Here is a 72,089-nt window from a genome sequence, read left to right as displayed (position 1 = left end):
AAAACTGGTAATTTATTTGCACTTCAGAAAAAAGTGAGCTACAAAAAATGTCAATGTCCTATTTTTATTATCATGTTTTCAGTCTAGCAAGATCTTGAAAGAAAAGTGTCATCAAAGCAGTATTTGCTGTTTGAGAACTACCTGAAAGGGCAGAAGGTGTGAAGTATTTCCGAAAGGATGAACATGACATCTAATAGCCAGAAAAACAACACACCCACTTTATAAACATACATATTTGTGCTGCACAACACAAGCCTTTTTAACACCCTTTGGAACATGCATCTTTAATAAAGAATTTGTATTTATATTTTCATTTACCAAGAGAATTGCTTTATGGCTGCTTTCAGGGTTATGCAACATTTTCTCTAAAGACTTGAGGTTTTGTCTTCACTTGCTTCACATGGTTGGATAACTTTATAAAATCATATTCAAACACAGAAAAGCCCTTTTCAAGAACACTGGTATGAGGAGAAGCAAAGAGAAGGTAGTCTGAAAAACTAAGTAGGGAAGGTTCCTAAGCAATGATCTTACCTGTCACATACTGAAGTTCTCTCCAAGAGAAGATAGTTCTTACTGATTTCACTGGTTGACCTTGGCTATTTCCATGAGTACAAAATTTAACATTTGTCTTGTAATATAGAATACTTAAAGAGTAAATGATAGACAAAGGTGTTTAGGATGTGCCATTGGTGATGCATTGCACTGCTGCCTTCTAGCAGCAAAAGTCCAAAATACAAGCATGCCATTTTGTGGTCCCTGAAGTACAGCAGCTATTCCACTCAGTTCCTAAAGACTGCAGCTTGCAATAGAGAATTAGCTTTTTTGCTTTGGTAGTAAAAAAATTAATAAAATTGACCATGCTTTTTTTTTTTTTTTTTTTTAACATCGGTTACCATGCAGTAATTTTTTCCTAATGTCAGTATTCATATCTTTTTGGCCCACTCTTCTTTCCTGTAACAACATTATAATAGCTCAGCGGTTTGGATGGAGATGATACATCTTTGAATACCATGTCAAAGATCAGCATAAATAGTTCAAAGAACTGTTTTGGCATTGGATCAAAATTAACTTGAAAATAAAAAATCTAAGCTTGTATTTATACAATAAACTGTGCTAAACAATGTAATTATGGTTTATCATGTCAACTTGAATAAACTTGAAAGGCTTCACTATTTTTAATGCTATTGTAGAAATGTACCAGAAGTGAAAAACTGAATACTGTGTATTTTCTATTGAACCACAAAAGAAGTCTAAGTCCAGATAATACTAAAGGTCTCATTTGAAAACCACAAAATCCTGAGAATTTAGAGTTAAAGCTAAAAATACAGTCTTAGCTTGTTTTGTTGCAGTTAGGTATTGAAGCGGTGGCAATACCTACACAGAACAGGGTTAGTTAAGGATCCTAAACATGGTTTGAAAATATCCACAGACACGGCATTATATGTCGCCAGTCCCATTTATGGATGCTGCTATATTAATGACACAATATTTGTTTTAGAGGCTACCAAATATCTTTGCCAGATTAAACATTTGTAATCTGGATCCAACTTTAATATACTCTTTCAAATGGGAAAGCCACAAACAGCTATAGGCAGCATCAACACAGTCTTCCTCAATCTGTTAATTTGTCAGAATTACAGACAAGGCAGAGCCAGTAATAATAAGCACCTTCCATGAGGACATTAATTAGAATGTTAAAATAAAGAGACTCCTTGCTATGAACAAATCCAAGTTTAGTGTGCTGGAAGAAAATCCTACGCTATTTCAACAAAAGACTAGCAATAAACTGAGATCAGTATAAAATTCCTTCCTTCTTTTTATCCTAAGGTGTCCATGACCCATAACTTTTGAATACACCTGACCATCTTCTCTTTTTTCTCATTCAGTCGTTGCATACAAGTGGATCTGATCACTTAAGTTTAGGACATAACTGTCATTAAAATGTCCACTTCACTTCCTTAGGTGGAACTACAGGGAATATATTGTATTTTCTCTGTAGCCACTGGATTCGCCCTTGCAATTCCTTGGGCTTTCAATGCCACAGCAATAAGATAAATGGAGAAGGAGTAGGAAAAACAATATGAAATAGAGCATCAATCTGAAGTAACTTCACCAGTGGAGACAATCTTGTGGTCAAGGACTGCTAGCAGTGATGAGTGGACTAGATTAGTGAAACAAATGTGTGAGAACCAGCCACGACACTGATCTCAATGGTAACATAACTCATTTTCTGTGGCACTCTTCCTTATTCCTTCCTGCATGGTTTTGACATTTCTGTCCTCTACTTTCATGGAAGGATTCTACTGCAAAGGCAAAAGACTTTTCCCTGAAAATTAGCCTTTGTAACAAAAGGTTAAAAGTTGTGAGGTTATGATTGACTTTGAGGTTTCAAAATTGATATGCATTTGGGTTTCATGCATGTGATGGCTTGAGTGTCTGTGTAGCAATATAGTAATTCTATGTGTGTTTTAGAAGACTGTACTTTATAGGCAAAGTCATCACCCGATGTAAATATTCAAGAGCCACAGGAAAGACCCTTTTATAAAAGGCAATAAGCAAACTAACACCAGATATTATGCTGCTGTTTCCCATGAAAATTTGCACTGAGATAGCATAGGAATAAAAGAGAAACTCACCTGTATGGACTTTCTTGCAATCTGTTTACTGATACACTATAGCTGAAAACTGAGGCAGTATAGTACTTTTATTGCACTCTTAAGGGTCTTCTCCAACCAAAATGATTCTATGATTCTATGCTCTTAAATGTCAGAGATGGCTAGAAAGAATAAAGAGGTAGGAGGATGTAATGGGTTAAAATGGTTGAAAGTAAGGGAAGTAACCAGAAAATGGGTTGGGGAAATGGCTGGTGGGATAGAATGGCTGGTGGGATGGAATGCTGGGGTAATATTTTATGAAGAGAAATAAAGATTGAAGTTTGACAAGTGCACCATTTTTTAACATTCTGAGAAAGGAGAAAGAGGGAAGAAAAGGAGAATGGGGAGAGAAGAAAGGTACTTGCAGAATGCTACAAGAGAAACATTAATTCTCTTATTTAGCACATATCCAGAAATCTGTGAAAGCTCTTATGTTTGTGTAATGGTATGCAAAATATCTGAAAGTGTTTTAAAGCATTTTGAGGTTTCTTTGGGAAAAAATCCTTATGACCACAGTAATAGTTTGCCTGGCTCCATGATTAAGCAAAACAATATCTCTATCTGCAAATTCACTGAGTTTTGGGATGTTCTGATTAAATGCTTTGCAGCCAGGGCCCGGGTCTTACGAAAAAAAGCTCTTTGGGGGTGGGAAGAGGGAACTTGTTATGTTAACCTAAGGGCACCCTGTATTGCAGGGGTGAGTTTTTTATCAAAATTTACAGTAATAATCTTTTTTTCATGTTTCATAGAATCATAGAATAGTTAGGGTTGGAAAGGACCTTAAGATCATCTAGTTCCAAACCCCCCTGCCGTGGGCAGGGACACCTTACGCTAAATCATATCACCCAAGGACTCGTCCAACCTGGTCTTGAACACTGCCAGGGATGGAGCATTCACAACCTCCCTGGGCAACCTATTCCCGTGCCTCACCACCCTAACAGGAAAGAATTTCCTCCTTATATCCAATCTAAACTTCCTCTGTTTAAGTTTTAACCTGTTACCCCTTGTCCTATCACTACAGTCTCTAATGAAGAGTCCCTCTCCAGCATCCCTATAGTGGTAAAAAAACTTGTAGTCTTTATCATTTGGGCAGCATAAGATCCATAAATCCTGCCATTTCTGCCTCACTGTAATATCTCTATATGGATGTCTGTGCCCTGTCAGTTCTCCAGACAGTACTGAACATGTTCCAACCCTGAACATACTCCAACCAGGGCAACTGAGTCCAGCAACTCAGAGCTGGCATACCTAGATGCAGAGGCACTCTGTGAGTGTAATATGTCTCTGGTTTTAGACTACAGATTACTCAGCTGTTCTGGGCTGCATGATGAAGGGGAGCATCTAGAAGAGCTCAGGATAGGCAGGTGCCTGAACAAGACCAATCAAAACACTAAGACATGGGGGCTAACAGTTAAGAGCATTCAGAAGTGAGAGTGGATTTAGACAGAAGCAGATGGAGAGACACAGGACCTAATGCTGAAGAGGGATTTATTTCCTTCTGAGACTTGCCAGGGACATTGAGTTAGGTAGGAAATTATAAGCACAGTGGGCAGCAGTGAAGCAACTAGGCTAATAACCTGTGTTCAAATATAAAAAGATGCAAATCCTAACAAGATTCTTTTCAGCAAGGGAATCAGTGCTGCTAACCTGATGGCTCCTGCCTAGAAGTCCAGCCTGTAAACAGAGGAGCTACAAACATGACTTCCAAACCTAGCTTCTTAACCCTAAAATGATTAAACTTACTACAAAATGGAGTTTATTCTATTCGAGACAAGGTTAGAGGCCTTTATTATTTTTTTGTTTATTAGAAAGCAGTTAAGTTTGAGAAAAATTTTATGCGTGGAAGTAAGCCACTTAATAGTAAACTAATTTAAATTGTTCAGATCTGGGGTTTGGGATTGAGAAATGTTTTTACAATGTATAATAGTCTGCATGCATGCAATCCAAAATACGTTGCCACTGAAGTACCTGGGTTTTTTGATTGGTTGCTTGGTTGTTCTACTGTGGTTACTTTATTAATAGATCCATAGCATGTACAAAATATGCCCCTTAAAAGATAACAGCTGGAGGAAATGGCATTGATTTATAAAAGCATTTTTGAATGTTGGCATTGATCTCTCTTCCAGAAAATATGTTTGAAGTATGGTACTCTTGAGAATCCTGATAGATTGGGAAATAAACCAACTAGTTTATAACTTTGCATTACATTTTTCTACTTTTTGAGGAGCAAAAGATTAGCAAATTCAAACTTTCTTTGATTAAGTGCTTTGAGCTCCAACACATGTATTTACATCCTGTCGTTAAAATCGTGTGTTAAAAAGTTATCCATGTTTTTAAAACCAACTGTAAGGAAAAAAAAAATCCTACTATTTTGTCTTATTTCCTCATCCATAAAAAAACCTGGTTAGTGTACTCACATATGCTGGATCATCTTAACCAGCATTTGTACATGGATAGCCAGCAATTACAGAAAGTTGCAGAACATCCAGAGACTCGTACGAAAGCCTCTGCCTCTCCTGGTAAAGCAGAAATGGACTCCAACAAACAAATATTTACTCAGATCTGTGAGTCACATATGCTGTGACTTCAAGTTACAGCTTCGTCTTCAAGCCTGTGAAGCACATCCAGTTCATATTTACTAACTACAGCAGCCTGCTGTGTCTGCTCTTTCACTTTAGTCCAAAAGTAGAAGCTGTCTGACTTGATTCTATGTCTCTTTCATGCAGAGATATAAGAATCAGTTATGTTGAGAACTTGATGATGTGCATTTAAGAATGTAGCTAACTTTCCTAATACTCAGTATAAGGAAAAAGAGCAAGAGTTGGCCTGTTTGTTATTTTTGTGCCTGCTTTGAATTTGACATATTGTTGTACTCAAGGATTGATCCAACATCTACTGAAGTTAGTGGAAGCATTATGTTCTTTTTCCATAACAGATGCTCTCAAATTACTTTATTTGTGATGTGTTAATACAAAATACTTTCTCTTCTGTCCAACAACAAACTTGAGAAAATTGCTATATGTAGGAACAAAATTCTTAGAACATGTCAAAAAGATAAAATTCATTTAAAGTGTCTTTTCCAAGCCAATTAGCATGTACAGTCTTCAAAAGATTAGTAGTTTAAAATATTCAGATGGTTCAGAAGACATGACTGTCTTCACAAGGTATAATTTTTGATGATGTGGTATAACTGTTACTGTCTACAGGGTGTAATGATCTGTAACCACATACAAACTGACCCCAGGATCATCAGCCAACCACAAACACAGCACTGGGATTTAAATGTGGCTTCCAAAACCACAAACCTCCACCCACTGAGCTAAAACAGCAACTCTACTAGATCAGCTAATAGAGGGGACTGGTGAACAAACACATGAGGAGGTGCATGATGTTTTCATTGCAGCACATGTGTACTTCAGTGATCACATCATTAGCAGGTACCAGAAGGCTAAGCAAAATAGAAGCTTCTCACACACAGACAGAGGCTGTACAGAGGGAAATCTATATTTGACAGCAGTCTTAGGATATGCTTGGTCCCTTTTTAAATAGATGAGTATTCTCCCTGGCTAGTGTCCTCTTTGGAGCCGCTTCTCAGCCCTGCCTAATTCATAATGATTCACTGTTTTCTGTCTTCGTAAAGGGAGGTGGAGTGCCGTGATAGAGCCAAATAAACAGGAAAGTAATAGACATACTGCAAAAAATTAAAGGTTCAATAGGCAAAGCAATAAAGTTGTTAAACCCATGACTCTTATCTGAGGAAGGAAAAAAAGAAAATAAAAAGAACAAAGCCTAAAAAGGGAGGAAGGCCGAAAGGATATAATTTTCATAAACCAAGAGATGTCATTCAGCATTATCAGCTCCAGCAATGAATTCTTTCCTTGTCAGGTTACCACAAGATCATATTAAAACTGCAGAAAGCAAAATGCTTCATCTGGCTAGCCTTCACCAGGAGACTTTGTCACACTCTTCAATTCACTTGTGTGGCTATTATAATAAACTTAGCCAGAGACAAAAATTACAGAACTTCAACACCAAGTCTGAAAATCAAATGAGGAGGAAGGTGAAAAAACAAGTCAGCTTTGGTGGAAACTGAAAGAATGAAAGACTCACAACAGCTAAACAGAGCTTTGCAAACTGGCCTTCAAGTACTTAAATGCTTCTTGTGATGAAATCTGTGTAGGATTTAGGATTCTTTCCACCATAGTTTGTTAGATTTACAGACAATATAGTTTTTTAAGAAAGCAAATGATGCCATCACATTGCAGAAATGTGATTAGCTGTAAATAACTGAGTTAAAAAAACACTGGAAATAAAAGTCATCAAAGTATGCTCACATACTCCCTGGATGTTTACAGTAAAGTCTCTATTCCCAAATGTTTTTAAATGAGTATGTTCATCTTGTTTAATTAGCTCTGTGCTTAGTTTTGTTAAGGGAGGCCTGTGTTCCTCAGAGACATTTTTTTTTTTTCCAGAAAACTTTCAACTAGTTTCAGTGAAAACCTCATAAAATTAACAAGTAAAAGCCAGATCTTCAATGGGTATAAAATATCAGACCTCTACTGATCCTGTCATTCTGGATCAGGAAGGAATTGAGCTAGTTCAGGAAGAACTACTGGGAAAAAAAATGAAAACAGCTCTAATGCTTGTTTTCTTCTCCATTCCAGTCTTTTCTTGCCTGCTAAATACTTACCTGACGATTAGACATTGAATGGTTACTCAAGTATGTAAATTCCAGAACTTTTTTTCACGTCAATACTGGCAGTCACAGAACCCACCTAGGACTACCAAAACTTAGCCTATGTTTCCATTACTAATGTTGCTATGGTACCAGAACCTTTTTACAAGGTATATACATATCTGCCTGTAATCTGACAGCAGCAAACTGCAGAGTTCCTTTCTCATACCTCAGTTCCTCCAGGGCTCACAAAATGTGCATTCCTCTACTTCTCTCAAAATATAGTTTGATTTGGTAGATGATCGTGCTTATCAACACCTACCCACATTCCCCCCTTCTCACATGTTCCCAAGCTAGCTGAAAGAGTAATTCCTGTTTTACCCGATAGGCCAGTCATTAAAAACTCTGGGTGTTGTTAGTATTTTTGATCCATCCTTCAACAGAAGTTTTTTGTACTCTCAGAATATGACATTAACCACCAGGCTGTGGTATGCTCCAGAAAGGTCTCTGTGTCACTTTCTCTTGTCCTTTACATTGAACATCTAATTCTATGTTGAAGGAGAAAAGGCATGAAAAAGTGAAAATGATTGTGGAATGAGTTAAAAGATACCCTGGAAAAGGCAGACTGAGACCCTTTACTTACTCAAATTATTTCTGTAAAGTGGAGCAGCTTCACCAAGGCTATAGTAAGGCCTTTCACTAAGTCACTGCATTAACACAGCATCCTAAGGCTAAGATTTTAAGCGCCATTCAGGCAAGGAAGTGGACTAGACTTTGAAGCCAGTCATCATCATACACAACACAAGGACACTGAAAAGTGACATATTATTAAAACCATATCCTGATCTGGTTCTTTGGAAAGGACTGATCTGTTTGTATTATCCACTCAGATTGAATATCAACCAGAAAATTCTTGAGAGTTTATTATTTTGTCTCCACTTTATATTTAGCAAGCGCATTATTTATTCCAGTAACAATAATTTTTTTTTCTGGCTTATGGAGTTAAAAAATACTATTTTTGCTGATTTGTACCATTATAAAAATAGTAAATGTATTAATTTATTTTGGATTTTGTTTTCAAATACATGTCTCTAAATCATCGACTGAAAAACATGTAGTAATACTTTGTATACATAGGGTAATATATTTAATGTGTGTATACTGTAACAAAATAGTCCCCCAAAACATTGGACAGGAACATAAATTTTCCTAGTGAAATAGTTTGGGTCATACTTTTCTTCTGGGTTAGCAGAGGAAATAACAACAAAAACATTCCTTTGGAAGTTTTGAATGATACCTGAGAAATTCCAGGAATTCGCTATCATACACACTCAAAATCTTCTGGAAGAAATACACAACATAAACCTGAGATGGAAATTGTCACTCAGGAGTGGTCACTGCCTGTTTCAGAGAGGCAATTAAGTGTATTAAATTCTACTTTTCTAACTGTTAAACCATAAAAATGTGATTATACAGCTCTTCATTAATGCCTCTGTAATGAGATACTGCTAGCTTAACACCATGGGAGGTTTGAGTCCAGTGATGGTTTCCTGTCCCTACATGAAGGATAGAGATTTTTTAGTTCACGGAAGGGATTTTTTCCTTTAATGAACAGTGTTTATGATGTCCTTCTGCCAGCTCCAGGGAATGTAACAGCTACAGAGCAATGGCATGATCTCAAACAGAGGTGCTGGATTATTATTACAAGAGACTGTCTTCTATTCAGCACTACAAATGGAGTTCCATGGTGGAACAGCTGGGCCTTTTCCATCTCTTGACTGCCGGACTTTCCTCCAGTCTTGTGGTGAGAGGACAAGGCAATTGCCAAGGAGCTAATGATCTTGGAGGAAAGCAGAGGGGCCAGCAAAAAAAAAAAGGAAATATTCAATTAACACCTATTTAGCTGTGATAATAAAGCTCAGACATAATTATACTGTCTGGTGTTAGAGGTATATGTCTCATTAACAGCACTATATATATTTATGTATGTTTTGGCAAGGGAGACTGAATCTTGGAATTTTTCATGACAATCTTGCTGTTGTTACCTTCACTCTAAATTCTTGTGATTGTACTTATATTTTCATACCTTTTCTCCTCCAAAGAACTCTGTTGGAACTACAAAATTGTTTTGAAAGCAACTGCTATTTTCCTTTGAAAATAAACATCTCTTTCATTTTTTGGTAGGGGACTTCCTTTGAGCTTACTCCTGGTTTTCAAACTATTCCTTCAGAGCACTTCAGGTCCAAGTTCTCCCAGTGCCTGCACCTGATCCGCGAAAAATGGAGTCCTTTAAGAGCTAAATCAAAAAGATGGAGTTTCAGATACTATTGTAACTGATATGTTACAGCACATTTTCTCTGTAAATTCAGAGGTGGATAGTCACCTTGATAGAGCTGAACAGATGCTAAAGCATCCCTATGCTCTTCCTGTGATTTCCTACTTCTGTCTTTTGTGAAGGGTTTAATCAAGCCACTCACCTAATAAGCAACTAACTATGAGAGCAAACATCCAGGATAAGGTTTAGCATAAAACACTGATGTCATAGATAAAAATATACTTGCTTTCATTTTGTCTCAAAGGTCCCGTAAATAGTGTCATCTCGAATGCGATCAGTAAGGGTTTCATTTACACTGCTTTCTAAAGGGAATTGCACCCTGAATGAATACTTCTGTTTCTGAATGTTCTAGGTTAGCCCTTTTCCCTCTTATGTCAGCATTTTCCAATGGATACTTTAGACAGTCTCTTACTCAGTACTAGCTGTTTCATACTTCCCATTCACTCACTAAACTGATGACACTAGGGCCATAAATTCCTCTAGGGAATGCTGCAGTGCTCATCCTCAATATAGCTAAGCCCTTTTGCTCAGCTATTTTAGTGGGTCCTCAGCAAGTAGGAACATAGGGTCCACAATCCAAGGACCTTAATTATTCTATCAGCAATTCCTAAATTAGGTGAGAAGAGAGGATAGAAAAAAACAGGAAGTCCCTTCCCATGCTGGCACGTAGGTAGGTCTAGTAGTAGGCAGCAGCAACCATTAGATTCCATTACACTTCTCATACTGCTGACCTCAATTTGTTTCCATGCTGCAGAAGGGAGTTGGAGCCAGGGTCCTGTTCCTTCAAGAAGGCCACAGCAAACTGTGTTCTTTGAGAACACCAGTTTTGTGTCTTCCATAGACATGGCTCTTTGCAGGTCATAGCCAACACTTCAACTAACAGTGTTACAGTTGTAGAGTAGACCAGCAGAAGCGACAGTTCCAATGTGCTGAAAGGTTGTAGTTGTTCATTATTCTGCAGGGTAGGCATGGATCAGCCAACCAGAGCAGATTAAAGTATACTGCTTACCACATGTCACAGATATTAATAACATAACAGCTTTTCCTGCCACCTTTCGCCCTAATAGAAATTGAAAAAAGCCCACTTTTTAATAAAATTATCTTCTACCAAAGATCTTGCAAAAGGTAATTTACATTAAAAGAAACTCAGTGTCATCTGTATTTTCAAACAGAATGGCAATTCACACATGCTGCACCCAAAAATTACAAAATGTGAATCTTAGATTATTTCAATGGCACTTTTATGGCAATAGAGCTTAAAATGAAAATCTGATATTTTACAACTTTCTATTGAATTAAAACTTTTTTAAATAAGTTTTTAAAAAGTAACTATCTTTGAATCAGTCAAAATACTTTGTTCTGATGACTACATTTATTATGACAATATATTTATTTTACAAAACATCATAAGAAAACTTTACATTGAAACTCCCAAAATGCCTTCATTTTCCAAAAGAAAAAAAAGACCAAGATGCTCCAAGATAAACTCTTTTTTTCAGCAGTACCAAACTTACAGATGAAAATTTTGCAAAATTGGGCTGGAGATGTTTTTCCTCTATATCTTATGAAACCTGATATGCTCACTGCATCTGTCAGAAGGATCAGCTGGGCTGTCACATAGGTCCATCTGACAAATTGTCGTTATAAGGCATTGGCAGGGAAGATCAAGCTGGACTGCTAAAGCTACTATCTTCTTCCATGTGGACACAAATTATTTTTGTGTTTATTCTGGGTTTATTTTGTGAAGAATGACATGCTATTTACAGAATAAGTATTATGTTTTGTACAGTCTGCTGTTTTATGGGAGTTTGTAATATCTGATTATAAGATATGTTAATAAATAGTGAAAGGAAATGTAAATTGGTGAAATTTGAAGATTGCACAACTAGAATGATGTAATTGGAAGAAACTCAATCAACACTCCATGAGTAGTGTACAGATGAACTGCATAATCTCAGCACTTTGTACTGTTAGTCCAATACAAATATCACACAATTAAGCAGCAATAAAAACTCATAACATACATCTTGGTTAATAAAGTTTCTGAAAAGATGGTTCTTATACTGTCTAACTTGATGTGATGACAGCTGTATTGCTGTATACTTTGGATTACATGCAGTTGTCTAGAACACTGTTCTAAGGAAAAAGAGTGGGTGGTGAAATTACCTTTGTTTAGTCATGTTGATTTTCACATGATCTTCAAGATACACCTCAGTGAGCAGGCAGAGAACAAGAAGTCTCATTACGTTTCAAACCTTAGTATAGACACTGAAATTTTTGTCTTCATGTTTTCAAGTCATTTGAATGTGATATGCTCTCTCCATTATAGCTACAGCATTAAGCTCCTACAGATGGACTCATGTCAGTAATATAGCACGAGACCACAGCCAGAACACACTAAATCAGCTTGATTAACCTTTCAAATTGAAACTATTTAATAAATAGTTCCTTTGTTTAAAAGCAGCATGTGTATTAAAAAAAATAAAAGATATCATCATGACCCACACAGACTAATGACACTTGTTTCAGATGTGCCTGTATCCACTTACCCAGTGTTATAGCTCTCTTTTTCTCAATTCAATCGTTCCCAAAAATATTTGAATCTGGTGGGTTTTTTTGGTTTTGGTTTGGTTTGTGTTTTTAAACAGGTTGAATTCACATTGCTGTGGTCCACAGGGACTAGCTCTTCCAGTATAACTCATTCAGTCTATACAAAATGTACCATATCCCTTTCCCTTTCCTATGCATGAGTGCAGACAATGGTTATATGTAGCAGACCATGTCTGGATATCACCGTAACATTGATGGCAAAGCTGTCAGCTTCTTCTCTCTGCTTAAAACAAAGAACAGGAACACCCTATGATGAAACTGGAGGACTATGACTCTTCCTACTTCCTCAAAGGCCTTCCTTGGTAGGCTAAAAGTTCAGGATTTAACATTTTTTCCAACATAAGGATGGATTGATTGATTGATTGATTGATTGAATTAGCGGTTGAGGAAGTGAATTTATCATCCCTTCAATAAAACCCCATTAGCACAAATTGCTATAATTCATATACTATGTTGAATACAAGCTGGAATTTGTTCTTATTTGTCAGTTCTTGAAGGCTAGCCATTAGGGGTCTCCTTATCTCACCCAGGTCAGTAACAAAGCCCACTCCAGTACTGATAAACAGATGAGAAATGTAAAATACAACAAGATAATGATAGAAGTATTGGGATGAGGAATGGTTATTTTAAGGTCCTTAATTTTTTAATACTGGGTAAGGGATGAGTATCATTCTCCATACCTGTAAGGACAAACTCAGTCAGGAGCAGTGGCAGATATATGTGTGCTTGGAGTAACATTCTAGGTGCAGGAATGAATGGCAGCTTCTTCCTGAATAAAGGAAAATGGGTGTTTGAGGCTAGACCAAGACGCTGGATATCCTCAGTCACCAGAAATAGGTGTTGGCTCTGAATTCTGCAGCAGGACAGCAAGAAAATCAGTAATTAGAGAGGCAGACAAAGTATCTAGATCCTCTAGTTTCCTTCTCATACAGGCGTAGGAATGTGTACTCCATTCCTTTGTGCTGAAAGGAATGGATTAAAGCTCAGTGGTATAAAACTGGTGTAAGATGGTGAAAACCTGAAATGAGAATGCTAAAGTTCTCGTACATTCTTTCTAACTGAAGCTGGGTTTAGGGGAATGAAGCAAGCTAACAGCCCAGGAAAAAAGGTGGGATGTCTTAAAGATAAAGCAGTAATACATGTTGTCCTACATGCACATTGGAGGAAGGAGCTATGCCTTACCTTTTGCCTCTCTGGGGGATATATTTCAGCCTAATGTTGTGTTCATTTTCCCCCTTAGGTTTTTTCTTTACTTGCTTACAGTCAGAAGAGCTGTCATATAGTAGAAGTCAGAACTGTCTCCCAGCCAAGGCAGAACTGGTCTCAACGATATATCGCTTTTTCCTTTTGTTCAGTACTGTCTTGTGCTTCATGTGACTGACTTATCTTGTACCTTCATTGCATTTGGAAAAACTGGTGTGTATTGAAACTGCTCTGCTGCACTTCTGTAAATTTTGGCTTCTAAGACCACTTTCTTTTTAAAAAGGGATAACATAAATCTTGTGTCCCTGGCTGGCTATTAGAGGGCTGAATGTTTTCCAAAACAAAAAGTTGAAATAACAGTCCTTAATGATAGAGTGATACAGAAATGTGGGAGAAGGTTTATTTTGGTATGCAAAAGTGGGCCATAGAATTACAAGTTACAGGGATTAAAAATGATTTAACAAAAATAGTTTATCTTTGCCAGCAGATAATCTAAGCTAGAGGTTTCTTTTAACTCTCACTTCAGTTAAACTTAGTGGGCAAGTCTCTATCATCTTTATTCTGCCTCCTGCCTTTTATACAGTTCCTCTTTCTCTCACTTTCTCTGATTTCTGCCTGCTCTTGGCTTCTAGACAGTCTCTGCTTCATCTTGATCCTGCTTTGTTTATCAAACCCTGCAGTTGTACCCTTATGTCTTGCTCCTCCTTACTCGTATTGATCTACCAGTTTTTGTTTGTTTATTTGTTTTGTTTGTTTTTTTTAATGCAAAATCTATCAACAAATTTATCTATGTGCAGAATGTTTCTGAACAATATCTTTTATTTATTCCTCAAGTTCTAGTTCCTATATCCAGTATTTTTTTTTTTTTCATATTGTTTCCTTTGTCTTTAAAATCACCTTCTGGTTCAGTGTGAGAGAAATCACAGGAAAAAGATATCAGTAGGATCTTATTTTCTCCTTTTTAGATTACATAGAGTCTAGGTGCACAGTTTAGATGTTCGCAAATCTTACACTTCTGAAATATAAAGGAGAAAGTACCTGCTGAAGGAAGGGATGGAGGCGGGGTGTGTGTTAACATACCTGAGCCTGTGTATGTGGAATATCAGAACTGATTCAAAAAAATATGAAAAATAAGATTCCTTCTAATAACTGGGCTAGTTTCTCTTCTTAAAAAAAAAAAAAAAAAGTGTCTTAGAAAGTCATTTCTACCTTGCTGAAAGAGCAGGAAACTATCCAGGAAAGAAAAGGATATAAAGGTTATTTGGGATAGATTTGTCTATTTACTTTTCAGTGCACCATAAAAGAAGAATGAGACTGGCCAGATGCAAGGATCTGTAATCTCTTTTCTCTTTATCTACATAAGCTATTTATCCAGCTGTATTTAAGCAAGTATTTTCTGATGCTTCTTTATGAATGTGCATTTTTGCTAAGTATTTCAGCTTCTAATGGTGTCATTATGCTGTTGACTATAGTCACAGTCAACTTACCTCCTAATTCAAATGAAATGATTGCTACAGACTTGATTTGTAAGTGGAACACATTTACCATCCCATGGTTATGTCTAAAAGGACAGAGAGAGCCCAAGTCAGAGAACATAGTTTGGATCCTTCTGGCTTGTCTGCCACAATTCAGAGAGAGAGCAACTGCTTCTTTCTTCATTACCCCTCTAATAAATTGTTTCTTCAGGGTTTAGACTTTCTGACTTTCTGTATAATATAGTATTAAAAAACTTTGATTCCGCCTAGTGATGAATTTTGGTAGCCAGCAGTTAGTTTTGTTGTTAAACTGGCAATTTTTTTGTCTTTTTCGCAATGTCAGGAAAAGACAGACTGGTGAATGACTTAGACCTGAATGTTGGTCATTTCTGTAGGAACATTTTAGGTTATTCTAAGAGGCAGCTTGTACAAAAAAAAAAAATAAAAGATCTAAGTAACAGGAGAAAAAGAGTACTGGGATCTTGCTAGTGGACCTTAAACATAAAGAAGCACAAGTCCTGAGGTGTTGCCTTGTGAGATCCCTATTCCACTACTACACTGAAGAGAAGAGGAGGAGAGTTGGGGTGTTAGAAACTCTGGAAAAGCTACTTTGTGATTACACAGTAGAAGCACTGTAGCCTTGCTCTACGCCTCCTCAGATACCACAAGTATTTTGTTAATGAAGTTGTGGCCTTATTCATCCATGTTCCTCCTTCTGATCACCTCTACAAACCCTTACTATGGTGGTGGGACATGACAGGGAAGGGAGAAACGTGCAGTGATCATTCCGTAACACACAGCTGGGGAGGGCTGAGCCAGCTTCCACTGGCGTCACTGCAAACTTTGCTGCCTGGGCTAGTGCCAGATCAGATCAATGGAGTTGTGCCTAATTGAAAGCCTTTTAATTTAAGGGATGGGATAGAACAAGAAAGAACAGCTCTGATTATTAAAAAATCTGCATGAACAGGAGAAAGCTTAGCTGATGTTATAAATCAAGTGGTGAATAATGATAATTAGTGTTTTAACTGCAGGAAAACTAAAAAGAGCGTGTTGCAATAGTTGCTTTAATAACACTGATAATACTTGCACTTAGATTTTTTTGATGGCAGGTTCTTTTTGCTCTAAACTGTCTTCATGGACCTGCAGCTTTCATAAACCTAGGTGCCAAGAGACAGCAGTGGAACAAATTTACTTATTAAATGCACTTTTTAAAAGTACTTTCATGGCACAGCTTATGGGTAGGTTGAGATAGACAGAACCATTTTCTTTGGTTTTACCAGACCGTGCTTTCATTTGTCATCATTTACAGAAACAGGTCTAAAAGTGTAGCTTGCACTGCACTCACTGGTGGTCCATGAAGAATTAGCTCATCACATAGTATCTATTTTGCTGTCTTTCTACTCTTCACTAAAAAGACAGATACAACAGCATTCCGTGCTTTCCTAACATTCCTTGTCAAGACAAGCAAATGCTTTACTACTTTCAGGAATGTTATAGGTTTTTGAATGCATTGGTTAAAATAAGTCTATCAGTCCCTCCACTGACATCTCCTGAAAGCTAACAGCTGGCCCTCCTTAATTATCTGGCAACCACCTGGTGCAATAAGCAATAAGAAATTATACTACTTGTATTCTTTTTTTAAAACATGATAAGGAGGCAATACAAAAACAAATCACAGTAACGCATGATTATTCCAGCCTTGGTTTGTGCACAGTCAGCATGCTGAGATATTCCAAGCCAACAGGATTTTTTCCTTTCTTTCAAAGAGAGATTTATTCATAAGGGTGAAGAGGGCAAATTCCCAACATTTCGGCCCTCAGCTGCCTTTCGTCAAGGGTTTCTAATGCACACACATGGTTAGCCTTGGCTAAGGCATAAACGAAAAAGTTGTTAAGTAAATTCTACGGATTGATACATACTTTTTTCAGTAATGTTAAGATTTGCCAAAAATTCTCATGAATGTGGAATTTAAAAGCTTGGGAATACATGCAGATCTGCATATACTTTTACACACACAGATAAATAGCACAGTCTTTGTTTTGTCACTATGACTTTATCATTGTATTATCTTACTTTGCCACTAATTACATTAAATACAGTCAGTAACACTTTCAACTACACAGCTGGAATAAAAGTAGCAAAATCTAGCCTCTGCGACCCTAGCACTAGAGAATTCACTTTCTCCTGTCTTATATATGTAGAGTAAGACCTATGCTTATCTGACGAGGCATTCCTTCGTTTAAATTTACAAACCAACCAAAAAAGCATACTCATTATGTTTAACAAGCACATGGGTTTATTTCTACTTGCTTTTCTCAATTTTTCTGCATGAATCAATAAGGTGAAAATGCATTTCAGAGATAGCTTCTACCTAGTTCTCTTGGGGGTTTGCCCAGCCTGCGTAAGGGTTAGAAAGGGATATCCTGACTCTGAGGAGATGCACATACTGTCCCATAGCAGGTAGTGGGTTCTAGTATGTGTTCCTGGGGATATTGCAGTTTGCATCCTATAAATAAAAATAAATGAATCATGTTATATGTTTTGTATGCCAAAATCACTGTCTATAGGAGCCACGGTCCTGGGAACAGGGGCTGAAATCTGTAACTCTTCTACTTAGGTGTTCAAACCACCACTTTTGTTTTCCCTTGGGCCTCTTGCATGACTCTTGCATACTTAGCTCCATATTTAGTGGAGCAGCGGCTTCTTACTGCTTGCATACCTGCCTTTTAACAAAGCTTTTCTGAACATGTAAACTGTTTTACAATGAAAGTGCCAGAGAGGGGTTGAATACCCTCTGGATGAGGAAGAAACTAACTCTAAGACTCCTGCTTCACGTATGGGTTATCTAACTAACTAGACAACATGAAAAAAAAACAAAAACCAAACCAACCATAAACACTAAGCGCTTGCTGCAACCATTTTAGCCTCTTTTCTTCTCCCTGGCCAGCAGAAGGACAAAACCCCATGTTCTAGCTCTCTGAGCCTGCTGTTACTTCCTGGGAAGAAGATTCCAGCCTTTCATGCTTCGGATGTCAAAATTCAGTTTTGTCTTTACCACTGAAAAGAGGTGAACAGGCTCTGCTTCTACACATATGCAGAGATTGCCGATAGGAAGAAAGGAACAAGTTGCCCAGAGAAGCTGTGGCTACCCCATATGTTTAAGAGCTCAAGGCCAGGCTGGATGGGGCTTTGAGCAACCTGGTCTAGTGGAAGGTGTCCCTGATCATGCCAGGGGAGTTATAACTAGGTTGTCATTAAGGTCCCTTCCAACCTAAACCATTCTATTATTCCATGATCCAATGACATCAACATCCACAGAGTATGAGTGAAAGGATGTAAAGATAACATAAATAGGGAGATGATGCCTGAGGGCAAATAGGTAACTTGGTTGGAAGAGAGGGGAATTATATACATCAAAAGCTGTATTGACCACCATAAACCTCTGGGAAACACAGAGTAGCATACAGGTTAAAAGAACTTAAAATACCTTGTACAGAGGAATAAAAATTTGCAAAGAGCCAGCAAAGGTGAAAAACTATGTATATATCAAAGATCGCAGACTGTATATTTTTTTTTTTACATAATAAAGATAATAAATGGATTCAAATAAAAAGAAAGATAGAAAAAAGTTAGCTTTGATTTTTCCTGAAACAATCTTTACAATATTGTCAGAGAAGCTATAAGTAATAGAAGAAAAGCACATACAATTCAGGTTTAGTTTATTCCCACAAAAGAGCAGACAGATTACAAGCCTGTGTGAACAAGAAATGAAACTTATAGAAACTTTAACAGAACCTGGGTAAAGAGCATCTATTTTTGTATTAAAAGCATGTCACTCCATTGGTCTTAAGGAGAAAGTTCATGCTTCGGAAAGAAGAGAAGCAAAACAGGTGAAGAATTTGACACTGTCTTCAAGGAGTGAGAATTTTCCACTGCTGTGCACCATCCAGCCAGGCTGTGTCACAGTCTGGATACCCATGACAAGTACGTTCACCATAAACTGAGATTCAAAAGGTACTAGGGTACCAGCAATGAAACAGATGTATTTCACCTATGGCTCTATGGTTGTGATACATTTTGAAAGGTATTACATTCAGACCCTTTGCTGGAGCTTTGTCATACAACCATCAAGGCTACTTTGGGAAGGTTTCATGATTTGTCTGTAGAAGGAAGCAAAACAGGCTCTGGAGATGTAAATATCACAACATCATCATGAGATCCAACTGTAGGGCCCATGTGGACTTGTTCAGCAAGGAAATAAAAGTGTTCTGGGACTGCCAAAGACATCTGCTTCTGAGCCACTTTTGGAGCATCTCTCACTCCCAGCTCATTGCATTACATTTTGGTACACAGCTCCAGGTGACTACACCGGCGTTAGAAGAATGTAAAATAGATTCACTCACTAAAAACGAGTGTGCTTATTTTTGCTTCCAGACATACTCAAAATAATCAAATAGATATGTAAAAAAGGAATACTTTCCACTACCTGTGAAGGGAAAAATCCTTGAAAAGATGGCTAATGCCAAATATTTTTCCATTTCTGATATATCAGCAGGATTCTGGCATTGCCCATAGGAAAAAAGACCACATGTCTGTGCACATTCAACACACCCATAGGGAGATACTGTTTTTGAAGACTGCCATCTCAGTTGTGTTTGGCACATATGCTTTTTGCTGGAAAATAGAAAATGTTGGTGGTATACAGCAAGCTAAAGAGAAAGTGACTTTCTGCTGGGGAGGAGTGAAGAAGCTCATGCAGCTATAGGAAGTTGGAGAGTTTGAGAAAAACTAAAAAAGCAAAAACACCAGTTCTGCATAATGAAACAGTAAACATGAGGAGAAGTTTATACGGCAAGATATGCAAGTAGATCACAGTAAGTATCTGTAAGTATCATAATATGCCAGCACCCCTGATCCAGCAAACAAGGAGGAAATACAAAGACTCTTGACAGACTGATGCAGAAAAAAATGATGCCAAAATTAAATTCTACGTAACTCAACAAGCCAAGTGTCCTACTGTACCTAAACAGAGACAGGGATATTAAAAGCTCAGAGAAGATAAAACAGTACCTGAATAATGTAAACTATTTATTCACCACCTACATGGATATTAGCACATCCCTCTCTGTAAAACAATATGGTCAAGTGTAAACTCATATGCCACAGCTGCTAATAAAAGTGAATTTCAATACATTCAATTACAGAGGAGACTTTGGATTTGATATGGGGAGAAAATTCTTGCATCATTATGCAAGGTCCTTATTGGTTGAAACTACCGCCAACTCACTGTTGCCAATGTCTACAGAAGTCTCCAAAACAGCACTCTAAGGTTGTACCTGTAAATGTATGGACTGCAAATTGAGCAAGACCTCAGAGAGCTTTGGGCTTACAGACATACTTTTAAGCTCTTTTTTTTTTTGACAAAAAAATGCAGTGGAGCAAGTCCAGTGCTAGATTTCACAGACAAAATCAAATAAACCTGTCTTGCTTCAGATGAAAAGGGGATTCAAAACTCAAGATGAAAACCCAGAGAAAGTAAAAAAGGCTATAAGCACTGCCAAGTTGAGAAAATACATCTCAGTCTCTATTATCTGTCAAGGAGAACTCTTTATGTAATTTTCCATTACATGATGTTGCTGTAAAGGCCTGTCATATGTGTAAGGAATGCAACTACTTCAATGGTCCCCCAGTCAGACATAAGGGACTATGTTAAAAGACATAGGAATAATGTCTTGGATGACAGTGTAATTTTCAGGTTATTGTGTTATTAACACGAAAGAAAAAAAAAAAAAAAGAAAAAAAAAGTCAGAGAACACCAGATTAATGTCTATAATATCAAAGTCAGTCACTAGGGAACTAAAGAATTAGAGATTAAGCCAAACCCAAAAAACTGGTATAAATGGATTCTCAGACACTGATTTTCTGAGAAAGAAGCTGTTTGCCTGTCTCCAAGCTTGCAAATGCCTGGGATGCCACATTGACCATCTGTCGATATATGGGATTGTCACCCTGAGGACATATACCCTGTTGGCATGGCAGATATTTTCTCAAAAAAAAAAAAAAGAAAAAAGCCAACAAAAAGGAAACAATCTCTTAGGTTATATGAGACATTCTCAGTCTGGTAATAACTACTGTGCAATAACATAAAGGCACTGCAAACCATGGTGCTCCTACAACTTGCTTTCTGCTGACACCAGTGATGCCATTCCTCCTGCTGAAGTCACAGTTTAGAGCATCTCATGCTATGTCTGAACTTTGAACTCTGCTACTGATTTCAAGTTCCCACATCTGAAATCACACACCCCAATTAAATCCACTCTCCATATTAGGGTGAGAGTTACATATACATCAGCTCCTCCATGTCTTAGGCTCTGCAGGTGAAAAACCAAGGTGTGAAGGCTTGATAGAAACCAAGATTAGAAAACTGAGAGACTGAGACAAGACGCAAGTGAAAATCTTCAGTGGTTAGTTCTGTTTCAGCCTTAGATCTGGATAAAAAGGTAACAGAGAGAAAATGAAAAACAATACAGTGGGTTGATGTGCCTTAGCATTGCCTTCCCAAAACCAGCACCCCAATTCATAGGTCAAGGGAAAGATGGGAGAAAAGCAAGATAGAAAGACAGAAAAAGAAACCAAACCAAGTCCATCCAGAAGACATTAGGCATAACCACTGCTCTTTTTGCTGTAGCCCAAACAGTACTGGGCTCAGATCAGGGAAAGACAAGCACCAAAACTGAATATTGTCGGCCAGCTTCTGACATCTGACATAATCCTATAACAATTGCCCAGAGAGTGGCAACACCTTGGGCTGTATTTATTCACAATTACACATAGTATTAATCCCATATTTCAGTGAACTTCTACATCACAAACAGGTTGGAACTAGATGATCTTTAGGTCCTTTCCAACCCTAACTATTCTGTGATTCTGTAATTCTATGATAAAAAGCATATAATGTCATTTAAAAAGAGAGAAAAAATACTAGAAAAAATGTACTGTGGCATTCTGAAAGAATCTGCTCTTCCTTCTATTCTTTCCCATTTTAGGTGAGATTGTGTCCTTCAAGCTGTATCTCTAAATGAATGGTGTATAAAATAACTCAGGTAGTGAAGAATTACTGTTTTTTCTGACTACAATACTGGTCCTTCCAGAAAAGGCCAAATTGACAATGACACCTTCGTTATTTTCTGTGGTTATCTCCTTTGGTCACAGTTCAGATTTTTCTTCTCGGCCAGAGGCACATAAGAAAACATCCCCTGAACACTAATTCTGATAGAGAGTTCAGGCTCTCAATACCAAAAGATAGGCTCCTATTCATATAGGTGGACACATAAAGACAGATTTCAAGTACATAATGGAGCTCAGGTGCAAAGCATATGCACTTATATAAATATATTCAAAAATTCAGTTTAGATATGTCCTTTACTACCTCCCTGAAAACTTGTTTTCTTCAGGGAATAAATCAACAGATGAAATATCAAAAGAACATCAAGTGTAAATACTGATAATTTTATATATTTATTTAAATGCATAGATGTTACAAAATAGATCAAAATGATGTACATTTCTTTATAGTTTCATAGCATTAGAAGTTGAAACAGGGATACAAACTTATATCTCAGGTATAACATGTATAGCATCATATGACAATATGAAAGAAATGCTGTATTGATAAGTTCACTGCACAACGTGTTACACAACAAGCTTTCTTCTCTGAAAAAAACAGATATAATCCCACCCACACAATTATAAAAAGAAAAATCTAAGCAAAAAATTATGACAATATATAATAAGAGGGGGAGAAAAGGACATTTCACTGAATGAACATTGACATCTCTTTTTTTTGGCTTGGGTTCACATAGAAAACATAGGAACATCTTTTTCCAACCCTTAACATCTTCAGTCCTCAGAAAAATCTTTCCTTGTTGCATATGGAAAAAAAAAGCAGCTGTAGATGGTTTGCTTCTTAAACAAACCCTGCCTTTAAGCACCATTTCAATTACGTAAGAGCACCCTACATGGAACAAAGCTGTTTAACTCCACAGAGCTATTAGATTCCAATATTACCATTCACTCTTAAGGAAAAAGTTTATTAATGTAAATATTGCATCTAAGATACTTCCTGACTTATATGATGATCTACTGAAACTGTAGCAAGTTTAGAGCATGATGAATAGCCCAGTGATTTGAGTAACAGTTGCTGTTGTGAGCTAAACATATATAACCTTAGGGATATTCTCTCTTATGCTGAAAAAAAAAAAACAAAACCCACCAAACAAAAACCCAAAACAACTCAAACATAGTTTATACAGATTGTCAGTCTGAGGGATTTCTGAGGAATTTACAACCCGATTGCCAAACAATAAGGTTTCAAAATCTTACTCCACTCTGAATTTTGTCTTTTGGCGGGAGACAAGGAGATAATACTACATTTCAGCCATTCCAATCTGGTTTGCTCACACGCCACACTCAGAAGAGCTCAGCAGAGTGGGCATAACGATGGAAAGTTTATATGCGTTCCACTGACTTGTGTGAATTTCAAAATTCACTGCCTTGCAGTATAAAAAAGAAATTTCTCTAACAGAAAATAACAATATCCTGAGGGAAACTCAGTAAATTAAATTAATCAAAAAGAAAGGCTTGAAATTACCAATAGTAATGATTTAATTTATTTTAATTTGAGTTTATTTTATTGAGCTAACCAGATGGGCTGTTGACCATCTGTTGAGTTAACCAGATGAGCAATTGCTTTATTTTTTCTTGATTTTCCATTTATTTTCTATTGAAAGAAAGCAGTTTGAGAAGGCTGTGTTTATTTCAGGTTATTACTAACAGAAGTCTAGTGTTCTCCTTATGAATCCAAATGGGAAGGTTTGTGCACTTTGAGATCATCAGACCAATTATGATCTCACAACATGTGAATTTTCTGTTTTTCAATTTTGCAAAAATTCTTGGATTCCTATGAAATCAAACCAGTATCGGAATTCTCAACCACAAGAGGGCATCCATGCTTGCAACCTGATCCCGGAAGATAAGATACATCGATCCATCTACATGTAGACATTGATATGGATATAGATACAGATTTGTCTCTTTCTGTTAGATCCCAGTTGTGGTATAGAGCACTTTTGCTCTGGAAGGTTTCCTCTTTCAGAGCGCCACAATATTTCCCAGTTTGATGGGGGATGGCACATGAAGTCTAATTTTGCTGTCCATAAAGCTCTCACGGAGTCCAACTTTCTCAGTCCTACAAAAGTTATGTTAAACCTCACACGGTTTTCACTGAAGCCTGACCCAACTCATATCAAATTCAGAGGTGAACAAACTGCTCTCAGAGAAGAGATCCCCAGGATAAGTGTGCAAGGTCAAGCACAGGTTTTCTGACATCATTTATTACCCCAGAAAGAGGATTTGGGATAACCCAAACTTGCTCAGCATCAATCTGAAGTTATGACTGTCAGAGGTCTTACTCTCCCCACAATTTGTTCCACAAGTTCTTCACTTTTGTGATGAGGGGAGGGTGCTGCTTGTCTTGGTTTTGAACTGGAATACATTTTCCTCTCTGATGCACATAAAACTGTCATTACAGCCTAAAACAACCATAAAAAGAAACTCTGAAAGTAAACCTGGCCTAGTGGCAAATCATATGCTTAGCTCAAAAAGACCTCACAAACACTGGAGTGTATATGGTAATATTGGAAGTAAACATCATTGTCCACAAAAAATAATGTATAACTTCAGCACCAGAACATAGAGGTTAGCACCAACAGGTATAAATTGTTACCCATCATCTTACATGTTTAAATGAGGCAAAAATCACAAGCAGGCATTATAAACAGCTGCACTCAATATTTAATGATATTAATTACCTCATTTTTGCACTTGTGTCTCTCACAGTATTTTGACCAAAAATATTTTTAGGCTTATTTTAGTTTGTGTATACTTCCATAATTTTATATTTAGAACAGAAGTCTGAGCTAATTTCTCTGTCTTTAAAGGCATACCACTCTACTTGGACGGAATTAACACAAATCTGCAAGGCTATCAGAACAGCAAATGGCAGTATTTTGCCTCAGCATGGCCTTGAACTCATCAAGTATTTTCCTCAGAGTGTATCAGAGCAGATATACTGCCAAAGACATCTGAAGTTTTCTGCGCATTTCAGTACTTTTGTTCTAGCAGCACTTGATGTCAGGTAATCAGGCAGGCAGCACTGACACTGGCAACCAAAGTAGAGCTTTATGGCTATTGTCATTACCTAGTCCAAGAGAAAAAAGATGGTAGAAATTGGGCTGATTCAAATAGGTAATGCAGAAAGGCCTTCAGTAAACTACTTATCAAACACAGTCGAAGGGCAAATTTCATCTGGTAATCAAATACATGATGAGCTGTAATCCTCTCTGTTCAGTGAAAAACATTCAGCTAATGCTTGAGTGCTTGTGGCTGGTTTTATCAGGAGCTGCTCGTATGAAGTAGCTTATATCCAGATCATTTTTTACTGCTGTCAGTTACAGTGTGATTACAATAGTTAATCCCTAGCACCATTATGGGATGTTGTGAAAAAACCTGCATACTGTTTGTTAAAAGCAAAGTTTTCTATGTCCATGAAAAACAAAATATTCCACAAAATCAAGGCATTTGTAGCAACTTAAAAAGTAACAGATACAATAACATATATACCCGTTATGATAAATTCAGCTGAATTACAGAATTATAAATTAATTTACAATGTCTTAGTCCTGTTTGGAAAATGTACCATACAACATACAAGTTGCAAGTTCCAAAGTGCATAGTAATTTATTGTTAGGCCTACTGCTGTAGGGTCCATGGCTTAACCTGAACGTTTGCTTATGCTCTGCTTATCTTCTATTAAAAAAAAAATTGAAAATAGCTAGATACACTGTTTTAACTGTGTTGTCTTTACCACTACAGAAGATTTATTACGCAGAACAAAAACTTATTTGCCACATGCATCTTTTTCAAAAACTGGGCTGGATGAGGGCTAGTGCTCCACCTAGTAGTTTTGTCTCAATGAATTCTCAATGTGTACATAGCTGATGAAAAAAGGTTGTGTTTCTCTTGCAAAACAGGACTGGATTTTACTCAACCAAAGTTTTTGACTGATTGAGCACTGTCCAAGTCCGAATCTTTTAAACCAAAAGGAAAACCATTTATATTATAACTGATAGAATGAAAGATAGTAGACTATGACAAGTGTTATTCTTTTTAAACATGGATATAAAGATAAACCTGTCTAGTTATTGACCTGTCAGATACAGAAGTGACACTAACCAGAAATGCCTGAAGACCCATAGGTCAGTTGCTGACATCCTCTGAGGGATCAGATTATGGACAGCTGGAGAGTGGCAGCAACATTTCATAATCTGTAGAGCCCATTCCCCCCCCCCAGCTATCTTGGTGGATTAAAAATATACATGAAAAATTCAAACTCTGGTATTTCCTTTTATATCACCAATATGATACTTGATATTTTGGCGACAGACTATCTCAAACACCCTCAAAAGGACTGAAGTAGTGACTTAAGGACACATATATATGTTGAATTAGTGAAATCCTCTGTTGTTCTGCTTGCTCTGTATTGCTTTTCAAAGTTCATAAACTTCAGAGGTCTAAATGTAGCAGTGCGAGCAGACTAAACACATATATTTAAAGTGGAATACACTCTGGCCTGTAATACAAAGCCAAAACTCAAGACTATTTCAATGAAGTAGTAGTTGTGGCAGATAATTGATTTCCTCCTTTTCATAATCTGTTTTTCAAGAAAACTACCTGTATAATATTACATCTTAAAGTGTAGGTCCTCTTTATAAATGTTCTAGTAAGCACCCACAAGTGTTCACGTTTTAGTAGGAAAGGTATGAATAAAAAGATTTGGGTTTTACTAATTCACACACATCTTTTCAAGAAACACTGCAATATATACTAAAGGACACTACATATTGATTTAGAATTTCTGTAAAAAATCTGTATGAAGTTTAAAGTTGCCTAATGTCCTTTATTTGGAAATCCTATAATCTAATTTCAAATCTGATCTCTCCTTGAAAGTTTACCTGGCTGAGTTTCAGTCAGTGGGATAACACATATACGGGCAAACTTAACAGTGTAAAAGACAGTATGGATGTCATGTATTGATGTATGTTACTTTGTAGCAGTATATTTCTTCACTTCCTGTACAAGAATAAATATACTGCTGCAAAGCACCATTATGCATCATGACTGTGTTCAGAAACACAGGAATTTAGAATTAGGCTGTGCTATTATACCAATATTTAAAGTGATGCAGCTTTCTACCCAGGTAAGACTTTAGGCATGTGAGTTAACAGCCACTGCATCTTGGCTAGTGTGGTTCCTCATTATCTCTAATTTTCCTGTCTGTACACCAGCATCGATGACAGCAGCAGTCATGTGCTGAACTCTTCAAATGCCATAAACAAATTGATGTTGTGCATGAGGTAGGTAATCCTGCAGTTTCTCTTGCACATTTGTTTTCCTCTGCTCAGAGTCCCATTGACATTGCAGGTGAAAGCACCAGTGTAAATGAGAGGAACCAATAAGAGTGTGAGAACAATTTGTTGCTTTGCATGTCACACTCCATTTTTAAAGCACAGTATTAAACAATGACCTTTCTCTTTCTGAAGCTATTACCTTTTAAAGGAAGTCATATTCTTTAATCTTTTAATGTGCTTTTTATAGAGCCTAATCTTCAGGAAGCTACACTTGCTAAGGTGAAAATTATTTTGCTCTCCTTTAACAAATTATTAATAGAAAAGGGTTAATGCGAGTCTTATATCCAAAAGTGTTAAAACCAAATTATACTATACTTTGAAAGCTAATTATACAAAAGCATACAAAAAGAAAACATCAGAGTATTATTACAATATCTCTCTATATATAATATGTGCAAAATTCAATATACAAGCTTCTTGTTACTCATCCATGGGTTTTTGGGGTTTGGTTTGGGGCTTTTTTTTCAAAATAATGTAAACCTTAACTTATTTAAACCAGTATAAGTAGTTTGAGGTTACTCCTGGGAAACAAAGATTGTCAGTACAAGAACCTCCATAGCTTGGAGGGCAAGCTGAACATGGGACTCCTACTTTATATGGCGCTTCTCCAATCCAATTCCCCCTGAAAATAATAAAGGAAAATGAATGCTTAGTAAGGTCAGAGAGGAAGAAAAATAATCATTAAACATAGTTGTTTCGAGAAATTAAAGGTTTTGTCTTCAGTGATACCCCATAAACGCCCTGTTACCGAAAATATACGTTAATATATTTCTGGAGGTTACTGACAAGTATTGATCTATCAATTCCCCTAAACCAGCAGGAGAATGACCATGTCACCCCAGGCCAGTGGTCAATTCTATATCCTTTAGTCTCCATGGTAAAGTCCCAGTTTTCCTGGTTTTGCTTCAGCCAAGTGATTTTTGATTCTCTGAGCCTGGGACGGAGTATTTTTCACTGGAGGGCTGTATTTATGAGACCTTAGCAACATAAACATTGGTGCAAGGTTTTCCTTGAGCAGTTTCTTGTCTGGCAGTTATCTTAAAACTTGGTTTTAAGGCAACTCTTGAAAAGTGGAAAAATAAATTGAGTGAACTCCTGTTCTTAGGTTGGACTACTCCAGGTCCACATTGTGAAGCTCTGAGGTAGAATCCATGGTTAGAGAAAAGGTAAGATGAAAATTATTCTCAACAGTAATATATTAAGAACTGTATTTGGGCATTTATAGTGGTCTCATTAATGGGAGGAGAAGGAGGACTTCCATCTGGTGAAGTGCGGTGTAATAAAGCCTGAGTGGAAAGGGGTACAAGTCTGGAAACTGATCATGTGAAAAGAGGTTATTCTGAAATATCTAAGAACATCTGAAAAACACATCTAGACTTTTAGGTGCTTATATGACACCTGGGCTTTTAGAGATTCATGTAACATTCATGATGTAGGCAGAAAGAAAGTTAAAATTAGACTTTGATTTAAATGTTATGTCTCACTGAGCAGGCAACTCTACTCTAGTTTGCATGTGACATGGTATAGCAATGAGTAATGCAATTATTTATGAAACATTTTCTCATCCTCCACCTCCAAGCTAGTAACATTGGATCAAAAGCCCTGGTCTGGGTTGTGCCTTGGAATAAAGTAGGAATCTCTCAAATAATTTTCTCATTCCTACTTCTCTTCCAAATGGGTACAGCAGGCTGAGTGCTCAGGAAATATATTTAATTTGATAACAGATACGGAAATCCAGAAAGCTGATTTCTGCTTCATTTTCTATGCAACACATGGCTGATTTCTGTGATTCTGATAGAAAAGCAGGAGCAGGGACTTTTAAACTTTATAGTTACCCTCTTAAACTTTTTTCCTGATTTCAGAAGCATAGATTTTTTTTCAGCATTACAGCATAGTATCAGTGAAAATTATTTGAGTTCTAAATCCTAAATCTTTGCCAAATTCCAACCTCAATAACTTGGGTCAGAGCTGTAATACCCTCTTCTTGTTTAGAGGAGTTCCCTACTCAGAAAGACACAGTCTATTGACTGGCAAAGAAAATTCTGCATGTGTGCCCAAGGACTCTAAACCAAATATACTTAACTCAATCTAATTAATTCTTGGAAATATGAACTTAAGCCAAACAAGACCGCTCAGTATCCTTTTTGTAACTGTGCAATAAGTACATAGGAAACCCCCAATTCTACTACCTATAAACCAAAGTTCTACTCAAAATCTTATCCAGAGAAGAAGCTTGTAACTCCAGACTTTGGTTTGCTGTTTGAGAAACAATGGGATTTTTACACTGAGAAAATGTAAAATGTCATTAATTGATTGTTAACATATACACAAACAATGCAGCAGTTTTCAATAATGTGTAATGTATAAGCCTATTCTTTTCTTATATATGTACATGAGAGATGTACTCTTGAAGTTTATAATTTTTTTTTAATTAGGATACATCATAAGTAATATTTGGGTTTCTCTTATAAACTTTGATTTCACCTTGTCCACGTTGTAGAGCTAAAATTCAGATAGTTCTGCTGCCTGATCTTTGCTTCCTCATATACATTTCTTATCACCCTTTTCTACTAGATATTAAAGACAAAATGACAGAGAAATCTTTTTGATTCCCACAGGCCATTTTCCCTGAATTCCATTTTCTTACTAAATCCTATCTTTTTTTTAAGTTGCAGAATCTTTAAAAATTCTTTTACTCATGTAACAGCTAGAATAATGACATATTCTTGCATGCTCTTTGCCACAAATGGACCTGTGCCACTGTGAGTTTATGGAAAACATGCTCAATTAATTATACTTAGATTTCTGTACAGAACTATGGCTTTGCCTGATATAGAGTCAGAGAAAACAGCCATTTACATTGCCCATGCTGCTTACGAAGCACTGGTCCAAACCAGAACTCAAATCGAACCTTTCCCAGAGCCATGTTATTGATCCATTCTGCACCCAGATATAAGTTTGGGATGACATCTAGGAAATGCAGGGGGAAAATTAATTTCTTCATTTCAACCTAACACATGTCTGCACAGCTACTTGATACAGGGCTGCCTATGGCTGTCCTTTGAAGGACCCTAACATGGAAGGCAAGATGAGATTTGGAGACACTGAGCTTAGGTAGATGGACTTTGTAGGAAACCTATGCTATGGATACCCTTATGCAGCATGGTCATAAGCAAAAGCATCTTGTGGGCAACAACGTGTTCACAGTAAATCAAGGGTCTGAACTACAGTGGGATTGCTCACCTGAAGAAGACTAGGTCACCATGATTATATTTAACAGAATGAAGAAATAAGGAATTGAAAGTGAAGCGGAGTCAGCATAAAGAAGGAAGATAATGATGAAGATGATAATAATAATCCAGAAAAAAAAGGGTTTGGGTTTGTTCCTTACACATCAAGTTATTTCCTTTTCTTCCTTGTATACCAAAGTCATGAATTTTTTTGTATGTTCATTTGTAAAGTTAGAACGAAGGAGCAGCCAGCAGAAAAAGCACAAGAGGTCAAGCTGCAGAAAAAGGAGTAAGCAATCCTATGAGAGGACCAAAACATGCATGAAGTATAAAAGTAAACAATATTTAAAAGAAAGCAACTCACTTTGGCGCATAGTTGCATACCAAGTAAACGGCTCGTCGCCAAACAGATCCCCAGACGTTCATATTGTGGCATGTGTGGATTGCGCAGCCTATACGATTGGAAGTGGCCCAAACCATCTGAATAAATATTTATTATTGGTGAAGTCCAAATTGAAAGGAAACATATATATATATATACACACACACACACATTTATTTGAGAGAGAGCTATAAATACATGACAGAAAAGTCCAGCTTTGGACGACAGATTTTGAATAGAAGAATGTAATTCATATAACCTGTGTGTAATGGGTGCACATGGGTCCGTAACATCGCATGGGGCACCTGGGATTGCAGTCCTGAGGGTAAGGGAAAGCATAATCCTTCACCTCATCGTACCATGGCTTTACCAGCTGGAGAATAGATCGATACCTGTGTTTGTTTAAAATACAGAAAGAAAAACATGTAATTTTAGATTTAAGTCTTTTGGAACTTTCTGCTGCTAATTCCTCTGATGCAAGTCACCTAAATATACATTTCTCCATGCATCACTAGAGGCACAGCATTAAGCAGTAATACTCTTAAGCCAAATGAACACAGACAGATATCAATTATTGCTAGAATACTGGATGACAACTTGCACCTGGATCTCAAAAGGTGTTCAAAGACTGACAACTGTTTTGTAGGGTATCTGCCTACCTTCCAGTTCTTACAGATAGGTTCTGGCCCAAGAATCTTAGCAAGTAGGAAGGTCCATGGTCCCAAATGCATGTAGCAGCCCAAGCCTCTGCAGATTTGGCAAGAGTTTCATCCCAAACCTGACAAAATAAAATATCCATACAGTAGAATGAAAAAAAAAACAGATAGTGATCACACTGCAAGAACACAAGAAGCAAGTAGCTTAAGTCACAAATACACTATCATAACACACCAGGTGGGTAACCAGGCACACAGCTCTTCAATTCAGAAAACTGTGGGGCAGCATGTACAGGTTGTAGCAGGATTTGCCCTAATACTGGACAAAATTCCCACCCACATCAGAGGAAGCCAAGTATTCAGATCTCTCCCTTTTTTTCTGGAAAAGCCCTTTACTGAACAGGCATTCTCCTACCATTTCTCCTTCTGTGTTGATGAGATCCATGTGTAGAGAGGAGTGAAATGTTGGCTGAGACTCAGATAGAAAGTCAAAGTGAAGGAGAGGCACACGAGGAAGAACAGTTCAGCACAGGTATTACATACCCCACAAAACCCCAACACATTTGAAATAGGATCTCAAGAGTATATATAGCGAGAGAGAGTGTGTGTGGCAGCTTTTCATATTTGAGGACAGAAGGTCAAGAAAAGGGATTCCACAAATGCAAAGACTATGGATAGTTTCCAGGTGCAGTATGAGTTTCACCACTTTATTCTGCACAGGAGCTGACATTACTCCCTGCCTGGAATAAAAAAATAACAACTCTGTAAGAAGAGACAATTTGACTTCTTAAATTCTCCAATGATGGGAACATGACAAGTGAACTTAAATACTGTCTCCTTTATATGCTTCGCCTGCTCAAATTCTTAATTTGTAACTCTGCTGCCTTCTACATAGCAAATGGGCTTCTATCAACAATAACAGAGAAATCAGCAGTAGAATCTGCTGTACTATTGGACATCCAGATAAAGAAAACTGTTATATCACAAGTATGCATAAATCCTACTATAACTTAGTGTTTAAGTGATATCCAACTAGGCTGTAGATCCTGGAGTTAGATGTAAATTTTTAATACCCTGAGTGGAGTGTTTTGATGCAGGATAGTTTTAGTGAACTTCCAGTAAAAAGGCAGGAACAGAATGCGCTTACCAAGCCCAGTGCAGCTTTTTAAACCCAAACTCATAAATCTCGAGTGGCTATGAAATAAAGAGTATGCTCTCTCAAGTATGAAATAAGAGGCAAAATCAGAAATTAACTTATCAAAGGATAAGGTGGCCCATGCCACAGATATTTTCTGTACTATGAACTAATCATGAGATTTCTAACACTGAATTCACAGCTTTAATTTTGCAACCTGCAGAGTGAGCAGACTGCACAGACCACGGACCAGGAAAGTAATTCATGTCCTGACTCTGTCTGGTATTTTGTGAAATTTCTCTAAGTGAAAATGACAAAATTCAGTAAATTTTATGAAACTGCTAATATTGAGCAGGTGGGGTACCTCCTAGATTGAAACTGAAGCATCACAACAGAGAGCAATATGAACCTTTAATGCAAACAAACTTTCATTCAAGTTGAACCACCCTAGGAAAAGTAAGATGGATGGTGCTTAAAGCAGGGCATATTTACTTTACACCTATTTATAAAGAGTCCCAGAATAAAGTCAAAACAAACTGCCAGTAAAAGGACAAAACAGAGAAGTGTCAGGAAGCAGCAGGCTAAGAAGGACTGGTCTTAAGCCAGGGAACACTGACTTGAGCTCTGAAAAATGATGGGGAGTTTCTCAGAGGAGTTAGAGATAAGTCTGTAACTTGTGAAGAGAAGGGTAAGCTGGAGAACTAGGGTACAAGGGAGGGGATGTAAGACTGCTATGGCACCATCCAAACCCCAGGAAATGCTCCAGGTCCCAAGGAGAAGAAAACAGTGGACAGACATTTCTTCTGCTTCAGATCTCTGATGTTAAGTCAACTAGCTGCATGTGGATAGTGTAAAAAAACCCTTTATAACCTCTGTGGTATATCCCAAAAAGAAGGTTAAAGGAGGGGACAACAGTAGGTGCAAGCATAAAAGTGTGACTGAGAGGCTAGGGCCACAGTCAGCGTTCAGAGCCTGCCCAGGCCCAGGGGAACAGAGAACAAGGATCCAGCACAAGTCCAAACACAGGTGCCTGGCGTGCATCCATAAGGGGCAGCTACACCAGGACTGTGACACCCCATAAACACCCTCCTTTGCTGGGATTAATCATGCTTCTGCCGTGAGTGCTCCCTGCCAGAAGGCTGAACATGAGGTTTGCGTTCTTGCTCCCAAGTAACCTGGCTGCAGTCCCACAATAATCTAAATGTGTACTGTATTTGCACAAATAGCACCAAGCTCCTCATGTCCATCCAGCACATTTTTGCATATTAAATAGCCTTGCAAAATTGCATGTTATGTGTTTGAAAGAAATGTGAAGACCAGATTAGGTTTTTACTATTAATGCCCTCTCTAAACTAGGCATGGCCCCCGCCCTGGACAGTGAAAGCATTGCTAGTCCACTTCCATTTCTCCTTAGTTTCATTTTCTGGTTCTCAGGAATCTTCTGAAGCATTTCACTTGTAAAGTTTCAGGGGGTTGTTCCAAACTCAGTTAAAAAGTTGTGGGTTTGGCAGGTAAGCATTACTGTGATACATAGTGAGCTCTGCTTTCCATTATCTATTCACTCTTGACCACTCTCTGGACTTAAGAAACTTGGCAAACAAAAAGGGAAAAAAAAAAGCGAGAACAAGAAGAACTTAACTACTGAATAAGAAATAAGGTGAGGGGATCATATGCAGCATCTTTTAATTTCCTCCATTCCAGCCTTTGTGAAGAGTCCCTTCCTGCCGTGTAGATCATTTCTATTTCATGGAAGAAGACTGACTGCTTCACCTTCCTTATTTTCCTAGAAGAAAAGGTGGTCTCAGTCCCTCTAAGACTAGCTCTCAATCATCTTCATGAATAAGACAGATGAATTAATATAGGCTGATGAACAGAAATTATCTCACGATGACTTAAAATATTTTAAATCTTAAAACTGCAAGAGTTCCCCCTTTTCAAAGAATTCTGATCCTGAGTCCATACTTGTATTGATTTATATTTCAGTTAAGTCCCCTGTTTTGGGCATGTAAGAGAAAAGGGCAAAGACACCTGGATTTTTTAACCATGAGGCTTCATTGTTATGTATAGATAAATAACATATAAAGAAATAGAAAAATATCCTAAAAAGATAAAGTGAAGTAACCTGAAAGCCAAAAGGAAAGTTTCTGTATGATAAGATGTCTTGGGTTCAGCAGTAGCAGTCATTTTTCTCCTTATTAGTAGCTGGTGCAGTGTTGTGTTTTTGACTTTCAGCCTGGGAACAGCACTGGTAACACCGATGTTTTCAGTTGTTGCTCAGTAATGTTTACTCTGACCAAGGCCTTTCTGAGTCTCATGCTCTGCCAGGGAGGAGGGGAAGCTGGGAGGAAGCAGAGACAGGACAACTGACCCAAACTAGCCAAAGAGGTATTCCATACCACAGCACGTCATGCCCACTATATAAACCGGGGGCAGTTACCCGGAAGGGTTAGATCACTGCTCGGTCGGCCTGGGTATCAGTCGGTGGGTGGTAAGTGATTTTATTCTCTTCCTTTGCTGTTTCCCTTATCATCATTATTATTATTGGTGGCAGCAGTAGTGGTTTGTGTTATACCTTAGTTACTGGACTGTTCTTATCTCAACCCGTGGGAGTTACATTCTTTCGATTTTCCTCCCCATGCCTCCGGGAGCTGGGGGGAGGAAGGGGGGGGAATGAGAGAGAGATTGTGTGGCTGAGTTTAAACCATGACATATGAAAGTAAAAATCCCAACTTAATTAGCAAAGACTTTAAAAAATTATGCTATTAACAAAATTATAAACTTTGAAATGATGGCCAATCCAGTGTTTCTATTTAACATGTTAGAGAAAGCTGCCTGGCATGAACATAAAACTGCAAAAGGAAAAAAAGCAGAAAAATTTGCATACTCAGCAGGTCAAGATTTAAGGAAATGCCTAGTGCCAAGCTATGCTCATTATCTCTGTGGTGACTGCAAATCTTGATTTGCTAAGTCATTAGTAACTGCGGAAGCAGTCACCTTCCTTCCACCCAGCATAAATACTCCCTCCCAAACTCTCCAGATCACTGATTTGGTCCAGCATGTAAACCCTCCCCACTCCTCAACTAGGATTAACTGAGCTGTGATAGAGTTAAAGCGTCTCACCACACTTCCACTGGCAACTTGAAGTGAACATCCTTTGGCCAATTTATTTTTGTTTCCTCAGCCAAAGATTATTTTCCTAGAAAGCTGTCCTACTGCGCTCTCTGCACCCCTCCCAGCAAAACTGCACTGCAAAACTACACTTGAAAATCAACTAGTGGACTGAATATAGAGAACAGGCCAGTGCTTCTACATGGGGAGTTTCAGCATGAGAGAACACTTTATGAGGCAGCTGTGCGTTGTTCTCTGAACTCATACAGCACATGCTGGTTGAGAATTAGGACTAAAATCTTAGTGTAAATAAAAGTCAGCAGGAATTTTGTGAGTGAGGTCAGAATTTCACCCAAGTTTTGTGGGTTTTTTTGCTTATTTCACTCTGTAAACAAATAGTAAAATTATTTTATTCCCATAGTATAAATAAGCAATGGAGTGTAAAATTAAATATCTTTAATGTTGAATGAAATTTCTTGAAGCCCAGAACACAGACTTCTTTCCCCAGGGGAAGTCTTTTAATGTTGTGGGTCACAGTTTCTTTGTATTCTCTGTTTCTATCGCTGTTTTATAGCTTTCTCTCAGTTGTTCTTAGGTAATTTATACTGTAGAAGGGATGGAGTTGCCCTTTTGTCGCAACAGCTTTGTTGGAACAGGAGGCCCTGGTCGCAACTATCCTCTCAGGTATTAAAATGATGATGAAGCTGTATAAACATATGATGAATAAAAAAAAAAAAAAAAAAACAACCACAAAATTAAAAAGATCTGTCCATAACACTTGTTGAAAAATAACTGGCTCTTCTTTTCCCACATTAATAGCTATGTATTAATTTGAGGAATGCTGTATATAACCATTTTTACAGTTAGAATTGTACTCCTAATATCAGTCATTAAATGGAGTAGCTCTCTCTTGACATGTCTTAGGGGACAAATCCTGTTGCAGAACAGGAGTTAAAGCTCAAAACAACAAGCTACTTCTGACAGCAACCTCACTACTTTATCTGTAAGTAGAAAACATTCAACAAGTATACCAGAGGAAACTGAATGGAATCCTCTTAATCCAAATCATTTGTTCTTACTACAAACTTTCTAAGACCATTGTATTATTGTAAACATACTGTTACTCTGGCTACTTTCACCTTGTAGTAATTACATTTGTAAAGTTAAAAGTTTCATACTCCTAGATTTAAGTGTACTACTGCAACATGCACAGCCTGAACATGCAAACTTTGCTGAGAACATCTATGAATGGTGGGTATATGAAGTTGCAGTTAAATTACATTGACTAAAACAAAGCAGAGATTCGAAGCAGCATTCTCAGGGCCTAGATCCCATCATTGGTCCTAATGAAACATCAGGTCTGGGAATTTTGATGGTATCAAGAAACTGTGTCACTTGAGATCTGTACCTTTCCTAAAGTAGGGGTCATATATTCACTACAGGCCTTCTGAATGACTAACTGAAATTATTTGATGTGTGAACCTCCCTAAAGACTTTCTATTTCCATGGAGCACCTCCCAGTTACCTGAATAAGGTCTGATGTAGGAACTCTGGATGTCAGTGAAGCTTGTAACACGACCGTTTCCTTAAACTAACCCATCTTAGTAAGATGGTGCAAACACAGGCACCACAAAGTTTCTGCCTGGAACCAATATTAAAACCCTGTGTTTCAAGCTGATTTTGTGAGATTTCACTCTGTAGTCCACAGGACCTTAGGAAGCAGTGCGTGTCTCTCAGCTTGTCTATCCAAAGGATGCCAACACCTGGAGAAAATGCTGCATCACATCATTTTACAAGATTTTTCCATAGCAGGAAGAGCTATGAACATTATACATAACAGAAATGCATTTAATGAATATTAATTTCATCATGTGCTGAAATAGGAGGAAAAGCTCAATATAGAAATGGCTGTCCATGTCTATTACTTTAGCTTTTTGATCACATGCATTAAGTTTTCTCATTGCTTTAGAGAAAACTTTTATCTAGCAGGAAGAAAGGAGAGAGAAGGTTGCCTTAGCCTGCTACGGCTTCCTCTCATATTCTGTGTTGTAAATGAGTTCTCGGACGCTATAGATCATCCAAAGTATCACTAGCTAAGCCAAGTAAGGAAAGAACAAATATCTGGGAACTTCACATAGACCCTTGATGGATGTTTTTCTTAAAACCAGAAAATTCCTACCCCTGCAAGTGTAAAAATGTCATATTCCTAAGTTAATTTTATGCATACTAGAACATGTTAATTACTTGTTTCCTATTTCTGTAAGAGGATGTCTCCTCACTATTTGAAGAACAAGCAGAATGTGAATGTTTCATAGTTTACAATTGGGGAAAAAAATCTGTGCGCTTTATAAATATTAAAATAGGCATTCGTTTCTATTTCATATCTTCAACACACTGTCAAAGAAAAGAAGACTTGACAACTCATAATTCAAACTTTCCATGTTGCTGATACCTACCCTCAGATTTATGATCTGATTGGTAAATTTTGCAAAACATGCTGTGATTTCTTTTTATTTTTTTTTTTTTTGTCCCCATAGAAAGTGATTACTGGCTTCTTCCAAAGTCATCAATAACATCTGTCTCTTTACTGCATTTACTTTCTGTGAGAGTGATGTTATATTGTCTTTTTCTCATGACTCTTTCTCATGACTCACTGTTTCAAAAGTAAAAATATAAAATATTTATTTCAGTTTTCTTACAGGTAAACAAAAAGGACTGATTCAAGCAGTAGAATACCTCCCAACAGGTATTTAAATCAGTAATATCATTAGAACTGAAAGGTAAACTTAAAATTAACATTTTAGTTGCCTGCTCCACAGCTGCCACACCTAAGAAGGAATGACTGATACTGTCCTCTGGAATTACACCCCTTTGTGAGGTGTTCTTAAAGTTCAGAATTTTGAAGAAGATAAAGTTAAGATCCATTACTCCTGACAAATATGGGGACTGAGAAAAAAATATCAACCTAACCTTTGATAGTCTAGTTCATTACGCAAGGTGTGGAAAAAGGAGAAGTATTATTTAATGGGGATGACCGTTTAGTCAAGGATGACTTTCCATGAGAAAGCTGAAACATTTTTAATTTTTATTTCCTGTTTTTCAGACACAAAAAAAAACATGTTCTCAGAATAATCGGATACTTTTCCTGAAGCTCAGAATACAAATTTACACTGATAAAAGAAATTGTCTCCGTATTGTTAAATCTTGTTTATGCATGCCTTGTTGTATGAGAGACATCATTACCAATGCAAATGGCAATGAACTCCCCCTTCTCTGCAAGTACTCTGAAATAGTTATTAATGGCAGCAGGTAGTGAGAATTTGTGTTCTCAATACAAAAGGAGCAGAATACACAGTGATACACTAATTCTGTGTTGATATCTTTGTGCTCCGTGGATGTTTTTAGAAGCATTTAAATTTACAGCCCTCACTGTCGCAAAGAAACTATGAAAAAAATGTGAGAACTAGGAGTGCTCCTTCCTTGAGAATTGCCAGCAGACAGATTGTTAGACAGAAGATATGGGCTAACTGGGGAATCCATAAAGACATGTTTTTAACCTGGCAGCCTAGGCAGTCTGCTAATGATCATTTTAAAGCATTCAAGCAATAGAGAACTGTGCTTCCATTCTTCTTGTGCCATCACAATCCTTAATCTTTCCTGGCCCAGTTTTATAGCCAGTAGCAAGGAAGCTCCCTTCTCTTGCACAAGGGTACAAGAGAAACTCTGCAGAGCACTGCTCTGAATATTAAATATCAGCAGCAGCCCTCACTAATTTGCTGTTTGGTTGTGTTATAATGACATATCAGATAGGGTAGTAATCTGCATATTTCTCAGTGGTTAAACAAAACATACACATCCTGGTTACTCACTACCCTTCTAGGAGTTCCCTGAGTGCCAGCAGTGTGAGAACTGCTGCCCATAATGCCACAATAGCCATGGTGTGACCTTCCCTGTCAGCTGGCTGAGACCGCTTGTACAGCTGAAGTGACAAGCACCAGGTACAGGTTTGAGCACAAATCCAGAGCAAACAGGAGAAATACTCTGTTTTGACCTCTCTCCTCTTCCACCCTCCTCCTTCTTTTTATTAGCAGCTTCAGATTATTATTTGACACAAATCCACAATGGTTCACATGCACATCAGAAAGGTCGCCAGTAGGACCTTCTTTTAGCAGCACTCAGACAAAAAGTTAACCTTTCTATTATCCATTAGCCCTGTACTTCTGCCTGTTTGCCCAGCTGAAGATCAGAAGCTCTTTCTTCTGGAATGACAGCAATTGAGAAAGAAGAAAACTTCAACCCAAGTGATTTCTTCCTGTGTGAAAAACACTGGGAAGCTGATGGATGAAATCCGATGTGTCCAGCCCATCTGTGCAGCTGCACTCCACAGCTGCTAGTGCAAGTCCCAGAGTGGATTAGCAGATGTAGGCTGCTGTCATCCAACATGTAGATCCTGTCCTCATGGGTCACTCAGCCTGCAGCCTTGCACCAGCTGTACCACTTGCACATGCAGGGGCCATCTCTCACAAATCCCACAGCAACATGCAAAGCACGCCAGAGTCCCTTGCCCAGCTTCTCCTTTTCTCTTTTGCACAGTCAAGCCTGTAGCATTTTCAGGTTCAGAGACTTCCTGTAGGACCCCCCACCATGTCCACTACCCCACAAAGCTTAATTAAACAACCTACCAGCCCTTCTGCCTGCATGCCTTTTCATCAGAGTGACTGAGCCTCGTCTCTTTGCCTTCACTTTTTTCAATACATACTGTGGATGAAAATATATGAGCTCATTGGAATTTATAGACAGATTTGGCAAACTTAAATATTTATTTGGGCTCTAGTCTGTCTCTCTCTCTGTGTGTAAGAATATGAGTACTTTTTGCTTTCACCTACCACCTGTTAGAAGTTTTACTCTGCATACTGTCATATGGTGCCTACCATATCTGCAAGTCCTTTCCCAAATGCATTAGGTAATAATTTGAAAGGTTACACAGAAAATTGCCAACATCTTCTCTCTAGAGAAAAAAACCTTGAAGGGAATCACAGTTCTGTACTTCATTTTTTTGCACATAAATAGAGGGTTAATACATCAAGCTGCTTGTCTAATACTCCATTGCAACTCAAATTGTGCAATGTTTTATAGCCAATTTACTCTCATATAACCAAACCTCCAAACATCTGATTCACACTTCTGAAGGGCTCAGTACTAGAAGGTCTCTCTTATAGTAATCAGGGCATCACCAGACATATGTTCAAGAAACCTCATTGCCAGAAATTCTTTTCGTATGAAAATTCAAGTCTGTAATTTATACAGAAGTTTATATTCCTGCATGTCTATTTGGTACAAATTCAAAGTGCTATCATTTGAGTCCTGACCACTGTTAGTAGTCAATTTGTTTCTTCTAAAGGTTGTCTGCATTTCTTTTAAAGTTTGGCACTAGGCTTTCAAACAATAAGAAACAAAGAAAATTGGTAGGCTATCAGATTTAATAACAATAAGCCTCACTGATATGCTATTATTTGTTTAGCTTTTGGGAAAGATAAATATCAGAGCTACATATCTTAAAATATTCAGTGCTTTCCTAACCTACTGCAAGGCATATTTTAGTTGGCAAGAGCTTATCTCGGAAGTGGTAACACGGACCAAACTTTGTCTAGTTCCATGTCACCCTGACAATTGGTCCTAAGTCTGACGAGGAAGGTGTCTGACCTCCATCATTTTAAATACAATCAGAACAAATTGCCTTTTGCAAACCCACAAAATGTGAATGAAAAATTTATTTCTTTTGTGGTGTTTTGCTTCTATTCTAGATGAAAAAAAAAATCTACTTTTTTTGCCTTTTTTTTAAAAAAAGGCCACTAAAGTTTTTCATTAAAACAAAAAAAAATATTCTTAATATCTGTAAAAGCTTTCAAAGAAAATACTTTTATTTTCTAAGTAGCTCTGACTGAAAGATATGGCAGCATGACAAAAGAAAACACATATCAGCTTCTTTCTTCAGGACAAAGAAGAAAAACAATAGTTCTTTATTCTCAGAAGAAGAAAGCTCAATTTAAGATTCTTTTTCTTGATACAGATTAACAGATACTGCAACAGATACAAGCTGCAAACCCAAGTCATTCTTAGTTGAGTTAAAACAGACCTCAAACCCCATCCCAGGGCACCTGGAGATGCATTCACACATGGTGGTGCCTGTGCTAAAGACAGTATTCTGTCCACGAAAAGCAAACAAGTGGTTGCCCTACAGTTTCCATCTTTTGCTGTCTTTATGATACACATTTCCACAGACCTGGGTAGACTATGTTCTTTTCAGGTATGGGAAAAGAATGAAAATGTCGAGAGGTTTAAGGTTACTATCATCTCCATTCATGTCTGAAACAAAGCGATATGTACTTTGGATCAAGACTGTTGTGAAAAATGCCTTGTCTCTGTTTTTAGCCAAGAAGTTCAAGAGGTGCTACATTTAATAATAAAGGAATGTCTAATTCTGATGGCTCTGGCCAGGCTGCTTCTCTAGCAGAGACTTTACTAGGTTGTTTTTTTGTTTGCTTAGATTCCTAGAAGGCTTTCTTTTAATACTAAACTTAAATAATGTAAATATTACAAAACACCTTCTAGATAGATGTTTTAAAATTTTTATACATAAAACATTGGAAATGAGCTCTAATACCAAAGCAAGTTTAACACAGTCATTCTTTATCACAATATTTATCAACAACAGCATTTTGGGGGAAGTTCTTCAGATTTTTCAAGGAACACTTTCCAGGAAAATTCCTTTCTGTGTAATGTAACTCTTGAACAAGCCTTCTGTCATTCACTCTGAACATAAGTGATGGCTTTAATAGGGTTTCCTAGCCTTTTGCAGATGAAAGTCTACTAGAAAAATGGGCATCATCCTGCATCTTACCGATAGCCTACAGGTAGTATAGTGCTGCATTACTGACAGTGGTGCAGTAGGAAATAGATAAGTGGATAAACTCACCTGTGAGGAAAAAGAGCCAGGTAACTCTGTTGGGCAAAATTAGCAGAAAGTAAGCTCAACTACTCTTACTTTCTTTCAGCTTAGTGCTAGTTGCCATGTTTTGCCCCCACTGCAGAAAAAGGTTGAGTATGCTGTAAAATGTTTGCTTCCTTTCAATACTGTCATGCAGACAGCCACCCCTAACTGCAAGCATGTAAAGGACATCAATTCTTTCTGTTTTCTTCGAAGTGTCCAAGGACTGATAGAGTTCATTAGCCCATGATCTTTAGGCACTCCTGGTGTTGGTTATGGCACCAGGCAGAAGGGACATACTCAGTTGGCTAAACAGAAACATAATTATAGGAGGGTCAAACTGGAACCAGTGAACACATTTCCCCATTACACTCCTTCTCATTTGTTCTCACCTCACTTTAAATTCCCTGCATGGCTAAAAGCTATGGCAAACTGGGATATGTGGACTACACTGGGGAAGCTCTCAGCACTTTGATGTCTCTCCTCCCAGAAGACTGGGTTGAGCTATACTTAGATTTACTTTGTGCTCTGGCATGATGAAAATCAGATTAAGATCTTTGTACCCTGACTTACCATCCGATTACTTTATTCCAACTTTCATCATGTATATAGGATTTAAGGGAACAAGGCTGCCAGTAACTTCCATAGTAAATTTTCCATTGCATTGTGGGCCTAATCTGCTTTGACATTTAAGGGTGCTACTCACCGATTTAACAAAGAAGTTGTAAATGGAATGCAAGTGTAATTTGCTCCAATACACAGAAGCGTTGTAAGACATGCACATGGAAAAAAGGAAAGATTATATGCATGCATGTATGTATCTTAATACCAAGAAAACTATCAGTAAATAGGTAAAGGGTAATGTTTGAAATGAACAGGAGAGAAATTATATTAGACAGTGAAAAAGTGCATATAAAGGTTAATTATCTGAGGTTTAGAGGGAAATATTTAGGTTAGACATTTGGAAATCATTTCTATTCCTAAGGTAAAATATTTGCCAAGAGATGTGACTGAGACAGCATCACTATATGTGTTCAGTAGTAGACAAGATGAAAACCATATGTATTTAATGCAGAAGGACGTCCTGCAACAAGGCAGGGATAAACTATATGAATTAGGAGTTCCTATCCAACTCATTAGACATAAATCTTGAAGGAACTAGCCCTACAATCCTCACCCACAGACGTGGATGATTTCAGTGGGACCATGTAGATGAGCCAGGGCAAACAATTCAAGAACAAAATGTCCTCTAAGACTTAGAATGGTCTGTAATAAACCACATTGACAACAGCAAAAAAAAAAAAAAATAGGTAAACAAGATGAGAAGCTTATTTAGCAGAAATGCTTCTGAATTTGAGAGAAAACCAAATTAATTCACTTTTTCCATGTCTATATAAAAGGTTTAGGACTTTGGAAAACTTGAAGTAGGTTTTTTTCTTTTTTGGGGTTAGTTGTTTTGGGGTTTTTTTGATTTTCATTTTGTTTTACCCATTACCTATGGCATATTCACAGAACACCTTTTTAAAGATCACTTTGACAGAAAGAAAATATTATCAAGACTTTCAATTTTAAGAGTGAAATAATAAACCAATTATTTACATTTATGACCATTAAGTGGGGTATTTTCTTGCTTCTCTGACCTGACTTTGTAAGTTTGCTTCCTCTCCATGAAGAGCTGCAGACAAGTCTCCATCACCTGAGCAAAAAGGGTCACTCCTAGGCCACACATAGTGCACAGATTTCTCCCGTGTCTCATATGGACTCCCTCACACAGCTACAGGAGTTTCTTTTGGAACAAAATTACTTTCATCTTAGAACAATAGTTCATTTCCTTTGTCCATTTTATAATGGTCTTTCATGTGGATTTACTAGAAATTAATAGGATCAGATTCTCCATCCCTTCTGGCTCCTCTGCCACCAACTCATGAGGAAATCTCTTTATATTGCCATGAAATAACTCCTGCGTGTCCAAAAAAAAAACTCATTTCAGGCTAGTCTGGGAATCTTTTACTATTTTGAGTCCTACAAAGTGACATATTCAATGAGGGGCAGATTTTGCCAAATATAGGAGTGCATTTATGCAATCACTGAACAAAAAAAATGCGTATCAGAACATCTTCCATACATTAGCTGGATCAAGTTTATCTAGAGCATTTTTCTGCTCTTAAAATCTTCAGACAGCATTCCACAAACATTCACCTTCTTGTTTTTGAGCATGCAATCTATTATACTTCAGACATGCTGCTGCCAGTCTACTAATGACCATGTTGATCAGTACTGGGCTCAGGATTCACCCTTGCAGAGCCAACAGTGAACTACTCACAGCTTGTTTTTCAGTATCGCTCCTCAACAAGTTATTCAAACCACTTCAGAGTACTTTAGAATAGGTTTTCCCCACTTTCCCTGTGGGAAAGTCATGGTGGACAGTATTCAATGCTCATTAAAGCCCAGCTATATCAGAGTTACTGCTTCTGCTTGATACATGAGAAGCTGTTAATAGCATGCCTGTATGTAAGCACTTCTTGACCAAGTTTTGCATGCACACAGTGATGTGGGTTACAATAAAGACCATATGGACTTTTAAAAAACTGGCCTCAAGCGGGGTGATTGTAGGGAAGGTATAATTAACATTTGATTCTCATAGGAACAGACATCTCATTAATGAATGTTTTGGGAGCCTAAAGATAGTACCAATGCATACTAAATGATAAGTTTTATGAGACTCACATTTCAGCTAGCAACAGCTCAAATCTTTACTAGCCTACCAAGTAGCAGAGATATTCCAGAAAGGCAAGGCAGGCTTCTGTAGTACAGAACAAGCATTCAGAAAAAGGGATTTGCTTGTACACAGACTTCCACTGGATTTGCAGGTTTACATACCTTTCACGCTAGAGAGATGCAGGCAATTCCACACCTCACTTTTTCTGAGCCATGAATTTAATGGAATCCTTCTGCTTTCTCCAGAAAAAAACAAACAAACAAAAAAAAAATCCAAACAAACAACTAAAGCCAAGTGGATTATTTTGACCCTTTGCCAGATCAAAAGTATGGTGTCATCTTTCTTTCTGCAGGTATGGCATCAGCTTTTAGAACACTGAAGAATGACAGTCACAGGCTGAGGAAGAATGAAGGATGTCATAAGTCTCAAATTAAATTAAGAGGTCATTATTTCTAATGGTCTAAAAGTCCTTGTTTCATTTCTTTCACTTTCTCTCAGTCTTTGCACTGACTCTAGATTTGTACTTGCAGAAAAACTTCCAATTGATGGCTTCAGCAATACCAGAACCAGAACCAAAAGGAGGACTACTTTAAAGTCTGATGGAAAGGGTACTAATGTCCCAAAAGAAAGATTTCCCAAAGTCTAACTGTGTAAAGCACACCGGTTTCTTTCACTAAGGACTGATAATAAAACTGTGTGTCCCATCACTGTTTTTTCCTCTTGGCTGTTGGCTTTCATTAGGGACTGCATACAACAGTCCAGGGCAGCAGTCAGGTACACCTTTCTCCAAGAGAATTAAAACACTCCCCCAGCTCTGTTACTGCAGTGTTCATCTGAACCTCCCCTGCCTAACACATGTGTCCCTGCCCATGGCAGGGGGGTTGGAACTTGATGATCTTAAGGTCCTTCCCAACCCTAAGTATTCTATGATGATTCTATGTGCCTTCAAAGCCATTTTTTGAGACCTCTTGTCCAAAGTCCTAGAGCACAAAAACCTCCCAGACAGTAAGCACAGACAAAATAATGCACAAGGAAGTCTAATTTTCTATAGATCATAGGATCATAAAATGGTTTAGGTTGGAAGCGATCTTAATGATTATATCATTCCAACTCCATTCCATGGGCAGGGACATGCAATGAACGCGTGAGAAGGGGACTGCATCAAGGAAAGGAACAGAATGCGTCAAGGAGAAAAAGCCCCAGAAAAGGTTGGCTGTGAAGAATGTAATCACAAGAACCCACCCTTATAGCTAAACCCTGAGTTCTTACCAGTGGAGAAGAAAAAGCAAATGGACTGTAAAAAACTGAGAATGTGATACAACAATTCATGAGAAGTACAGAGGTCCTAACAGAATTAGGAAAAAAAAGAACAAAATACAATTTAATATGACTGTGGACAGAGAAAAGATGAGAAAACATCTTTTTCTTGTCCTTCCAAACTGTTTAGTCTTTTTCTACTTCAACACACTTAAAAAAGACAAAAGATTTCCACAACCTACTGCATCTGTAAGTAATTCCAGTAATTCTCTAACATGAGACATCCTTTTTAGTCATTGTTAGGGGAAACGGTAAAGGCCACTTTCATCACTACCACTAACTTTTCCACAGTATTCAGGACAGGAACACACACTCTGGAAGGTTCTTTCAAGCACAGCACTTGTTGTCTGCTGGTAATGACAGTGTGTTTGCTGTGTTATTTATGAAAGTGAGTACCAAATAACACAACATCTTCTATACATAACAGCAGCAACCTTAAGTCCCTATTAGATACAACAGATGTTGTGCCATACATAGAAACTATACAGAGACCTAACAGTGGACCAATCAAATTCAAACATTACTGATACAGGGGTTCCCAGTCTTCGTATGGCTTACATGTCATCTTCAAGACCTTCCTACCAAAACCTTTCTGAAGCCACAGATGCGAAAAATTGAACAGATGCTGCCATGGCTACAAAGAAGGTGGCAAAGCAAGCTATGTACAATGTTGCTCACTGTGGTTTTTGCTCTCTTACATGGAACACACACAGACTGATTAAATTCTCGAAGACAATTGGTGGCAAAGGGATTGGCTGCCACTTCAGAATCCAAGTTCAAGTTGTGCTCTGGATCATTACCTACATAGCTTGAGGTGCTGCTCTGAATTCTGCAGCATGAAGTTATGAAGTACTTTCAGACTGGGAAGACAAATGTGAAAGAAAGCCTAAGAACCTGCCCTTGAGACTACTGGTTGGGCTGATGCTGATGGGAACACAACCCACAGCTGGTTGGTAATGGTAAAAGCAATAGGAGGAAAGGCAAAGAAAAAGTTAGTATATAAGCTGCAAGGCTTCAGTCTTAATTTTGTACCAAACCTTGCACAGCACAATTGCAGAGCAGAGCTGCAGCAGAATACCCAACTAATACAGATAAAATCGAGGCAGTTTATGCATATGAGTGCATTAAAATAAATTAATCAAGGAAAATTAAAATTGCTTTTTCTTTTGAAGTTTTTTTTTGGTTTTTGTTTTTTACTGAACAGGCTAAGAACACTGCACTTACAAAACTCTTGGGAATATGACAGGGTGTTGGCTTCAGTTAAGCAAACTGCAGGAGCACATTGCTAAAGCACAGAAGCCAAGGAAGGGCATGGTAGGCTGCCATTCCCTCAGACATTACAACAAAGTTTATTTATGCAGAGTCAAAGGAAACATCAGTGGAGTGCACAGCAATGAAAATGATGACTGAGCTTGCCTTCTGACCTTTCTGTTTCTTCTGTCTCTGACCTTTCCACTCAACCAAACTTCAAACTCAGCCTATAGTATGGCAACAGGTCTTCATCCTGATATGTTTTGAGTGCACTTCGCATTTTGAGGTGCTGCTGGGATGTGCTAAGCCAATTTTATAATCAAATCCAGATTTAAGTAACACCTGTGATAGAAAGGTCACCAAGTTGTTAGTCATTAGCTGCTAAAACGGAGGAGTTGTTATCACTCTTATCCTCTTTTTATGTCAAGCTGATGGTATCCTGTTTCTCAAACCTGTTAACTAACTGTTGTCATATGAGAAACTCTTGTGACTTCAAGCAGATACATGGTGCTGACACAATTTGTCTGTGCTTTTAGAACAGGGTGAATACCCTACTTAGAAGGTAAAAAAGTTTATGCTTGGCCAGCCTATGTTTAACATTAGAGGTCTACACTATGCATGCATTCAAAGTTGGAACACAAATAGCAAACATGCTACTTTAGCTAGTACTGCCAAGTATGAAATCACAGTGAATGAATAACTCCTATCATACCTGCAGGAACAGATAATTCATATAATGAGTATTTGCCAATAAGGGTAAAAAGCGCCTGCCACAAACATAACATTTTGCGTACACTGAAATCCTACATATTAGAGAAACATTTAAAAGCAGCATTGTATCTGATGGAAAAATAGAAGCATTAGATGCACACAGACCATATGCAGTAAGTAAAATACATGAGCATGAAACAAACAGTGCATCAGACGAATTACTTTACAAATACAGTTTTACCATTTTGCCTCCAAAAGTATTATGTGTGAAAGAAAGTAGAAATGGTCACTGGCTACCTTTTGTATAAGTCAAGGCAATGACTTTAAATGAAGTCCACAAAACTGATGGGGTTACTAATGATTAGTACTTTAAACACATGTGAGTGTGTGTGAGGACATCTTGTGATCACACAAACTATTCCTCAGGCCAGCAAACAGTTAATTCACAGATTCATTTACTTGGGTCTCAGAAGCTTCACTGGGACTACTCACAGAAATGAAAATTCAACAAGGCAAGTAAAAGGTTCAGAGTTCAGTATTTGGCTTTAGCTTGCTTATGTTAATGCAACTTTAAAAATGTAAGGAAAGAACATTTTAGTAAACAATGCTAAAAATCATTTATCTACTTAACTAAACCCTCACAATTTAAGAAAAACAGACCACTGATTTACAGTTTGGTTTACTCTGAAATAAACAAAGCTCACTTACCATATATTCCATGTTGGACGCAGGTGGGAAGACTTTGCCTCTGACTTGATTATGATAATCAAGAATGGCAATCATATCATTCTGTGAAATGTAGCGCTTCCGCCTGGCTTTAGGAATTTTTGCAGAGTCCAGATGAGCTGCCAAAGCTGTCTCAATGTCAGTAAAATTATGGTCTGACAGGAGCAGGTCAGTGGAGTTGGGTAACACTAATGCACTTGTTTCACAGAGAATGGAAAATAAGAAAGCACAACTGATTGCAGTGATTACTATCATTTTGGGGCCAAAGGAGAAGGATAAGCCACAGAGGGACTCTGCTTTAGGTACTCTGCAGTAGAAAACAAATCTGTAGAAGAGAAGATGTCAAAGATGTGATTCTGTACATCTGGGTAGCAGAACAAAGTGAACTAGCAGTCTGTGATCAGAAAAATGACTCTGTCTTGTCAGCTCAATCATAACAACAATCCAGTCAGAACATGTGCTACTGAGCAATTTCCAATAACCATCTTAAGGGCTAATATGTCTGTACTACAATCACACCAAATGAAGTATCATTACACAATGAATTACGTAATCAGAGCTATTCCTGAAATAGGGACAGTGCTATCACACTGGATCAGTCCATAAAACACATTACAAATCTTAAATGGGGAGACTTCAAGGAACCTCACAGCATGTTTTCCAGTGAAAATGAAAAATATATCCTAGGCTATGCCTATCCCATATGCATGGATTATTTTGACACAATGTGGCACAGATAAGCTAGTAGGCAAAAGACAACAAATATAGCATGAAAGCAGGACATCTTAGAAATAGCATTCAGACCTTAACTTCAGCAAAATGTGATAAGCATTGATAAAACTACATGCAAAGCAAACTTACTGAGTTGAATGGCTTACCTCTGGATAATACCAAGAAAAAAAAAAAAGAATACAGCCTATTGTTCTCCCAGTATATACAGCACTCTCCTATATGATGATATGAACCTTTGTGAAGGAGTGTCTGCTATTATAAACCCCCAAAGAACAAAATTGTGCTGGTTTTGAAACTTCTGGCCTCACGAGCTGCTAACCGCTTTTATATGTTACAGTCCGTATGAGCCAGAACAGGCAGTTTCTCTAGAGGTCTGCTTAGCCAAAACGAGAGGGGAGGAGCTCTGCACAGCACATAGGCAGGGATTGGGTGGCATCCCTGATGTGTAGGTGGTTTAGATATTCAGTCACACCCCCAGTTCCTGTAGTATAAAGAGGCAACATGTAAGAGTCTCTGTTTTCAGTATTTCCTACCTTTTTTTTTTTTTCCTCCGTGTTCGGTTTTGGGTTTTTTTTTCCTCATTTCACAAGCATCATGCTGGCTTGACAAACATTTTACGCAGCTCTTTAAGCACTGACGGAGCAGCATGAAGCGCAGAGGACTTGCAAACCGCTGTTGCTCCACTCACAGGAAACGGAACTTATACAAGGCCGTCCCCCCGGCCTGACCCGTGCTGTCTCGTGGGGCAGCCTGCCCGGGGCGGGGGGGCTGCGCCATGGCTGGCAGCGGGAGGGCAGGCGAGAGGCACTACTTGCGAGCAGTGTCTGCTCCATTCATCGCCGAGCAAATGCCCCAGGTGCTGCGCCTTACCCCTCACCACTATGTCGCCCCCTTCACTCCCCCTTCATCCTCTTCCCTTGCCTCCTATCCCTCAGACACACAAAACTCAAGGCAGGTTGTGACTAGCCAGTATCAGTTACCTGAACGCTCGTGAGAAACTACGGGAGCAGCAGGACCAACAGCTCATGCCAGTGGCTGGGAGACATCTGTTTCATATTAGCATATAGCTGGAATTATTTAAGCACAGAATGGTCCAGCCACTCACACAACAGAGCTAAGGGCATAACACTGAGGCCATGATGAAAGCTAGCAGAGAGAAGCAGCAGCAGCCAGCAGTTGTGTACTGGGGACGGGATGAGAGCAACACAGTATCAGGCTGCTCCCCACTAGAGCTAGGTGACCTGGGGCAGCTAAAAGGAGACCCTTAAAAATGTAATTACAACATTTTGCCACATCACAAAGAAGCTAGAAGAGAGAAGCACAAGGGGTTTGATATTACACCAAATCTTCCCGAGTGCTCAAACGTTTCAGTAGCTCTATTACAGAAGCAATATGGAAATGAAGTATTAAGGAAGCAAAGTCCAGTAGTTAGAGCACAGGGGCTGGAAGCCAACACTCACGCTCTCCTTTTGGCTCTGCTACTCACTCGCTGTGTGGCCTAGCCCAAGCCATTTAATCTGTGTGCAATCTCTACAATGGTATAATAGTCTTCCACAGACATATTGTAAGGCCCAAATAACTAGTGTTTGATAATGTGTTTTGTGATGAAAGGTGTTAAGTATAAAATATCATCACTAGTTATATTACTATATGCATATCCAGCCTGTCCAAAACAGCTGCTTACAATGCAGCTGCTGGTATTCCTTACAAGAAGCTTTAACACATCATTTGTCTTTGTAGATGATTCATTTCATTCCATTTTCTTTCTTCTGTAATGAGGTGCATATTTGTTTATGTTAACATCAGGAATTGTCCTCCCATTGTTTGAATACAATGGGAAGAAATCTCAGTTTCTTTGAATTGCTGCAGGTCCTTTGATTTCATCTGAACTGCAACAAGTTATAAAAGAGATGATACCAGTTTAACATCTCAGGAAGTTCAGAGGGTAGATTTTACTAGTTAGTCACATTTTAGATTGCTATAATTATTTCCTCATATTCACCCTGTGGCAGTACTTGGAGGCTGTTATGATGTTGGTCTCTACCCAGAACAGTTAGGACAAGTAAATGCTGTAAAATAGCCATAACGTTCACACCTGTAAAACTGAGCTGCACGCACTTAAGAACAAGTCAGCTTATCACATTTCTTTTATTTCCATTGCTTGTGGTTACTGCTTAATTATTTGTTTCCATGTCTAACAGGCAAGTCAGTGTAACTACTCATCTAAATGTAGAAAAAAAAGTTTATGAGCAGTGCTAACAGGCACAATAACAGAAAGTATGTTGTGAACATGAAAGACCTTAGGGCATGAGAGTGTCTTGACCCAAGCCTATTGTACTATTAAGTTCTCAAATAAGAACCAATGGCAAATAATGAAAGAGCAATAGTAACTCTCAAGCTTGACAACTGAGATACCTTAGATAATCATATGCATGTGTGCATTCAGTTTTCTTATGAAAGAAATGAGTCAATGACCTGACATTCAGTGAAAATTGGCAAGCAAGACCAATGAAGCCACACTAAAGTCCTCATGAAGGTCCACCCCAAGGAAGGAATGGATAAAATGAGGAAAAATTAAGAAAAGAAGCATCAAAGAGGTCTGCGAGCTCATGAGGAGAAAAGTAAGAAGTGGGTGGAACCATCTGCAACATACACAAAAAGAACTATTTCCCTGCTCTTCAGCCCACTCAGAGAAGACAGAGAACAATCAAACCAGTGACAAAAGATGATTACAGGCCAGAGACAGACATTAGTGAGACCATGGAATGAGTCAAAATATCTGTAAACCTAATTAAGAACAGAATGTGCCAGCAGAGGCAGCCACAACATGGTTACTGAGCAGCCTGGGGAAAAAAAAGTGCAATAATTCTTGTACTTAATGTCAGCAAATGTGAGCAATGAAAAAAGTTATACAATCAAGAATAAGAAAGAATGTAGAAGAAACTAAGAATTAAAAACAATTCAGTTTACCTTCTGGAAGATTCTCTTTAGTTCTATGAAATAGGCTAGATTTTAAGGTTTTGCTAGAAAATACCCACTTTTTCAGAAAAACAGTGCTCACACGTAGGAAAAAACAGAAACGGATACAATCTATTAGCATAAGATCTAGATTTTATCTGGAGGATAAGCTGTACAGAGGCAATGGGGGGAAGAGAGCAAGGTATATGTTTATATATCCTGTGAAATACATCCTCTTTATCTTCATTGCACAATAAAACTGATGACTCACAACACTCATGGTTCTTTTTCTCTGTATCCCTTGGATTAAGAATCTAAATTCTGATATTCTAATCATCCATTACTTGACAAGTAGCGTGAACTTTATAATTTGACTGACATTTATTTTAGTAAATGAATTATGACTGTATAGAAGCTGGATTGTCATCTATTAAGAATAGTGTATTTATACCAATTTAATGTGATGCTGGTTGCTAACATTAGACAGTTAAGATTGAAACACTTAGTATAATTTATTTTGCTACTTACTACCTTAGAAATACCTGTCTGGGGTTCCAATTTTGAAATTAAAACTTCAATGCCAGACAAACTGTAAGTGCATATATATCCCCAGGGATAGTAAAGATCAAAATGCCTCACACATTCAAATTTCTCACTTGTACTACAGACCTGTTTCTAACTCTGGATCATCCTGGGAAAGAAGATAACTTTCCTAACTGTATCTCAAGGCCAAAAAAAAAAAAAAAAAAGGCTTTTTTAGCAGAGAGTGAAGTGAGAATAGGAAACATCCTTCATTCAATAATGCTTTGGCATTAACTACCTCCTTCTGGCAGTATGGTGGCAGAAATGTCATTGACTACAGCAGTGCTATAGACGAAGTCTGAAATCACAAGCCAATCCAGCCTATAGTGATAGTTATCAGTTTAAGATCATAACAACTAACTGTAAGTGTCCAAAGAGCTATCTTAGCTCCTGAAAAAATAATGGCAGCTGAGGAACAGTGGAGCCTAAAAACAATTTCAGCTTACCAAGGTAGTTTTTCTGTTGCCCAGCCATAGACTTCTAGTTTCATTTAAGATGCCCAGACATATGATATTTCTGCTTCACAGATATGACATGGGACTTAAGATCCCATGCTGCCTTTTTGAAGTACAGCAGGTGACCAGCTGGGAGCATCTCAAGTTGCATCAGAGACACCCACCCTGGCAGGTTGCTTTAATAGCTCTTTAAATGTCCTTGACTGTATTGACCATATCTTTGTGGGCTACACTGGGAGCTTAGGCATGCAGCTTATATAGACACTATTTTTGGTGTCTTCGTCTTGAACTGAATTCTATCCAATATATCAACATGTACGAGATCCATATTGCACTCTGTCGTGGTTTAAACCCTAGCCAGACAGCTTGTTCACTCACTCCCAGTGAGTGGTGCCAGGCTGAGAGCAATCAAGGCCCCCCCCGGGGCTCTCCCCTTTCCCACTCCCGGAGGAACGGGGACAAGGATCGAAAGAGTGCAACTCCCACGGGTTGAGACAAGAGCAGTCCAGCAACCAGTGTACAACACAAATCACCACTGCTACCACCAATGACAACAATGATAAGAGAAAATAACAAGGGAAGAGAATACGATACCACCGGCCAAGAAACGAGTCCCACCCGGAAGCCCGTGTCCTTCCAGGTAACTCCCAGTTACCCCGCACCCCGGGCATGACGTGCTGTGGTATGGAATACCTCCTTGGCTAGCCTGGGTCAGGCGCCCCGTCTCTGCTTCCTCCCAGCTTCCCCTCCTCCCTGGCAGAGCATGAGCCTCACAAAGTCCTTGGTTAGGGTAAACATCACTTAGCAACAACCGAAAACATTGGTATCACCAGCACTGTTCCCAGGCTGGAAGTCAAAACACAGCACTGCACCAGCTACCACGAAGGAGAAACATGACTGCTACTGCTGAACCCAGGACACACTCAGATACCAAAGTTTTAAACAAAGATAGAATAAGTACAATACGGACAACCATATTCTCAGTATTAACCAAATAAGTTTAAGATGTAACTTCCAAAAAGCACAAGCATTAATATTCTTAATATGCTGTGGAGCCAATGGCACAGGATTGGGTGACAACAGTAAAAAAATTGGCATATGGAAGGCTCATGAAACAATTTGCTCAGGTTCATATATTGTGCTGGAAATATATCAACAGCCTAGAAAAGAATTAGTAGAAAATAAAGAACAATTATTTATAATTGGAGGAAATTCTAATTACATGTAGCAAGAAGTCTGCTTTGCCAAGAAATGACTGATGAGTAGAGTGGATGCTAAAGAACTGTGCCAGGCATAATATAACATTTCTTAGAAATGAGGTAATTAACACACTTCAAGGTACTGATAAAATCAGTATTCATCCCACTAATGCATCAGCAGAAACCACTGGCGACAGTGAAAAGAAGCAGAAGGGTTAAGAATTTACTAGGCCAAGTGTACTTGTCATATTTAAGCATACATTTTGCAGACTTTCTTTTAGTTATTGTGTCACATTTCACTACTCTGGGCATTACTTAGTAATCTTATCATAACCAGCATAATAAAAACAGATGAATGTGTCAGTGCTTCACTTCTTTGGATAGATAAATTATAAACCAAAATCTCTCTAACCATCAGTGTAGTGTCTGCAGTGCTTGTCTTGTGGGCTCATCCTGACCAAACCTAAGCATTTTTTAGTGTGCTCTCTCACAGATCCTTGATGATGTAGTCTCTTTATATGGTGCTTTAGGCATCTTTATAATTGAAAATGCAACTGAAAAATCCAGCGTATATCAATACTAAAAAAGGCAACATTTCTTATTCCAAGTGCACAAGTTCACATTTCATTTCTACTGGATTGAAGCATCTTTTTTAGAACTTTGAAGGGTATTGAAATGAAAAAGAATAATATTTGGGTGGGTGTTCAACATCTGATGACTGCAAATCCGGTTCTTATTCTAGAATTGTGTCATTTTCAACACTTTTAATATTTTTTTTTTAATGGAAAGATACATAGCAACTTGGCACCAGTTTTGAAGAGTGGGTGTGTACATTCTGCAGTATTTTTCCTGACCTTTAGAGGATTCATCTTTCTTCATATTCAACTTCTGTGAGCAAAAGAAGCTTCTAAATTATATTTGACATGAATATGCCCAAATGAACTTTGCTTAAGGAAACTAAATTTAAGCCTGAAAAAGTTTCTAAATATTTACTTTGAAGGCAATATGGTTTAGTGACCAGTTCACTGTACTGGAAGCAGAAAATGTAACATCAATTTCTGGAGCAGTTCCTGGCCTAATTTGTGACTCTGGGCATGAGTTTACTGCTTACAGTGTCAGGCAAGAGTCTACATCTGTGTCTCTAAATACCTGCCTTTCTTTTTTCTGTCTCATTTATTTGCACTAAACAGATTATTTTTTGAGGTCTGGGATAGAATATAGTGTCCTGTGAGTACTGTGATTTTTAACCTTTTTTTTTTTTTTTTGTGATAGTGGTCTGCTTAGATCTCTCTGTTTCTCACCTTTACAACTTTTTTATTTTTACGTGACTAACTTGCTCAGCATTATGTTGTCAGACATTGACACAAGCTTCTCATAGACCACCATCTAAGGAAATGAAAGATGAAGTGGTGAGTTATTAAATGCCAAATAGTTAATAAGCTAAAAATTTGAATGCAGTAAAAATTCCTCAGAAATGCAGCAGAAAAGTTGAGCATGGATTTCATCTCTTCATAAGGATGAATAAATCAACCTAAAAATGAAAAGCAAAAGCTATTATATATATATGTATATATATTTTTATATATATATCGTTGTGCCAGAGCTATGAGAAACATTTATTATTACAGAACAGTGAAACAGCATAAGTCAGTTATCAGACTGTACTACAGATATTTTATGAAAACAGAACACCTAAAGATAAAGAGGCTTTTGAAATGTATGTTTCCTATGAAAACTCAAAAAGGAGATGAAACTTTTCAAACATATCTAACAGATTTGAGACTGTTGAGTTAAACATATAATTTGGAGGTTAAATGGAATCCCTAATTCAAGACTAAATTGTAATAAGAATCAGAATAAGAATCTCCAAAATGGAGAATAAGATTGCTAGGAGAATGTGACTTTAACATAAATGTTAACTACTCAACTATGCCAAACTGCAGCTAACAGGCACAATAGTTTTCAGAGCAGTTTTCAGGTTCTTCTGGATATTCTGAGACCTTCTTCTAATATCTTCGGGGACTTACAGGAATTCTTATAGGAGTGTTGTGCCCGATGTTGCTGGGAAATGGCAGCTACTCCACCCTTTCCCTTCTACCAAGTCAAAGTTTCTAGACACTCTGTCAGCTCTTTATGCTCAAAGGGTGAATATGTCATTTATCTGCAGCTGCCTCCTGATTTGGAAGTGTCAAGAAGCCATCCAGCTACTCTTAGGAATAGACCTATATAACTGTCAGACCCTGACTGGAACTCCTAGAACAACAATTTGTGCAGCTGGCTAACTGAAGATAATGTGGCACTGGTAACCATAGGGCACTGTCCCCCGCCCTATCTGGAGCAGCTACCTCTGGCACAGCAGAAGCCTTGACCCTCGCAGAAGGAGGAAAGGCCATCCACATACCAGCCTAAAGGTTGACATGATGAGAGGCTGTGTTCTCACTTGCAGAATCCATGAGCTGGTTGAGGAGTCAAGTCATCACATGAAGGAGATGTGGGGCAAAGAACAGACTGTGTAGCATCTGGGAAGATGACAGAGACCCAGCAGAGATGAGAGACTGAACCCCAGCTGCACAACCTGCTATGTTTGACTGATTGGAAGTGGAGAAGGTTAACAAAGTTGACAAAGATAGACAGGCTGGAGGAATGGGCCAGCAGGAGCTCAGCAAAGACAAATGCCAAATCATTCATCTGGGAAGAAACCTTTGATATAAGCTGGGCTTGCTGGGATACTGGCAGGGAGCAGCTCTGTGGAAAAGGACCTGGGGATTTGGTAGACAAAATGAACATGAGCCAGCAGTGTGTCCTCACATCAAAGGCTGACAGCCTCCTGGGATGTAGGAACAGAAGCAATTATTCACTTTTGCTTGGCAGTTTTTAGAGAGCATCTCGAATACTGTAGTGCATCCAGTTTCCCCAGACACGCCCCACCCAGTACAAGACACCAGTAAGATGGAGTGACTTCAGCAGAGGGCCACCAAGATGGTCAGGAGCATTTGGCCTGAGAAAAGGCTAAAGTAGGGCTTGTTCCACCTGGAGGAGTTATGGCTTTGGAAAGACCTGGTGGCGGTCTTGCAGAAGCTATGAAGAGGTAACTGATCAGGTGGAGCCAGTGTCTTCACAGTGGTACACAGCAGAAAAACAAGAGAAAATGATATAAATTGAAAGGTGTTCAGTCAGAATATACTGGCAAGCTTTTCTTCCATGTGGATGATCCAGTAACAGAATGGGTTGCCCAGGGAGCTTGGACAATCTCCGTTCTTGGGTACTTTTAAGACTCAGCTGAGCGAATAACTAAGTAACCTGCTCTGAGCTCAGAGCTGACTCTGCGTTGTGTCTCCTTCCAAACTAAGTTATTCTATGATTGCAGAGCAAAGCTAAACCTAGTTCTTAGAAGAAAAGCAAGACAGCATTACTATAGACTGGACTTGTAAAGCACAACCCCACAGTTATATCCAACGTCAAGTCAAAGTGACAGAAAAATCCGGAATCCTGGAATATGGTCAATATTTAGTCACTTGTGGAATCATTATTACTTACTAAATGTAAAGGTAAATAAAAATTTTGAAAGGCAAGGCTCAGAATTATTTCATGTGATCTGTCTGAAAGCTTTATAATAAAAAACCGGGAAGATAGGAAGCAAAAAAAAGTATGGTTAATGGCAAGTAAAACTGATTAAAGGTAGCCAGCGAAAAGCCAAAAGAACAGATGCCATAGAAGAAATTCTACAAAAACTGTCAGTATTAAAATTTTGCACAAACTTAGAAAAACCTTCACAATGAAGAAACATTTTTTTGAGCAAATGATAAAGAGAAGGTAGACTGGGAATCAGTGTGGAATAGAGCCTCTTTAAAGATTCTCCTTCATGATATACAGTCATAAATCAAGAACTTGGGTTTTGTGTTCAGTAACTACAAGACTGATGAGATCAAAATCTTTCCTTCTTCCTCTTTCATGTCCATGGAGCTGCTCTAACCACACCAATGTACTGACATCCTTCAATTTCTGAGGTGACTTAAAGTGCAGTGTTCAAGCTGTGGAAGAAGTTCAGTCTCAGGAATGGAGAGTGGAGTCCTGACTACCCTTTAAGAAAAACATTCGTTGTTACTGAGCTGTTACTGACACCATTAGTGTTTATTTTGCTAAGAGAATGTCAAAGATACTGACTTTGTCTGACTTTGAACTTCATCTCAACCCTATGATACTAGAACCCAGGGGAAAGAACCCTCTATATACAGAAGGCTTCTTTCCATTTTAGGAAGAACTGGTTAATCTCTTTGTACTTAGGTCAAGTTACTCTGATTTCTAATATGGTTTCATGTTTTGGTTCCCAAAACTTTTGAAGAGCCTGCTATGCTGTGCTTTCAGTACCATGCTTTAGACTGAATAAAATTATTTGCTCACAATGTGGTACAGCATTGGTTCATCCATAGGCAAAGTACAGCATATGGTTCATCCATAGACAAAGTAGTCAAATGACATTAAAAAAACATTCATTTGAACCACTCTAAATTTAAAACACCACTCCTATTTTCTAGTTGCTTGAGATAATAGAGACTACTTAGCCAGCTATAATTATATTCTGTGAAGTTGCCATCTAAAGGACCTTTTAATAGAGCAAAAAGCAGCTCTGCAGGATTTGGCACTCCTGTGACTATAGTTTAACCTGGTGTGCATGCAGCAAAGATGGTGAGAAATGTGAATGCGTTATCATTTACAAATACTCTGTAAAAAGGAGCAGGTTCACGTAAATTGGATAATTTTTCTCCTCTTCCTCTTTGCAGCGAAGGATTAGTAATCAAACTGTTTTCTACTTTTTGTCCACTTCTGAGGTGATATTATGTCTGCTTCAGTCATTTTCCTGTAAGGATAAGATAAAGGGGGATGAGGAATCCCCCTTTGTAGATGTGTGAAGGATAGCTGTCTGCAGCTTGTGATGTATGTACTTTCCCCCTTTTATTTCGTCTGCTTTCCTATAGTTCAACATTCATTGTGAAGTGAAAAATATAACAGTATTCCGCAAGGGATCAGATTTACGTTAGGAGAAAAATGTTTTGTATTTTTCTTTTCCTGCTTATGTTATCTTCTGTTAAATGCTGTTATAAGCATTTCAGGCAATTCCAATTCTAATGAAATGGAGAGAAAGAGAAAAATATTAGCATCAGACATATGTTTGATATTGGTTACCTCTGGAATTTTTGCTTCACTTTACATGAATTTGTTCCCGAGTATTGACATTTTTGGTACTCGTACCTCAGTCACTTTGGGACCTGTGTAGATCAACTTTTTTCATTTGTTTTGTATTTTCCATATAAACTGAAATATGCAGCCCATGGACTAAATGTGGTTCACAAAATATTTTCTTAAACAGCATGTAGAAGCCTTACTTTCAACAAAGAGATGGAAGGTACGCTGTATAGGAAACAAACATGTAGTGCTCCATTTGAAATAAGAGTCCTTTCATATTAAAGAACTTTCACATCTGTTTCTATGTTTCTTATTAAAATTGATAGAAGAAATGAAGCTCAGTCCTCTGATCTGCTTAGAAAATTGCAATGAACTGTCTCAATTTTAAGCAAGACATGTGGTTAACATGACTGTTAGAAAGTTCACAGCATCTTTATGTGAACATCCATTAGGGAAAAAGGATAAATGACACCTTCTAGTTGTTAGTGAACCTGTGACTGGAAGGATTCTGGGGAAACCATATCTTATGAGTCAAACAGGATGGGTAAAAGGAATTTTCTGCTGCTGAACAGAAATGGTGGCAATGGTTTTATCAAGTTTGATCTTGAATTAAAATCCTGGACTTGGGTAAAGGTGTATTTTTTATTGTTGATTTGTTTCAACTAATTTAATACCACTTATTCCTTGGGGCTAAAAGATTCGAAGAGAGATGCATTCCAATTATTTACATCACCTGAATTCAAAAAATTGTCACTGGAAGGGTGACTCTTTTACTGCTTTATTTTGAGACCATTTCTGTCATTAGTAGTTTTCCCCTAAACACATCTGCACTCAATTTAGAAAAAAACTGGCAAAAACTAAAGGAGACACCATCAACTCATGTCAATCTTCTATGTCCTGTTAGATTATTTACACTTTAATGAATACAGGCAATACAATGGCCTCTTTGACCTCAAGCAAAGATCTCTGACAAAGATCTCTGGTAATACAACTAGACAAAATATTTTAAAAAAGGGGAATGGTGGTGTTGAGTTTGTTTTTACAGTGAGTTTGCCAAGTGATGCAAATGCGAATTGGAATTCCAGATTCTGTATGAACAAGAGACAGAGCACAATATTATTCTTTGATGCCCTTCTGAATGTTTTTTTTCCAGCTGTATACAACAATGCGGGTCTTTTGGTAAGAAAATGACATTCCTTCCTTGACCAAAGTTCAATTGCATAAAATATAACCAATTCTGATGTTAAAATGCTTTACTTTAGTAAAACAAAGTCATTGATTTATCAGAAATTTTGGTACAATGCTAATCAGAGTGTCTTTTTAAGCACTTTCATAAATGACTAATTTTAATGAAAGTGGACGTAGAAACAGCGCATATGAAATCCATTAAGTTCCACTTATTACACTGGAGTTTTATTTAGCCTCTATGTTTGCATGGTTATTGTGTGTGTTCTTTCTATTAATTTGCTAAGAACTACTTTATACTGCATAATGACCCTAATTTAGGAAGATTATAATGTGTTTTACAAGGTATATACAAGAATAGTTTCTCTAAGTACTGAAAAGCTACTATTATTTCAGTTCTCCTCCTATTGGCATTTTTGACCCCTGAAGTCAGGCACTTCTGATGACTGCAAAACCTTAGGCTTTTAATAGCTAACACTGAATATGTTAAAGAAAACAGTGATGTAGAAACATGGAAGGGCACGTCTAGGCTACCTAAGCATGAAAGTATCTCGGCATATTAAAAACAGAAGTGGCTTACTCCATGTATAACAACTTCTATTCGTACAAAGGGATACACCTTGGATTTCCTTAATTACAACAGTCATAACCCTTCAATGAACTGTTCTTACACAGTTGTTATGTCTTAACATCTTTCACTTCTGGAAAAAAAATTAAATCAAGTATTTCTGAATGCTAGAAAGACTGAGAATTGCAGATGCAGAAATTAAAGAATCAGTGAAGCTAAGGCCTTCTGAGAGACACCATTTGCATGTCTGGTACTCACAAAGAAAGCTAAAGCCTTAAGCACCATTCATCTCAAAATATTCTAACACAGCTCTAAGGCTAGCTGAACTTGTAACTTAATTTGTACTTGTATAAAAATAATATTACTGGTTTCTCATCTACTTTCACCTTTAAGAGATGTTTAAGACCGGGAAGCAACACTGAAGTTAGGATGATATGATCTATACCAACATAAGTTAAGAACTGCAATCTGTATTTCAACAGAAATCTTTGGAAAGGACAGCCTCAGGTCAGCAAATTTCACCCTAAAATGTTTTACAACTTGACTTTGCCAGTTCTTCAAAACGTAAAAAAGTGGTGGATCAAAGTCAATGTACACTAGAGAGAAGATATAGGCTTACTTGAGCAATTTTTGTACTCTACATCAACTGGGAGGAACTTCCAGTAATACAACATATCATAAATTGAACTATGTTGCTTTACCCTTATAGTAGAAAACAGTTCTAATAGTAATGAAGGGAAATTTTCAGAGAAACAAGGATAATGTGTCCTGTTCATTCTTAAAGAGTCATCTCAATGGGTTTGTTCCAAATATTTTAATCCTTCAGCCAAATTATTTCACCTGCAACTCTGCAATTTGAGTTCACTGAACATCAAAGGTGTCTACATCACTTGAGTCACACTGAAAATTAGTGAAACTAAAACTCCTACATCAGATACCAGTAAGATCCTAGCAGCTAGATCTGCTAGAATTGGTCAACAGTTACTCGTAGGTGAAACTCCATGTAGAAATAGGAAGATAAGCATCTTATTTTCATTAGACTGCTAATCTCAAATACAAACCTGACAATCCAACACTGCTATCTTGAACTGATTTTTCAACTCTTTGTGCGAAAGCCAGCTGGGCCCCTGTCAGCACAAAATACTTTCATCAGAACACAGCAGAAAAAAAAAAAAAAAAAAACAACCAAAAAACCAAACCAAGCAACCAACCAAAGAACACAAACAAAACCAACCCAAACAAAAATAATAGATTAAAAACTAGACTATTTCCTGTCAATCAGCAGGGGAAATATAAAAAGGCTGAATACAAGTATCCAAGTGAGAATATAGCTAAAACATCCATGAAAATACCTCCACTCTTCTGCAAACTTGAGTGTGGTCTTTAATGACTATACTTAGTCAGGTACTCAGTTTCAAATTTTGTAGGAAAATCTGATCCTCCAAAATGATGCTGGGTCAGTGTTTCATTACTCACAAGTGAAACTAGCTAAATCACTGTTTCATATTGCACTTAATCTTACTTTGAACACTTTTTTATGCCTGTGCAGTTTCTCTAGCAGTGAAAAAACATTATACCAGGAGTTAGGTGGTGACCATGCAGGTTCCTTTAAATTCTAGAGTTACAAGCATATTATAGACTCAATATATAGGCACAACACTGGTAGATTGTGCTGTGTCAGCTTAAAAATGGTACACTTAAGGATGTCTGAGGATGAGCAAAATCACTGCTGATGGGAATGATTAAGCTCTGACTGCTGTGTTTATAAACACTGTACTATGCCATCGATGCATTGTGATGCCATAAATATACTGACATAGAAAATTACATTTTATGGGTATTTTTCTTACAACATTTTCCATTCCAAAGCATCATTTGAAATTATGTCCATATTCAAAAAAGCATTTCTAGTCTTTCCGCATGATTCTGTAAGGCTATGAGAATACAAATGCTGTAGCATAAGTGATGAACAGGCTAAGCTGAAAACAGTGCAAAAACTTACATAGTAAGAATGCAAAAATCAGTTTTTACGTTTCCTTTCTTTACATTGTTATTATTCTCCATTAAGAAAATAACCTGTACAAGGAAACACAGACTACTCCAATCTATGCTGTAACATGTTAGCTTCTAAGACATGAAAAAGGTCCCGTTTTCACAGAATAGCCTTCAAGCAACTCAAAGTTTAAAAAGAGAGTGAAAACATGGCACTCCAAACCACATATAAATAGTGTCTTCCCAGTACAGGCCTCAATCTCTATTACTCGGGGTCTGATCTTGCACCTATCTCCACCCTGTGGAGCAGTTTATCAACCAGGGTAAATTAGTAGGTCCAAAAGATTTTCTACATAAAAAGTATTACTGCTGTCCCATAGCCATACTTATAAGACATTATGTCAAAATTGGCTACTATGTCAGTTTAACCAGTGGTAGCAGAAATTTGCTCTAAGAACAGAGAAGACTATATGTTAATGATGTTGTCTGGAATTCACTGAAGTCAAAGGATGTCTGTTGTTAAATATGACCATAGGTTCTTTCCATATATTTACAGTCAGTCTAGATATGGTACAGGGTAAATATGATGGAGGCCATTTGTTCCTTTGTTCATTCTCAAATTAGCTTAATTTCTCCCTTTCAAAAATTTCAAAGAAACTTGTCAGCCCTGGCAAAACAGAAGTCACAATCGCTGCAAGTCTTAGATCCCTCCAACTAAAGATTTCTCAGTTAAATCTCTCAGAAAGTCACTCTGTATTTGCAAGACTGTTTAATGCAATGCAGTGAGTGCTGGTATACAGAATGGTGTGCTTGTTCATAAAGTAAATGCACGCAACTGTCCAGAAATCCTTGCCAGCTTTATATATTGCCAAGAGGGATGCACTTCAACAGATCATTTATATTAGCAGCTGGACAAATGAAAGCAGTATGACGCATGAACTGGCTTAAGGAGAAGCACCAACCTTTTACAAATATTAACTGGAAGTATCCCTTGTAATTTAATTCTAAAATGTTTCTAACTAGGTAATTTAAAATAATAGGGGTTAAGAAGGTTATAAGAAGGTGTTAACAAGCTGAAAATAAATACCATTTATGTCACACCAAATTTTGTGCTGAAAAATATTTCTTCTATTCTTTCATTTTTTCATCTCTCTTTGAACTGAGGGAAACCTGAGCTGAAATTCAGTGCTGTTACTCTCACACCTTGGTTGGCATCACTAAGGAAGAGGTCTTTTTTGCTCTTGTTTCGGCACTTAATTGTAACTTATGTGCTTCAAAAGCTGAAAAATACTTGACGAGATAGTTCAAAAACACTTTGTAATGAGCATAGCTAATATAATTACTAAAATCTGAAAAAAAAACAATTACCCCAAACTGATGGCAGCACACAGAGCCATATCAGATGTAAAATGCATCAGCATTCCTTCAAGTGTTTGAATGTGATGATACTACACTGACATTGCCAAGTGACAACTGGAAGGAAGTTTGATACGTTCAAACTCCACCCACAGACAGTGGTAAAAGTAGCCTGAAGTGAAGATTTCCAACACTGGATATCCCTGTGACACAAATTTAATTTTCTGCTGAATGATATTTTAAATCACTGCTAAAGTTCCATATTATAATTCTAAAAGCCACAGAATTATTATGGAAGAAACATTTCCATCAACACCTGGGTACTTTTAAGTGGTCCATCTCTTTGGTTGTTCATTTTCTATACTGAGCACATCACAAATCTGCCACATCCTACCTAAGTGATGTTAGCTCCGTACAAAAGAAACTGCTGGATGCCACTGCCACTCTCAAAATGAATTTTTCACTGCAAGGTGAATTTTTTTACTATTCTATAAATTAGACTGTATAGGTAGCAGGCAATAATAGCCCGAGATGTGAAAAGCCACCTTTGATCATGATCATTAACCTGTGGGAAATGCATCTTCAGACTGAGATTGTATTTATCAAACAGTTCCTGAATCTTCTGAATGAACCTTACACACATTACATTATAGTATTGGTATTATTTAGAATCATAGAATCATAGAATAGTTAGGGTTGGAAAGGACCTTAAGATCATCAAGTTCCAACCCCCCTGCCATGGGCAGGGACACCTCACACTAAACCATCTCACCCAAGGCTCTGTCCAACCCGGTCCGGAGCACCACCAGGGATGGAGCATTCACATCTTCTTTGGGCAACCCATTCCAGTGTCTCACCATCCTTGTGGTGGTGACTCCTTGGGGTCTGTAGTGATAGGACAAGGGGTAACAGGTTAAAACTTAAACAGGGGAAGTTAGATTGGATATAAGGAAGACGTTCTTTACTGTTAGGGTGTTGAGGCACTGCAATGAGTTGCCCAGGGAAGTTGTGAATGCTCCATCCCTGTCAGTGTTCAAGGCCAGGTTGGACGAAGCCTTGGGTGAGATGGTTTAGTGTGAGGTGTCCCTGCCCATGGCAGGGGGGTTGGAACTAGATGATCTTAAGGTGCTTTCCAACCCTAACTATTCTATGATTCTGTGATTCTATGGTAAAGAACTTCCTCCTTATATCCAATCTAAACTTCCCCTGTTTAAGTTTTAACCCATTACCCCATGTCGTATCACTACAGTCCCTAATGAAGAGTCACTCCCCAGCATCCCTGTAGGCCCCCTTCAGATACTGGAAGGCTGCTATGAGGTCTCCATGCAGCCTTCTCTTCTCCAGGCTGAACAGCCCCAACTTTCTCAGCCTATCTTCATATGGGAGGTGCTCCAGTCCCCTGATCATCCTTGTGGCCCTTCTCTGGACTTGTTCCAACAGTTCCATGTCCTTTTTATGTTGAGGACACCAGAACTGCACACAATACTCCAAGTGGGGTCTCACAAGAGCAGAGTAAAGGGGCAGGATCACCTCCTTCGACCTGCTGGTCACACTCCTTTTGATGCAGCCCAGGATACGGTTGGCTTTCTGGGCAGCAAGCACACACTGCCAGCTCATGTTAAGTTTCTCATCGACTACCACTCCCAAATCCTTCTCCACAGGGCTGCTCTGAATCTCATCTCTGCCCAGCCTGTAACTGTGCCTGGGATTGCTCCAACCCAGGTGTAGGATCTTGCACTTGGCATGGTTAAACTTCATGAGGTTGCCAGCAGCCCACCTCACATGTGTGTCAAGGTCCCTCTGGATGGCATTCCTTCCCTCCAGCGTATCAACCGAACCACACAGCTTGGTGTCATCGGCAAACTTGCTGAGGGCGCACTCAATCCCACTGTTCATGTCACTGACAAAGATGTTGAACAAGGCCGGTCCCAATGCCCATCCCTGACGTACACGACTCGTTACTAGTCTCCGGCTGGACATTGAGCCATTGACCACAACTCTTTGTGGGAGGCCATCCAGCCAGTTCTTTATCCACCGAGTGGTCCATCCATCAAATTGGTGTCTCTCCAATTTAGAGACAAGGATGTCGTGTGGGACAGTGTCGAATGCTTTGCACAAATCCAGGTAGATGACGTCAACTGCTCTACCCCTGTCCATCACTTTGGTAGCCCCATCATAGAAGGCCACCAAATTGGTCAGGCAGGATTTCCCCTCAGTGAAGCCATGCTGGCTGTCACCAAGCACCTTGTTGTTTTTCATGTGCCTTAGCATGCCTTCCAGGAGAATCTGCTCCAAGATTTTGCCAGGCACAGAGGTGAGACTGACTGGTCTGTAATTCCCCAGGTCATCCATTTTCCCCTTCTTGAAAATGGGGGTTATATTTCCCTTTTTCCAGTCATCGGGAACTTCACCTGACTGCCATGATTTTTCAAATATGATGTCCAGTGGCTTAGCAACTTCATTTGCCAGCTCCTTCAGGGCCCACTGATGGATTTCATCAGGTCCCATGGACTTGTGCACGTTCAGGTTCTTAAATATGTCTTTGTCAACTAACCTATTCAATAACATAATATTAATGTGAGATGACATACAGGGCTCAGATTACTAAATTAAACCAGAAAAATAATTGTGAATGAGCATAAGAATCTTATAGCACTTTTTTCCTCTGAATAATGTGGAAAGATTATGTCCATGTGAAAGACATACAGTTCTTTATTACATTTTTACCATCACTGTTCAGAGGTAGGATCATTATTTAAATGATTCCTCAGCTCTGGAAGTATAAAAGAACTTCCTGTAGCATACCCTGGGTTATAAGAAAATCTGTGACACAGAGCTCAAATGGCAAAATCTACATTCTCTCTCATTCTTCAGAGCACTTTAGAGAACTGTGTCCAGAGAGCATGTGAATGTTTTGGCTATCTCATGGTGATTTTGTGGAATGATAGGTTAAGGAGGTGAAAAGCAGGAGGCAAAATGGGTCCAAGTGATTTGAATCAACAATGTTCCTGAAAAATCCTCACTTTAAAAAGAAAAACAAATAAAAAACCCAGTTCTGTTGCAAACTGCAGAGTAGCTCAGACTAGAAAGATAATTTTATCCAAGGTTGCCATCTCCTGCCAACCAAGAAAGACAATCAGAAATATTTGGAATACATTTCTGGGTCTTCAGAGGTAGCATTTGAGTTTGGTTTGTGTTTATATGAACTAGACTCGTGAATAAGGAGATAAAGAAGATAAAGGAATCAGATCTCTAGTCCAAGATTTTCTCAAGGGCTGACTGATTTCCAGACATGTAGCTAAGGGATCATGCAACATTTTCTCTACACTTATAATTTTCCCCTCTCCTTTCTAAAAAGTTCATTCAATATTTTTTAAAAAGTGAGGAAAAAGGAAGTTGTAATATTTTAAATTTTGTTTGGATATTTGGTAATAAGATCAACTCTAGGGTAACCCAGGCTTATGTATGTTTGGTTTGGGTCCATACTGGCAGGGGCACGGGCATTTTCATCATACACTGCACTAGCCACTCCAGAAACATTACTAAAACACTTCCTTAGAGTCCAGGTTAGCTGCACTGCACAATGTGACACACTGAGAGATTTGCAACAGCTAGAGAATTAACTTAGGACCTGCCATCAGACCTGATCTCTAAGTCAACCTCTACAAAAGCTCATTGCAGAGCTCTAAGAAATGTCTGAGTTCATAAAATAAAGCTAAGAAAATTCTCTCATTTGAATGCAGGCCTTTTCTTTCTTACACTTACACTTACACTTACTTACACTTACAAATACTTACACTTACACTTACTTACACTTATAATTACGTTTATACTGCCACTCATCACATCAAACTTTGAGCTCATAAATGAATAGAGCACATACACCATGACAGAGTCTTCCAAAATGAAAAAGTTTTAAATACTTGCATGGTTATACCTTTATTTATGTATTAGCACTCTAATGACCAACTGTAAGATTGGATTTTATAGATTGTCCTTTACTGAAATTCTCTCTTTGGGGGAATTTAATTTCTTTCTGCTAGTCCTCTGCACTGTGGATCAGTCTAAATAATTCTGCCAAATTAGATGTAGTCTATAGCCTGTCCCAAATCTGAGCAACCTTGTCCTGCCTGGAATAAAGTTTTCTGCATGCTGAGTTCCAGCCCCACAGTGTTACAGACTGGATCCAGTGGGGGACTGGTGTGTCCCTCCATTTAGCATGGCCTTGGCTTGGGCACATTTTCTTTGTTTAATTTAACAGAAGACTCACAGGAACAGCTCTCCTACTTTTCTTCTACAATTCCATACATGTCCTGTGCTCACCTGTACTTCTGTCCTTCGTGAGACAAACTTTTCTTGTATTCACGATGTTACCCATCACTGATTCATGCTTCCATGGGATCATACAATCAGAATCATAGAGTAGTTTGGGTTGGGAGGGATCTTCAAAGGTCATCTAGTCCCACCCCTCTGCAATGAGCAGGGATATCTTCAACTAGACCAGGTTGCTCAGAACCCCACCCAGACTGGCCTTGAATGTCTCCAAGGATGGCACATCAACCGCTTCTCTGGACAACCTATTCCAGTATCCCCCATGCTGATTTTCCATCTGGTAGATTCTCTTGCTTCTCTTGAGCACTAAAAGTGTGCTTTTAACAGATAAGGTGATCTCTCTTTGGAGTGCAGCTTTAGCAGCTAGCACAGTGTGGGACAGATTTAGAAGCTGACATAAAATTTGGTCCAGCAACATCCTCTGTGCTCTAAGCTCCCAGGGGACCTGTTGGATCAGATTCTTTGAATGGTAACTCAAGAGTCAAACTCAAAAGGAATTTAATATTTAGCTCTCTTAGACACCTTTGAAACTCCTAGTCTTAAAGCCAGACTAGTTACTAAAAATATATATGGTTTTAAAAAGTTTGAGAGTAGCTGTTTGTACAAGCTGTAGTCAACATGACCATTACAGTGAACTGCATCTTAAAGGTAACTGTGTGGTGTCTTTCACCTTCTTGCTTTTCTCTCTACAGATCTTCTGTGCTGCTTCAAAACGAGAACACACATTGGATATTTTCTCTGTAATATTTGGCTGGTTGTCAGAGTGAGAGCAAAGTTAGGTGTAAATCACAAAAGCACTTGTTCCAATTTAAATATTATTTTTGTACTGGGTCTTAGACTATTCCCTCATATATCAGCTGTTCCCATGCAGACCAGCACAAGAACATCTGTTTAAAAACAAACTGTTTATTTTATTACATCTCCCAGAGTTGTGCTTGTGAAAGCATACAATACTGGGAAAGGGAGAAGCTGCCTTTTTTCTTTGAGTTCACATATATGGCTTAGTTTGATGAAACAAAGCCTGCCTAATCAGGTCACACTGCCATTTTGTTCATCTGTTGTTTCAAAGCAAAGCAAATGAAAGATAATCTAGGGATGAAAAATAGCCATTTCTCAATATTACGAGACCAGGGAAAAATGTGGAGCTAACTAACTACTCTATTTAATGAACTACTTTTATACTTTGCAATTATTTTTATATGATGAAGCAGGTTGGGTGTAATTACTTTTGATGTTTTGTTTGGTTTGGGTTTTTCCGAAGTAGCATCATTTTGATTTTATCTGAATAGCTAAATAAAATTCTACATAGGAAGTATGTTAAAATATTGGCTTCAGTGTTCTATTTATTGCGACACATTCACAGTTAAATAAATGAAAAAGTGCAGGAGTATTCAGTGCTAAAATGTTACCAATGCAATTCTGCAACTAATTATTGATGTTCTTTAAAAAAATATTTAACCTAGGCATGAATTTTCCAATGTGATGATTTCAAAATGCTTTATTTATTAAGCTGTACAGTAGTCTTGAGAACTAATCAAGTAAATCTCTTTTCATCTTGCAGGAAAGGGAACTAAACTATAGGTAAGTTAGTACCTACATACCAGACATACAGTGCCCTACACCTGTGAGACTGTTCATCTCTCAGTTACACAGAAAACCTGACCTGCTGTTGTTCAGGAACTGAGACCTGAAAAGTTACAGCTGGTGTTTTCTGTGGCTAGGATTTAGATCTCTGATTTCTTGGTCAAAAGGAACATTGCATCAAATAAGTTATCACCTGTTGCATGACTCTAAAGTGTTTCCAAAAGGCTCAGGCTGAGTCAATAGAGCAGGGAATGTTAGAC

General features: G+C 38.1%; 1 protein-coding gene across 1 annotated transcript; it reads right to left on the bottom strand.

The window, feature by feature from the left end:
* Positions 1 to 26,928: 26,928 nt before the first annotated feature.
* Positions 26,929 to 50,792, bottom strand: PI15 (peptidase inhibitor 15). Its single transcript, XM_057426225.1, has 6 exons — positions 50,581 to 50,792; positions 49,685 to 50,027; positions 31,751 to 31,869; positions 31,351 to 31,483; positions 31,074 to 31,189; positions 26,929 to 28,101 (listed from the first exon to the last, which is right to left on the bottom strand). The coding sequence occupies exons 2-6, from the start codon at positions 49,955 to 49,957 to the stop codon at positions 27,966 to 27,968; spliced, it is 777 nt and encodes a 258-aa protein (XP_057282208.1). The 5' UTR covers positions 49,958 to 50,027; positions 50,581 to 50,792; the 3' UTR covers positions 26,929 to 27,965.
* Between the last annotated feature and the right edge of the window lie 21,297 nt (positions 50,793 to 72,089).

The sequence above is a fragment of the Pezoporus wallicus genome, unplaced genomic scaffold, assembly GCF_028554395.1.
Source record: "Pezoporus wallicus isolate ANWC-B61680 ecotype Strahan unplaced genomic scaffold, APGP_CSIRO_Pwel_v1 contig_4131, whole genome shotgun sequence".
NCBI lineage: Eukaryota > Metazoa > Chordata > Aves > Psittaciformes > Psittacidae > Pezoporus > Pezoporus wallicus.
Note: the sequence above shows the minus strand (reverse complement) of the source record. Positions and strands in the feature narration are given on the sequence as shown.

Bases quoted from the DNA above. Each gene is read 5' to 3' on its own strand.
- PI15 (XM_057426225.1), bottom strand. From the start codon at position 49,957: ATGATAGTAATCACTGCAATCAGTTGTGCTTTCTTATTTTCCATTCTC. The intron at 31,190-31,350 runs GTTATATGAATT...ATATTTATTCAG, and splicing joins TGTGCACCCATTACACACAG to ATGGTTTGGGCCACTTCCAA. The intron at 28,102-31,073 runs GTGAGTTGCTTT...TATTATTTTCAG, and splicing joins GTATGCAACTATGCGCCAAA to GGGGAATTGGATTGGAGAAG.